Genomic DNA, 72,089 nt, shown 5'->3' on the forward strand with positions numbered 1-72,089 from the left:
CCCAGCACTGGAATTATAAGCATATCATTCCATGTCTGGCTTTTTAAATGTGGGTTCTGCAGCTTGACTTAAGTTCTACTGACTGAGTCTAGAAAGTATGTTTGAAAATTTTATTGTCACTGTTATTATTGGAAATTTGAATCTACAGCATTATATCCCACTTAAGGAATATTGCTCAGGATTTATGAAATTTATCATTCCTTTGATAACTATCATTTTTAGCAATAAGAAATGTTTCTGAATAGAAACATGTTAAATAATGAATCTAATTTTTTAAATGTATTTCAGTAAAATTCTATAATACAACTTCTGTTGTTACTGTAGTAAGTAGGACATTTTATATTATGGTGTTTGTTGGGAACACTTTATTATTTCACTTTAAATGCTTTCCTGGAAAGTTTCTAATAGAAATCTTGAATAAGACTTGGACATGGAATAAGACTTTTATTCCTAGGTGAGAATTTTATTACTTTTAAGGTATTTATCAGGAATGTTGAATTTTATCAAGTTTCAATTTATTCAAATATCAATTTAATCATCTGTTGCCATATTGATACATACCTCCTCAGGTACGTGAAGACTATCATTTGTGGAAGCTTGATTTGACTCCTAATATAATATTAAATTAATTTTGAATATAGAATAATATTCTAGCTACAAGGATACCTATATATTTTGTGTGTGTGATTTTTCCATGTGATGTTGGTGGGCTGCGGTATAAATTCTGTGCTTTCAGCTATATTCTTCATAAAAAAAAAAGACATTGGGTGAGAAAGGGAAGCCATGCTTAGCTCTTGCATAAGTTGTAAATATCCTCATTGCATGTTGAGAAAAGGTTTTATTTATACATATATTTAATATATATATATATATATATATATATATATATATATATATATATATATATATATAAATGTGAAATAATAAAGTATTCCTAACTAGGACACTATAAAATGTCTTATTACTTGCAATAATAAAAGAAGCTGTAATATAGATGAACCTGTTTTTAATGATACTTCAAATAGCAATAACTTCCATTGTAAACTGGCCAGACAGATAAATATGTATTTATATAGAGATAGATAGATAGAAAGAAAAAAGAAAGAAAGAAAGAAAGAAAGAAAGAAAGAAAGAAAGAAAGAAAGAAAGAAAAAGAAAGAAAGAAAGAAAATCATTTGATTTTGAAATCTGGGTATTGAAATACAAATTCTTTTAAAGCTGGTATTTTTATTCTTTCTGACTTTAGTGGGCAGTGTTGTTAGCATCTTAATCCTTTGTGTAGCTCAGGAATAGTCTAATTTTTCTTAGTAAGGCTTCTTACAGAGAATTAAAAATAAAAATAAAAAACTTTGTTACCTGAAAAGTTTTTAACCAACTTCATTTTTTTTTTTTTTTTCTGGAGTTCATTGTAAAGGATTCTGTTGAAGAAAAATATGTTGAAAATACAAAACACAAAAAGAGAACTTGCAGCTGGAGCTTTTGGAACTAAAAAAACAGATGCTAATGAAATGAAACAAGCTAAAATCAATGAAATCAGAACTTTGATTGATTTATAATTTGTGGGGTTTTGTAAAGTCAGTTCAAACAGATACCTAAGTATCTGGGGCATATTTTATATTAATAAAGTGGTATTATTGTCGTATCTCTTCTATATATGAATCTTATATTTAATACTTCAAATAAGCAATACATTCCATTGTAAACTGGCCTGAAAGAGGACGTCATAGAAGTTCTTTTGCTCTCCAGCTTTTCATAATGCCTTTGCTGAGTATTTTTCTACATCTCCCATTTACTCCATCCACATCTTCATAGTGTGGTCCTAGCTTATACTTTTGACCAATAGATTAGTTTTTCTTTGTTGGAAATATTTGGTTATTCACCAAAGTCTTTAAATGGTGATTCAGTGGGTCCACAGTCCTTGTAAATTATTAACAAATATGTATGCAGAGTATAAGGAAGATTTTATTGGATGTTCAAAAGCTATAGTTGCATCCATAACCAAACCTTAAATGAAAGACCAAAGTTCAAGGGAGCAAGTTAATTGCAATATTTTATAGCTTCATTGAAATGTAATTTATATATATGACTTGCAGTGTGTATTTAGAAAAAGTTAGGGATTGCATCAAAGTTGTGTGTCCATTTTAGTGAAGTGGTACTACATTCATTATTTAAATGTAATGATAGAAGAACATTGTGTAAATAGTCAGTAGGGGTGATGGAACCAGTTCTATCCAGTTTGTTTTGAATGCTTAAATTATGTGATTTAAATAGATCTTTCTATAAATTGTTTTTATTTATGTAGGGTTTCTGGAAATAACTTTTTAAATTCTTATAATACAGAAGACTACTACTCTGAGTGGCATGAAATTGGGATGGAAGTTGGGCTGGATGACCTTCAAAGTCATTTCAACTCCTAAAGACATCTTAGTCCTGAATGTAAAAAAGCCTTTGTGTGTTTAGTATCAGAATTTAATATTGGAATTTCACTAATTTATCCAAACATTTTTCTTACCCTTTTTTGTTTATAAGAAACTTACTAGTTGTCATAGAATTATAGATGAGTTGGAGTCATATTTAAAATAAATAAGCAGTCAGGTTATATAATTAGTAGTTTTATTTTACTGTGGATTTTTTTTAATCCAGACAGAGATTACTGAGAAAACCTTCATGGATTATGGCGCATACTAAAGAACATCTCAGGTTTTATTTATGCTACAAGAGAATTGACTGAAAGAGACGACAGGTACCCTAGTAAGGTATATGCCATATGTCTCTCCCACCAAATCTTCCCCAACCTGTTTGTGCTCTAAGAGAATGGGATTAACCAGCAAGAGTCTTCTCAGCCCCATTTCTCATAATAGCAGACGAGGCAGGCATGGTTTTCAGGACGACATTTTTGCAGGGGTGAATGTGGAATGACTGGGATTGGACTGGTGCCGTTAGGAGCCCCACAGGAGACTTGTAAGACTAGCATCACACACAAATCCAGTCTCATCACATACGGGATTAGGGTTCTGTAGTACCCACACAATGAGATTAAGTTTAAACTGTTTCTGGCCCAAACAAGAAAGAAACCCAACTTACCTATTTAATTACAGATAAACTTACCCAGAAAACTACAGTGTTGTGCTTTAAAACATATTCATAACAATCAAATCTTTTAGTATATTAGGTATTAATAAAAAAAGTTAAGGGTTGGGGATTTAGCTCAGTGGTAGAATGCTTGCCTAGCAAGCGCAAGGCCCTGGGTTCGGTCCTCAGCTCCGGGGGATGAGGGAGAAGTGCCGCCTAAAAAAGTTAATTCAAGATACATAAACCACTGGAATGAAAATTTTATGCTACGTTGTTTTATTACTTAGAAATATACTGAAAATATTGTATTTCTAATTGTGTTTCAAACTGAATTTTTCTTTAAATTTAAAATCAATACAAAGCTATAAAAAAATTTACCTCCCTTGGTGTCATTTAGTGACTACTTTCTTTTTAACAGAAAAAAAGGTTGCCTCACTTCTATAAAGATGACTGTTGCACATTTTTCATTGAATTGCTTTTAAAAGTACTGTTTTGTAATTTATTCCTTCACATTTAAGTTTTGTATACCTGTTGAAATTCTCATTCAGATCTTAGTGTATATTGAAGTTTATATAAATTATATTAAAATACTGGGTTCCATTTACTTTCCTCATTTTAAGAACAGTAAGAGGGCTGGAGAGATGGCTCAGAGGTTCAGAGCACTGACTGGTCTTCCAGAGGTCCTGAGTTCAATTCCCAGCAACCACATGGTGGCTCACAACCATCTGTAATGAGATCAGTTGCCCTCTTCTGGCCTGCAGTCATACATGCTGTATATAAAATAAATAAATAAATCTTTTTTTAAAAAAGTGAGAATTGTTATAATAACTGTGTACTAAATTATAGATTTTGTCCTTAAAATTATACTTTCAGGATTAGAAATAATCCTATTTAGTTTATTATCAGTGAGTATATTGCTCACAAGGGGATAGAAATGTAAGGGCATATTGATCACTTCCATACATGTCCACCTTATAGTTTGAGTTACTGCCTCTTTTATACATCTTATTATAAACCTGTGAGATTCCAGCTCCCACCCTTTGAAGGGTTCTTAGGTAGAGGAGAGAGGGATAAGAAAATATCAGATAGAAAGAGAGACCTAAATGACGAGAAGAAAGACAGAAACATAGGCTAGCTTCAGGAGGGCCTGGGTCAATATCCAACAGCCACTTCATTTATTCAAAAGGCTTTTTTATATGCCTAGGGGAGATGCCAAAGACCTCCCTCTTGCAAGATCAAAGCACACTGTACAGCCAAGTGTAGACCCTTCTAAACACCTGGTAAACATGCTTGTGGCTGAATCATCTCTTTATGCAGCTGGGTAAAGCAAGCCCAAATTCTTTGACCCTGAGTAAGGTCTCACTGCATAGTCTCTGTGGGCTTCCACATAAACTTTCAGGGGGTTGTGGGTAGTTTGAAATTTGAGCTGCATGGAAACAATTTTGTAAGGTTTTTTTTTTTTTTCAGTAAGGTTTAATTAAGGCATCTTTGAAGAAAGAAATTGAGAAAAGATGAAGCCTACCAAAGAAATGGTAGGCCATTTGGTGACACTGTAGCTTGTTGTGCTGTGTACTGTTTCTAACTCTAATAATGTCAATAGACTTCACTAAATACCTATTATATAAAATCTAAACATCATATAATATAAATTACAATAACAGTACTTTTAAAAGTGATTCAATGAAAAATGTGCAACAGTCATCTTTATAGAAGTGAGACATCATATAAGCTTTTTACCTTAAAGCTTAATTTCTTGTGCTGTATTAAAAAGAGAACAAACAATTAAGTTCAACAAACAATTAATTTCTGGGAAGAGAACTGAATTTCTGGGAAAAGAAAGGCAGAATTAAGAGACAAGACACCAACCTACCATCCAGGGAACAGCATGTAATGGCACACAGGTAAAGCCATAGAACATGTGGCAACATATAGATTAACAAAAATGGGCTGAGTTTAAGTGTAAAAGCTAGTCAGTAGTAATCCTGGGCTAATTGCCAAACAGTTTTAATTAATATAAGCCTCTGTTTGTTTACTTGAGTCTGAGTAGCTACGGACCAGGTGAGACACAGAAAAACTTTCAGCTACACAGATACTTCATCACTAACGTAAGTTAAGGAGTTATTACCAGCCTCTGAGTGGCTGCCTAGTCATTCTTCTCTTTAGGTATCCAAACCTTTGTGTATTCATTCAGCCATACAGAAATAGGAATGACTTAGATATCCATAGGATATAATAGAAAAGAAAACAGGGACCATAAAAGTGAGGGCATAAAAGCCATTACAGCTTTTGTCAATTAAATCTTGTTTTTCCCATTCATGTTCTCTGCTGAATTATTTGTGATACTTTGTTTTGGTTATAAAAGGTTGTTTTAGGCCCCACTCTTCACAGCTTGCCACCCAATACAGCCTACACTCTATTGGTGCTGTGGGTCATTGCTTTAGGGTGACTGAATGAATGCATAGATTCAAGCACCCACAAGTTTAACAAACTTACAATTGTTTTTGTTGTTGTTTTTATAAACCACTAGAGATCACTGGGTCCAGGACTGAGTTAGATAATTTTGAATGATTACTGAGTATACTAATTACTGGCATGGCCTGATAATTTTAAAGGTTCAAGAGTCAAACAATCTGAATACTCACCAAGGATGTAATGTATGATAGACTAGGTACCTTTTATCTCATTTTCTCTACTGATCAGATCTGTCACAATCACTTGAGATTAGATTTAAATGTCTTAGATAATTTTTAAAGCATATACCAGTGTGAAGGTTTATATTTTTGAAACCAATTGCAGAGATTTTGAAAAATTACTGAATGATTTTTCCCCAAGGGTGAGGTAGAGAAGTACTTAAACAACCAAGATATGTCAATAAGTCTTTATTTGTTACATACGGTGCTACCACAGGTAACCATCAGAGCACACTGCAATTTTCAAGTAGACAGAACTAAAAAAAAAAAAAAAAAAAAAGTAAGTCTGCATGCTGCCTTCATGGTGCATAGAAAACTGGTGAACTAACACTAGCTGGTAGGCTTATGAGTCACCTAACAGTGTTAATTAAGGCTGCTAGCCTGGAAATGGAATTAACTCTCTGACAGTCTTTGGGCAATTCTAAATTGCAAGTCCAGCGAAGGGTACAACAAACAAATATGGGACAATGTCATATCTTATTTTAAAGTGAGATAGATGGAGAGTCAAGTTCTGCACCACTTGAGGGAACCATCTCAGTAGCTTAATGTTGGCTTTCCTTTACCACACATGTTGGCAATTGAAAAATTAAGAGTTTCTGAAAAAGTTTAGGGTTAAACAGAGCACTTATCCATATAACAGAATTGCTAATTTATAATGTCTGACTAGTTCTCACCTTTTGTTCTGGCCAAACCCTCATCTGATGAGGTTTAGTGAAAGCCTCTAACAACTGTAACAGACTTTTCAAACAGCTTCACATACTAAGTATCAGAAATATGCCTAAGGCGTGGATGTGTCCACAGGGAAATGGCAGTGCTTCTATTGTAGATAAGTGTCAAGTTTTTTCTTGATGTTTTCAAAAGAATCTGCTCCCATGTAATCAGCCTGGCCCTGTTCCCACCGCTCCTTCCTTTCTTCTGAGGACATAGAAGGCTGTGGTGTAGCTGGGGCCTCCCCAATGGACAGGTGTGACAAAGCTCCTGAAACATGTTCCTAGAAGAAAGAGTCACCAGAGGCACCTTAAGAGCTGAAGTTCTGATGAGCTTAAATAATCAATAAACAGAACATGAGAAAATCCAAAATGAGTCATCATGCAAAAACTGAAAAGCATTACATGAAACAAACAAAAAGACAAGAATACAAGGGCCGTATGATTTTTTCCCCTGAAAAAAAATGAAGACTTCTTGACTCAGTGAAAACATTGGGAGAACAAAGTAATTAGGGTTAATGTTTAAGTTCTTCATACCTTTCTACAGAAGCCACAAGAGAAAGCCAGTGTATAGACCAAGTCTGAAAGCTGCAAACAGTTCAGTAGAAAGTGTAAGATGGACGGACAAGGGAACACAAATCTCATGATAAATTCTTGATCCATGTGGGCTTGGAAAGGTTGAGAACTTAAACAAAATGATTCCTCAGATACTGTGCTTCACAGAGAACTTACCCAGAGAGAGACAGTGCACACTCAAGTCATTGTTTTTATGAAGGAAAGCTAAGTTTTTGAAGCTGTACCAAATTTTCCTGTTCAGGCTTTCATTTGGATTGCAAGTAGTATCTATTCTTTCAGCTTCTGATAATTTGCTTGGTTTTAGACAACTGTTTTTGTTTCCCATCTTCACCTTTTCTTGGCTCTTGTATTGTGGAAAGAATGGGACATGCAGCAAATCTACTCTACCTTAAATTAGATTCTCATTGCATATGGCTAGGTAATCAAGTATACCATAAAAGACAGCAGTGCTGCCATTCAAAAGCTCTATGCTGAGTTAGTACTGGAAATCTTACTGAAGAAGAACAAAATTTTAAAAAATGCTGATAACAGAAAAAAATGGTGGAACAATTTTTTTTTTTTATGCTTGGTTTACTGTAATAAATGTTACAACTGTGTGTAAATATATTGAAAATCCCAAAAGTTTAAGTAAAGGGTTTTTGTTGATGTGTAAAATTATAGATGAATATTTAAATGTACTTAAACTCTAAGGAGTTTAGGCACAGGGTTTTTGCTGATATGTGAACAACCGTTAATCCATGTATGTAAATGTTCTGAAGCTCCAAGGAGTTTAGGCACAGTAACGTCAGAGTGCAGGCAAAGCAAGAACATATGGACATCAGATCTGCCTTGCCTTTGCCTTCTACTTGCAAATACACAGGTATTAAAGACATGGTCGCTTATCATTCTCTACAATATAGGAAGTTGAGTTGACAGTGAATGTCTTTAAGAGACATGTCCCTAAGGTCAAGCTTGGTATGGAGCTAACCAAATAGATTATTTAATTAAGAAAATTCTTCCTTCTTCTGCCCTCAAATGCTATACTTAATTATTAGCTCTAGAGATAAACTTTCATAAAGATTATAGTCTTTCAGATGGGTTTGAGTCCTAGAAGTTACTGTAACTTTTTACATGAATAAAATTTCATGACTTCTCTAAATCGTATAATTTATCTACAAAGAGGGGATATTAACAATAACTACTTACTTGAATGGACTAAGCAATGAAGGACTTACTGTGTTGCTAGCCACTGCTGTGAATAGGTATTATGATACAGTACTATTAAGAATATGCTATTTACTTCTCCCTTTCTCATGATTATATTGGATACTACCTCATCATTTATTCATTAGGGGTTTTTTTTGTATCTTAATGTGTAAAATAACATTCTTCATCTTCTTCCAATTCATCATGAAGAACAAAACTCAGAAAAGTACCTTTAAAATCAGAAAACATGCTAATGAAGGTGTTGTTATAAAATTTACTGTGTCATGTCCCTCTCACAAAGGGATCATTTCAAGATCTAAGGAGAATAAAACAGGAAATCAGAATATTCCTACAGTACTTATTATGTATTATGTATTCCTATTATTGTAATTTTCACATTAAAGTTCATTTTTCTAAGCAGATGGCTAATAAAAGACATATTTAGAGGTTGGAGGTTTCTAAGCCATAAATGTGGCATTTCCCCACCTCTCCCAGGGCTGGAGATGGAAGGTAGGGCTTTCATATACTATGTAAGCATTTCCTTACTAGGCAACATGCCTAGGCTCTCTTTTCTTGTATAGATTTGTAGTATTAGGAATCATCTCACCATCATTTTTAATGACCAGTGGGCCAAGAATTCTATAATTACAATATATGGGTATACAGAAGAATTCCGAAAAGATATTTATTGAAATTTGCCATACAATCTACTTTTGCTTTTCTGTGTTGTCATTTCCCAGCTCTAAAATGGCCATAGCTTTTCCCCACACCATCCTACCTCTATTTAAAATAATAGTACAAATTGCTGAATTCTATCGATACATCAAGTTTTGAAAGTACAGCACTGTATTTCCTGAAATAAAAGTGAAAGCAAACTGAACCTACCATCATTAGATAGGAGCAGGTATCTTTGACAAGGCCATAGTGTTGGAGCAGGGGTAAAACACTGGTGGTGAAGATGTCCCACCACAGGTTCAGAAATTCTGGATGACTCACAGTTGGGTCTTGACATTCACATTGGACACTTTTTGTTTGGGGACTGTAATTGTAATTCCATGGCTTGATTCGTCCCAAGAAGTGCACAACTTTGGCATTTCCACCAAACCTGCCAAGTGAACAGGTAGAAAGGGTGAGTAGATTCTGAGTAGTAATAGAGAGCATCAGCACCTTTTTCTGTGTGTAGCCTCAGTTGTGCACCTTCTATCCTGCTGTTGGAAAGAAAACTACTCTACTGTAAGAACGGGAGACACTTTGAAAATGTTCATGTTCTACTTCCCAGGAGCTAAGCTCTTAGACACACATCCTAAAGAGATGTATTTGTGTAGTGGCTGACATCACAATGTCACAACTGCATTGCTTCTAGTCAAAGTAGAAGCAGGCCATACCCATGTTAGGTGAAGTTATTGAACAGTAAATGTGCATTCTCTCCTTCCTTCACAGAAAGAGTGTACTTCCTACCTCATACTAAACATGGTCATATGATTTAATTTTGGTCAATGGAAGATAGAAATGTGATTGCCTTGTGAACTTGCTTATGTTTACCCTCTCTGAGAAGTAAAAACTCCTGCCAGCAGAACCATATTGTCTGTAGCCTGCTGGTTACAGAAGAACTGGAAACATAAACTATCTTTACCCAATCTGTGGCCTGGCTCCAATTTCAACTAGGAATGGATGACAGCCTCTCTTCTGACCTGCCAAAATGTTAAGTAATAAATGCTTGTAGGGCAATGTAGTGTTTTGATATATGTACTTGTTGCAAAATTAGATCAGTGTACGCATCCATTTCCTGAAGTATCATATCCTTTTGGTGAAAATCCTTCTATCATTTAAAAATATATAGTACATTATTCTCTAAAGTCATACTGCTATGTTGTGATGTTTCTTGAGTGGTGGGTTGGGGCTGGTGAGATGACTTAGAGGTTAAAAGCATGTACTGCTCTTACAGAGGACCTGAGTTCAGTTCCCAGCACCCACACTGGGTAACCCACAACCACTACAGTTTCATGGGGTCTAAGTGCCTCTTCTGGCTTCTGAGGACACTGCACTCACTTGTACAAACCTACCTACCTACCTACCTACACACACACACACACACACACAAAGTAAAATTAAAACCCACTTTAGCTTGCATGTTATATATATGTATGAAGTGATGTATGTGCATATGCATGTGTGTATGTGCAGAGGCTAGAAGGCAACATTCAGTATCTTTCTTAATTGTTTTCCTTGACTTTTGAGACAGTTGGGCTGTAATCCACACATGGCTTTTTATGTGGGTGTTGGAAATCCAAACTCATGATCTCATTGCCTGCACAGTAGACACTTTACCAGCTGAGCCATATCTGCAGCCTCACAATGCCCACTTTTGACATGTAATTTTTCATAATACATACCAAATTTCACAAAAAAATTATACCTTTAAATGCATAAGAGCTAAGCCTGGTCTTTTATTGGCTTGAAGGTGTGGTGGGTATTGTGTTCCCTGAAATATTGTGTGTTCCCCGAAATAAACATATCTGGGGTCAGAGAACAGACAGCCACTAGAACAAAGCCAAAAAATGGTGGCTAGAAAATGGGAAGAGTAAGCCATAACAGAAGCTGGGCGGTGGTGGTGCACGCCTTTAATCCCAGCACTTGGGAGGCAGAGCTAGCCGGATCTCTGAGTTCAAGGCTACTTTAGAAACAGCTAAGCATGGTGACCCATGCCTTTAATCCCAGAAACCCAACCTTTAATCCCAGGGAGTTGGGGCAGAAAGAGAAAGGTATATAAGGCGTGAGGACCAGGAACTAGAGGAGTAAAGCATGTAGTTAGTTAAGCATTTGGTTGGTTAAGCGATCAGGCTTTGGAGCAACACAGTTCAGCTGAGATTCATGTGGACTCAGAAGCTTCCAGCCTGAGGAAACAGGATCACCTGAGGAACTAGCAAGGTGAGATAGCTGTGGTTTGTTCTGCTTCTCTGATCTTCCAGCATTCACCCCAATAACTGGCCTCGGGTTTGAGTTTTATTAATAAGACTCTTTAAGTTTCCTGTTACATGAAGGAAATCTGTGAATTTAAAAACAGACAATAGGTGCTGGAGAGATGACTCAGTGGTTAAGAGCACTTGTTGCTCCTTGCAGGGGACCTGTGTTCAATTCCCAGCACCCAGATGGTAGTTCACAACCATCTGTAATTACAGTTTCAGGGTATCTTACGTCCTCCTGTGACTCCTCAGACACCAAACATGCATGTGATACACATACATACATGCTGTCAAAACACAAATAAAATGAATAAATCTAATTTTTAAAAAAAGTACAACTCGGATTTCAAGCTATAGAAGCATAAAAAAGATGGTGATGAATTTCAGCAACTATCTGAGCTTATTTGTACAGGAAGGTAGTCCTGGCTGCTTGAGAGAACAAGGAAGATTAATTTAGAATTCAAGGTCTACTTACACTATACAATGAGTTCAAGTCCAGGTTAAATTATTTAGTGAGAACCTGTCTCAAAGTTAAAATAAAATCATAAAGGCAATAACAAGAAGCATCACAAGGGAAATGAGAATGCTGAGTGCTTGGGAATTCAGAGGGAAGAAGGCACTACAGTCAGTGTTGGAGGACAGAAGTTCAAGACAGTAGGTTGTGACTTCAAGCTTATACAGATTGCATCCAGGTATCTTTACTGAATTTCAGCAGTTAGAAAGCGGATGCATGTACCACCAATCATAGCCAGAAACTGGGATACAAGTCCTATATACTTGTTCATAGTTCAAAAGTTAGTGGATTTATCCTATATGTATCCAACATATTTGACTGAGATGTACAGCTAAAATAACGTGGACTATTTGGGTAACATTTCCTACCTCCCAATTGTATTTTGTAATGTTTGGGACACATCTAGATTTTGTAAGGGCATGGTTGGGAATAATAATCTTATTGGGTAGGCTTTAATTAATGTAGTAGTTGAAGCTAAAAGAGACTGGGCTGTTCAAGGTCATATAACTATTAAGTGTCAGAGATGGACAGTTTTGTCTAAGGCTAGAGCTTAACTATCCTGTGATCATGGAAAAAAAGTAAACCTGACAAAGCTCCTCCTCAAGTTTCCTTAGTGGGCCTCATGTTTCTTGTGAAAACAGACTCATGATATCCCAGCTTTTTATTTTATACATAGGGTCTTTTTCTTTCCTCCCCTTCATTCCATCCCATCCATGCTGCCCATCCTCTATACTTAAATGGATAGAAATCTTAAGGCCCTAAATAAGTTAAGTATTATATCTCAGGCTACTGTGTTTGGTGTATGTCTACAAGAAGCTTTTGTCCATGCATGAAAATGGGTCACATAAAAATAATGAGTGTAAAGAAGCAAGTCAGAGCCACCAGGGCCATACTGACATTAAGGACTATGGGAGTTCCAAGGCAGTACAGGTGGCCTTTTCAAAAGAGGAAAGTAAGGATAGGGACAAGGCCTGAGAAAGATAGGCAGGATTCAAGTAATCATTTGCAAATGTTTCAGTGATAGTGAGGGATTCTGTCTCAGAGATCTGGTGTGTGTGTGTGTGTGTGTGTGTGTGTGTGTGTGTGTGTGTGTGTGTGTTGCAGAGGTGGTGACAGGCACAGTCTCATCCTCACAGTAGAAATCATACAAGAAAATGCATGTAAAGAAGCACAGGTCTCATAATTCACCACTCCTGATGCAACTTCCCTGCTTGAAGCCATAGCACTTATTTTCCTGTCTTAGCCAGCCACTAAACTTCAACCTACATACTGATATTTACATTTTCATTAGCCCATACATCATATAAATGCCATACTGTTATAACATGATAGCAAAGATAATTAAAATATATGGGAACATTAGGCAGTAACTATCCTTTCTAATCTACTGCCCTGACAGTTCACAGATGTAAGCTACCAGGAGTCAGCTGACACATTTTTGAAGTACATATGCTAGAATCTGTTTAGCATTTGCATTATATACCTCATTTAATCTCTAAAATAACTATATAAGGAAACCAAGGCTTAAAGTTAAAGAAATTGTCAAGGATCAATTGCGTGGCTAGTGACTAAACAGTCTGTGATTAACCCAGGCCATCTGGCCTCAGGGCCAATGCTCTTTATCAGGACAAGCTGTTCTATAAGATTCTCAGTATTACAGGGCACTGTTTATTAATTTGTTATTCTCCACCTATGGACAGCCACTCTAAGTAGAAAAAGGAATATGTCTAGCATAGTCAAGGATTCTGCAATAGAAGTAACTTAGTAGAGAAATTACTTAACACCAACAGTCTGAAGACTGTTCTTATAAGGACAAAGTTTATACAAAGTTTGAGGAGAAAGGAAAAATAAGAACAAGAAGTAGATGGTGTATCTTAGGTCTACAGAGACCCACGTATAGATTGTGCTAGGCATCAATCTAAGGCATCCCCAGCTGCTCTCCTGTACCTCAGTCTATAAAGTGGGACTTCAGGCTACATGTGGGAAAAGGACATAATGATCCAACCCATCCTCACAGACTGTCCTCTGCTGTTGGCAAGAATGTGCATTTAAGTTTCAGGCCCTCTCCACAACCTCCCTGAATTCATGCTGGAGCCCATGGTCTTCCTCTTAAATTTCAGCCAGGCACATGCCTTTAATCCCAGTTTTAATTAAAATTACTTGGGAGGCAGAGCCAAGTGAATCTCTTTGAGTTTGAGCCCAGCCTGGTCTACAGAGTGAGTTCCAGGAAAGGCTCAAAGCTACACAGAGAAACCCTGTCTCAAAAAACCAACAAAAAAAAATTTCAACAGCAATGGCATTTGGAGATAGCCATAGGCCTACGTTTCACTGTGGTGCAGTGAAACATGAATCCATGTTTCCAATACTCATTAGCTAAATTACTATTACGTTTTGTAATAAGAAAGGACCCCAAGGACCCTCTTCCTTCTAAATCTCTTTACATATTCTACCCTAAGAGAGGGAAAACAAAACAAAACAAAACAAAACAAACAAACAAAAAATCTGAATCCAGTGGATAGTTGTTTTATAGACAAAGCAGTCCTAAATTCTTTTTTTTTTTGGGGGGGGGGGGCGCTGAGGATTGAACCCAGGGCCTTGCGCTTGCTAGGCAAGCACTCTACCACTGAGCTAAATCCCCAACCCTTAATTTCTTAATAAGCTTGTTTGAAGTAGATGCTAAGATTCTAAGGCAGTGGTTCTGAACCTTTCTAATGTTGAGACCCTTTAATCCTCATGTTGTGGTGACCACCAACCATAACATTATTTTCATTGCTACTTCATAACTGTAATTTTGGTACTGTTATATATACATCACAAACATCTGATATGCAGGATATCTGATATGGGACCCTGTGAAAATGTCCTGCAACCCTCCAAGGGAGTCTTGGCCCACAGATTGAAAACCATTGCTCTAAGGAGTCTGCAGTGTGGATGAAATTGCCCTTTCTGACCTGGGGTATAGAATTTCTTACATATAAGAAGATGAACAGGATTGTAGAAAAAGCTTGGCACAATGACCCCGGATTTCTGCAACAGAACCAAACAAAATGTAGGATTTGAGTAGCTTTCCTAAAATAAATACTAATTGGGGCAGATTATTTAAGGGAAGACAAGAAACAGCTTCTAAAGACTGAGGGGTGTGGAAGCAGAAAACAAGCACAGAAGGAAAAAGATGCAGTGGCTCACAGAGATCAGGCAGTATCTTCTGCTTATGGCTTCAGTTGAGGCTGTAGCCAGGCTGTAAGGAATAAGGACTCTTACATACTTTAGCAGTTAGATGAACTGCCACATACATAAAAGTTACAGAAATGGATAGTAGTGGAGAGCAAGAGAAAGAAAACATGTTAGAGATGGTGCCTGTGTTGGTCACCAAACACAGGTGGTCTGGTTCAGCCCAAAGGCTCCTGAAGGATGATGGAGGTAGAGGGGCAAGAAGACAGTGCTAAGTGGGACACAAACTGCAGCTCGGGAATGGAAATGAAAACAAACTTGGCAGTTTTATGTAAAGTAGTCATAGTAGAGAACGTTCTTGGATGTCATGTAGGACTATCTTGGTATGAGGAGTACTGCCTGGGTCCCCCACTGGCCACAAAAGTTTAGATGATCCTTCACCTATATTACAGTATGCAAGCTGAATAGCAGAATAGCCAAGGAGGCTAAAGGATTTATCTGATAGTCTTGTATGAGCAAAAGGTCTCAAACACTGGTCTGGTTTTTGTATCCAGGGTTTCAATTCATCTGGATACAAGTTTCAGATAATTTTTCACATGTACATTATGGTCATGGGGGAATGACTTAAAAATCATTTCCCATCCTTTGGTCATTTGTAAAAATCCAAAAGAATCATATCAAAATGAAATAAGAGTAAGGTCATAAGTAAAAAGAAAATACTTTGTCTTTCAAGACTTTCATGGGTATGGAAATTTCATTCAGTAGGACACTTGCCTGGCATGATGTGGTTCTGGGCTTAAGCCTTAGCACTGCAAACATGCAAACAAATAAATGAACAAATAATTTCAGCCTAAATATAAATGTGGGTACACAGTTTATAATCATGCAAATCAGGGTTACCTCTGCTGTTGTATTTTCCCCACCAAAGGCAGCAAGTGGGTAAAGTGTAAACCATCTCGCAGAAAGAAAAATAAGCAGTGGCTAGGAAAGGGGCATGTTGCTGTGAGAACACAACACTTAGTTGACTCCAGCTTATGACAGGAATAACTAGTAGTTTTCCTGACATACCCTAGGTTTATCCACAAAATCATCAGCCAGGAATTAAAAAAAAAAGAATTTTGGTACAATTGTCTTTAACTTATCAAGAGCCATTTATTCTGACCCAGTAAGGGGATTTGTATCAGCTTGCATACATTTCTTAAAATAAGTATTCTAATTTTAACTTGATAGAATCTCTAAAGAGTCATCCAGATCACAAGACATAGTTTGAACCCAAGCCAGCAACAATAGTGCTTATGTTAGCTGTTGAAATAATCCCTGTGACCTGATGTTACCGAAAGATCAGATGGACAATATATGGCTAGTTCAGTAGTTGGTAACACGGATGAGGCTACAGGCCTGTTTAGAACAAAGGAACTAAAACAGGAGGGTACACCAGCAGCAAATTTGAACTTTTTACATGCAGTGTTCTATGAAATACTAAGAAAGAGAAAGAAGTACTTCTGTGGTGCTCCTCTAGAAACACGCCAAACACACCAGGCATTCTCTTGCCCACTCCAAAATGGCTCATGCTCTCTGATCGTCACTCACTCACATGCCTGTTCAGATTCACACATGTGGAGAAAGCTACACAATAGTTCTTCCTTACTAGTGATGAATACCTCCCCTTCTCACCAAAATGCACTTCTCACAGCCATCCACAGTTTAAGTCAGGAGCCGGACATGATGGCTCATGCCTGGAATCCCAGCACTTGGAGTGAGAAGCTGAGGTAAGGACTGTTTGAGGCCAGCATGGGCTACATAGTGAGTTCAGGGCCAGCTTGACCTAGTACAAGTTTTTTTTTTTTTTTTTTTTTTTTTTTTTTTAAAGTCACAAACTCGAGTGTACATGAAGTATAGTTAATCCTGAAGAGGAGTGGTACACAGAGTGAAGTAGGGATGTGAAACACAGAAGCATTCCTATCCCATCCTCAGACATAGCTACAAACAATTTTTCCTCGCCTTGCAAGTAAACCCTCTTGATAGAGTTCTTGAAGTCAGAACATAGCTTTGACTGATCCTAGTCAGCTACATTGCCTGTCAGGCCAGCATTTCTCCACAAAAATCTCAGAATGTCAAGAGGTAGACTCTCCTGGGACAGCATGTTTTTCTCTGCCTCTACCAGCTGACTGGAGCTTGCATCCCACCTGCCAATCCACATACACACCCATTTCCCTCATGTTTTTGAGGATGAAATAAATGTCTCGGCTCCTCTTTGAGCACAACCTCTCCATGTGGACATTAGATCCCTTCCTGTTCATCCACTCACAGACATCATTCCTAGCTCTCTCCTCAGTTCTCTGGATTATTAATGACATCCCACCACATGCCATTCCTATTGCTAGAAATATGTTGTGATATCTGCTCTCTTTAAAAAAAAAAAAATCACTGTAATACTTTCCCCACTCAACTGCTCTCCCCTTTTTGTTCCTGTTCAAAGCAGGTATCTAGGAAAGCTGTGTACATTTACAACCTCCATTCTCTTAGGCTCACTTCAGCTAGGATCTCTCCTCCACCACTCTACTACACATATACTTGCTGAAGTCACCAGTGACCTTTACATTCTATATCCAGTACCATACCTAAGTTGTCATTTCATCTACAACAGCACTTCACATACATGAGGTGTTCCTTTCTCCTGGAAACATTTTCATTTTGAGGCTTTCTACAATAGCACTACTTCCTGTGTCTCCTTATATCCTTCTGTTCTAAGCTTCTTACCCCTTCTCCTCAGGCTCAGTCTTCAGGATTCTTCTACCAATTACCACTCCATTGGTTATATCATCTTATGTTGTAGCCAAAAAAATTTTATGTGCTGGCAGCTCTAATAGTTTTGTCATATTCAGACCTATCTCCTGACTTGTTTATAATTAAATTTACTTTTGACAGTTTCATAGATGTACATACGGCCTTCTGATTGCTCTCACCCGCACTGTCTCTTATTTCTCTCCCTCCCTGGAACATTACCCCCTTCCCTATAAATTCCCTACAAAATATTCATGGATTTTGTTATGTTTGTGGGCAACCTACTGAGTTTGATCAGGACCATCTTTGTGATTTTAAGTTTGGAGCTAGCCTATCAGCTCAACATTAAGTGCATAACCAAGGACAATAGCTCCCTCTTCAAAAATCTCTTAGTAGCCAATAGTTCCGCAGTAAGGCATAAGGCCCCAGGAGCCTTTTCCCTATCCCTGGATGACACTTTTCAGGGCCTGTCTTATGTAGGCCCAATGCAAGAAGCCATAGCTGTTACAGGTTCATGAATACAGTGCTGTGTCACATCTAGAAGATGGGACTGCATAAGCTTTCCCTATTTTTCAGCACTTCTTTTGCAATGTCCCATGAGCTGTAAAGGGGCAGTATAAATATCTCATTCAGGGTTGGGGGAATCATTTTATATCTGTTTATCTATTTTACAGTTTCGCTAAGATATTAATACACACCTCCAAACTTCATACCTCCAATACCTATCCCCAAAGATCTTCCTACCTTAAGAAATGAAGCATTTGCATTCTATCTATTCCAATGATCATATTTGACATATCCCACCAAATACTATTTTCAGAAGAAGCTTGAAGCTTAGTGAAATTCCTTAATTTTTATATTGTGGTGCTAGGAGTCAACTCCTAATTTTTAAATAACAACAACAAAATTTAATAAAATTCTGCATAATACAAATGAAAGATACATATGGGACAAATAAAATATGAAGACTGAGAGTTCAAGATCTTTAAGAAAGACTTGTCTTCTACTCACTCTCCTTTTTTCTCCTTCCATGAGCCCCTCTCCAATTCAAATGTCAATTTTCAACCAAGGTTCTGCCTGTGGGATCTCATTTCTTTCACTACTTTTTGCCTATCACCAACAATGTTTCTCCAAGCTGACTTGGGAGCCTAAAGACTGTGGCAATAGCAATAGAGTGTTTGCCTAGCATGTACAGGATCCTGATGTTTGCTTTCAAGAACAATAGCATTAAAAAATATACAACAAACAAAACCTAACAAGTAAAGGGTGAGTTGAGTTTGATACGGAAACTTTCTCCTGTTGATGAAGACTCAGGTGATAGCAGAGCAGGCAGCAGTAAGATTAGGGACAGAATACCCAACAGGGATAAACACTTAGAGATTAGGTCACATTGAGAAATAGGACTCCTGAAGTCCAACGTGTATTACCCACACCTAGAAAAGAGGATCGAGGTATCTGCAGCCACCTCTTGGTTCTTCAGCACTCAGGACATGTCAAGAAGCTCTGCACACTTAATATGAAGTAAATCAGTAAACAGCAGGAGATATGACACAAGTAACATTTTGGGATTTCAAGTGAAGATGTGGGAATGTAAAAAGAAACAGAGAGGGAATGTTACAGTTGTGGTGAACACAGTCCTGGGGTGAACCTGAGACAAGGGTGTAATACAAATAGTGATAAAACTACTAAGTCTTTTCCTTTGTTTTGTTCTACCCAGATGATATTCAGAAAGGCATTAAGGCTTACTACTCCATGGCTCAAATACATGTTCATTCCCATGAGGCCATCTGAGTTGAAACTATATGTAATAGTACACATTTTTAAATGTGTGTGTGTGTGTGTGTGTGTGTGTGTGCACATGCAAAGTCTGCATTATATATTTCCATAGTGCATGTGTGTGTACATAGGTGTACATGCATTTGTGTGAACAGTCTACTTTCAAATGGCTTCTCTGCCAAACAGTTGGAACAACTAAAGGTTTTGGAGACATCTTAGCAAATAGTTATGTGAAGTTTTGAGACAAAAATCACCATTATTTCCAATGAAACCCCTTGGTTTAAACCATTCCTTAGTCTCTCCTCCAACTGCCATTACCCGTGGTCACCCATGGGAGGCAGCATGTACCAGAGCTACTCAACCCTGCAGACCACCAGGCCATTCTGAACCCAGGCTACAAATTTACAGGCTTCTCTGTAGAAAGCTATGGTGGCCCAGGTATTTATGATAGGCTGATTAAGCCTAAAAAATGATTCTGATATTGATACATTTTAACTTAAAACATAGAAGAAATGAACTACCTACATCTTGTCATCCCTTTCCCAATGTAAGGAAATAGAGGGACATGTCTATGAAGTTAGGTCTCTGGAGAAAACTAAAAACATTTTCTGGCAGATGGAAGAGAAAATGAGCTCCTGAATTTGGTTTCAATATTCTCCAATAGGCAGCAGTCAGAAGAGATAAGGTCTGGCTTTGATCAGTCATATCACAGAAATGAAGAGCTGGCTGAGGGCAAGCTACCCTATAGTAGCATAAACTCCTGTCAGCCTGCAAGCTGACCACTGGATGACTGTTCCTGATTTTCTCAATGTGCCATACACTCTACAGAAATGGCAAAAAAATCAAGGATCTTGCCAGAGCCAACAACATCCACTACACCAGGAGGAGGAAACCACCCTGGCCATTATGACCATATAGATCTCAAACTTTGTTTGGGAAATTCACTCAGAGCACATGGAACAGTGGGGTTCTTAGGAGATAAGTACCAAAGCTCTAGCAAAGAAGTCCTTCTTCTTCTTCTTCCCCAGCACTAAGGTTGATCTCCCTGCTTCTGTGTTAAAAAACGCAAGTAGTACTCAAGCAAACCAAGCTGTCCCAGAAAGGTGGGATGTGTCTGATATTGGCAAGTAAGATGGAAAGCATGTTAAACTAAGCCTCAGGGAAATAGAAGCTTCATGAACACTAAGTTCATTGTGTTCAGGAACTGGAGCTAAATGGACGACAGCAGATTCATGCTTTCCCGTGATGTTCATTCCAAAACACCTGTTCACTGCAGAACCCAGAACACTGATCATGCCATTAAAAATTCTTTGCTCTCACATGGTTTTGCTTATAACACTCATTTAACCAGCTGGATTATAGCAACTGCTCTACTGTAGACAAATTCAGCTCTAGGGAGCCAAGCTGATCAAATAGCAGGACTCGTTATGAGTCAATAAGGATTAAAATAAACCAGGCCCCGCTAGGCGGTGGTGGCACACACTTTTAATCCCAGCACTCGGGAGGCAGAGGCAGGCAGATCTTTGTGAGTTTGAGGCCAGCCTGGTCTACTGAGTGAGATCCAGGAAAGGTGCAAAGCTACACAGAGAAACCCTGTCTCGGGGGAAAAAAAAAAAAAAAAACAGGCCCACAACTGCATACATTACAGATTGTATTTTACAAGCTCAAAGACTGAGGAGTAAAAATAACATTTATGTTCTTGGTGATGTCATCCTATTCTATTTGCTTTACTCAGAATAGTCGTATATTTCTGTATTAAGAGTTTGCTTGTCTTACTGTAGAAGGAGGAAAAAATTGACAGTTTTTCAGAGATATGCCAAGGAAATAGTGAGGGGAAAAAACACAAAATACTCATAATTCTTATCTGGGGATGGTCACAGAGTCTGCCCCAAAAAAATCACTGAAAAGGAAAAATTCCTGACATAAAAATCCAGACATGCTCATTACTGTGGTGCAAGATGTACAGAGAGGTGTTGGATAATGAGACATGAGGGCTAAAAGCTCTTTTGTCCTGCACACTCAGGAATGCCCATGCCACACAAGGATGGGAGAGACTAGTTCAACTCTCAAAAGAGCCTCACTTATATCTATAACTTGGAATCACCCTGACAGCTAGGCCCTAGTTCAAGAAGTCTGAATCATCTTCTCATTTCAACAAAGATGAGTCAGAAGCTAAAGAACAGGTTTCAGGCTTTCACAGTTTGATAAACACTGCAATCAGGTGGTACAAAGGACCTTTCGTTTAGTGCTAAGTGCAGACCAGACTCCTAATGCCTTACAGCTCTCAATACTCACAATAACTTCATGAAGACACTGGCTCCAGCCCAGCATCAGTAACTGTTAAGTGGCAATTTTAGGATGTGAGCTGAGTGCAGTCAGTTGCAAAGTCCCCTCTCAACCACAACAGCACACTGCTGCCTGTTCTAAGTCCCCACAAAAACCATGGAGAGGACTGTTAACATCCTCTTTGTGAAAAAAGAGAAGGGGAAAAAGGAGGGGGGAAGGAAGATCACAGCTCAGCAGCTAGTATGGTGCAGAGGGTGGGTTTGCACCTTGTTTGTGAACTCCATGTTCTGTGTTCCAACCCAGAACAGAGAGGAACCCTGTTCCAGAAGGTAGCAAAATGTCTCTGGGCTGCTTCAAGTATAAAGGAGTGGGTAATATCAAGCCTCTCAAGACTACAGCCATGTTTCTTACAAGAGCAAGCTTTCCTCGAAGCACCCAACTATTATTTTCCCCCAAAAGATGACGGAGTAAAAGCCCACTCTCCTGCCTTCACCATAACCAAAAGTTAAGCTGTTTGCACTTACACTTTAAACGCCGGGAGGTAGGAGTATATTGAAATGCTGCTCAGGTTATACACAAATGGCAGGTGTTTCCTGATATCTGTTGTTGCCCAGCCACTAAAATATGTATTTAGTAGACCCTGGTCCCCACCTGAAAGAAAACACACAAACAGAAAGAGATTATAGTTTATAAACCTCTAAGGCAGTTTAGGGATTTTATAGAAATATATGAAAAACTTAAAATAGTAATTTTGTTTTAAATAATAAATTCCAAGTCATATACTTTAGGATATTTTGGGGGTAAATGGCTATTTTCTGATTTATTTTCAACAAATAATTAAGGAACAGCTACTATACTACCCATTGTACTAGGTACTATGGAGCCAATGTGAATAAGATATATGGTCCTTATCTTCACAAGTAGTGGCATAACAGATACTGATATTAGCAAGTCAAAGTTAACAAAAATGATCACAGATGGGAGTAAGGGCAGAGAAGAAAAAAAGGACAGGTCTTGCTGGGAGGTGGTGGCACACGCCTTTGATCCCAGCACTTGGGAGGCAGAGGCAGGAGGATCTCCATGAGTTCAAGGCCAGCCTGGTCTACCGAGTGAATTCCAGGACAGCCAGAGCTGCTACACAGAGAAACACTGTTTTTTTTTTGGGGGGGGAGGGAGACAAGTGTTATATGGATACATGAATATGGTTCAGAGAAGGTTTCCATAGGGACTCTGTGCTTGAGCTAAGATCTGAGGTCTACTGGGGAGTAATTGGCAAATATAGGAGAGATGAGCAGCAGATGAAGAGCTCGATAGGGCAGAAATAAACACACACTCAGCACAGAGGCAGTCAGGAACATGAGGCTACAGAAAGACATGGAAGTAGATTAAGTGAAGGGTTCTGGGATAGTAAATAGTTCCATGGAACCAGAAGAATCACAGCATATCAGTTTTCAGATGAGATTTTATACCTAAGATTAAAGAAAAGGGGAAAAAAAGAAGAAGCAAAAGGCAAAAGCTAGAAAGCTAGAATAAGGAGTTGTCTTTTGAGCCTCCAACTTCCAGCTCCTTATTCCTGGGTGATTTCCCTTTTGAAAGAGTGGCCTCACTTTCCAAGAAAGGCATGAAGAAGTCCACGAGCCCCAAGGGCTGAACAGGTATTTTGCTGTATAATTGTGACTGCCTTTAGCCAGCATGGTGACGAACCATCAGGGACGTGTTGCTGGCCTGGTCTCTGGACAAGTAGTATCCAGTCACGGCTGTGGCTAAGGTAAGCCACGACATAGTAAAGTACCTGTTCAGACCTCCAGGCCGAACTGGACATGGCCATTCATTTTAAAGGAAAATAAGTAGGCATGGTAGCTTTTGCCTAGAATCCCAGCCTGTTGCCTATAGTTCCCCAACTGGGGAAGCTAAGCTGGAAGGATTGCTATGCGTTTAATGTCTGCCTGTCTGGGCCAGAAAGTGAATTCCAGCACAGTCTAGGCTATAGAGTGAGACCTGGTCTCAAAAACAAGTAAATACAAAACAGGGGAGACAAACAAACAAACAAAAATCTAAAAAGCCAAGAACCTGACCTAAATAAACAGGTAAGGAAAACCATCTCAAAACACAATCTTCCTCTGAGTTTACTATTTTAGCCTCTGAGAGTTCAGAAAATACAAGGAGTATGTGTGGGGAGGGGGCGACATGCAGAATGTGTGTGTGATGCAAGAAGATGCATGGGCTGTGTGTGTGTGTGTGTGTGTGCATGTGTGTGTGTGTGTGTGTGTGTGGTGTGTGTATGTGTGTGTTACATGTTTGTGCGTGTGTGTGTGTGGTATGTGTGCGTGTGTGTGTGTGTGTGTGGTGTGTGTGTGTTACATGTTTGTGTGGTGTGTGTGTGGTGTGTGTTATATGTTTGTGTGGTGTGTGTGTGTTACATGTTTGTGTGGTGTGTGTGTGGTGTGTGTTATGTGTGTGGTGTGTGTGCGTGTGTTATGTGTTTGTGTGGTGTGTGTGGTGTGTGTGTGTGTGTGTGGTGTGTGTGTGTGGTGTGTGGTGTATGTGTGTGTGTGTGTATGTGTGTGTATGTACGTGTGGTGTGTGGTATATGTGTGTATGTGTGTGGTGTGTGTGGTGTATGTATGTGTGTGTGTGTGTGTGTGTGTGTGTGTGTGTTGGGGGGAGACACATGAGGTATGTGTCTGATGGGGGTGAGGAAGGAAATGAGTCAGACTCTAAATGTGAAGCTAGCATCTGTGTATTTCTATCCTGTCCTGGGACTGCTCTGTGTCAAGCTCCAGTATTCTCTTTCACCGTTCAAAAAGCTCAATAGTCTGTCTGTGCTGTTCGGTTTCATTTGGACTAGACCATTTCAAAACTATAGATATCTTAGTAACTTTAAGAGAAAGTAGTAAGATCAGGGCTTCTTATTTAAATTCCAAATGTGCCCCACTATGTATATCCTATTCTTTTCAAATAACATCCATCAAATTGACAGACCAATGTCATTCACCGAGTGAACATCTATGGAATAAGGTCTCTGTATAGGAACCTCTAACAGGTCCCATTCCTCAATGAACAAGTGAAACGAAAATCAGAAATGCAACAGAATATGCTTCACTATTTCAAAGATGCAGTGGATTAAATGGTCATGGCCCCCAAATGCATATATTGAAACTATAAACTCCAAGAGAAACTGAATTTATGTCATAAAAGAGTGGTCTAGGAGGCCCTTCACAGCTTCCACTATTTCAGGTCACTGCAGAAAAATGGAATGGGAGAGCAGAATGCCAGCTTTCTATAGACAGTCTTCCTTCACCTGGACCTTGGACTTCCCAGTCTCCATAACTAAGAAATGAATTCCTGCTAGTCACAGGTCCTGGTCAATAGTATCCTTAAACTATACAACAAAGATCAATACATACGATGTTCCTATCTATATAGACAAGCATGTATTCTGAGGCACAGGATATTAAAACCAGTAACTACACCATTCAGGGACTTACTTTGTATTTCACAAAGATCATAAAAAATGAGGGCGAGCTAGGCAGAAGTGGTGCACGCCTTTATTCCCAGCACTCGGGAGGCAGAGCCAGGGGGATCTCTGAGTTCGAAGCCAGCCTAGTCTACAGAGCAAGATCCAGGACATGCACCAAAACTACACAGAGAAACCCTGTCTTGAAAAACAAAAATAAAAAATTAAAAAATTAAATAAATAAGGTGGGAGATACAGACACTGATGTCCAAGGACAGGGGTTTGCAGTCTTACTAATTTTCTTTTCCACAAAGTCATCAAAGCAAAGACTGGGGAAATGTTTCATAGCAGCTTTATTTATTAGAGGGCAAAGCTAGAAATAGCCCAGATGTCATCCAACAAGTACATAAATATAACCATAAATAAAATGTCATAGAACAAAGGAACAAACTACTTGGATTCATCTCAAGAAAACCATGCTGAGTGAAAACCAGCATGATTCCATTTGGAGTGATAAAACCATAGAGGACATATGTGTGGCTGCCAAGGACAGAGGAGAGCTGTGGCTGAAAAGGGCATCAAGAGGGGCCCTGTTCTGTTCTTCACTGTGGTAGTGGTCACAACAAAGTACACATGTAATAAAATGAAATAGAAACACATCCATACAGACATACAAGGCAGTGCATAAGTAAAATTGATGAAATTGGAATAATATTGGTGGACTGAATCAATGTTAATTCCTTATTTTAGTATTATACTACAGTTATATAGGATGTTGCCACTGAGGGAGATGGGTGAGGGATATAGAGAATCTCTTTATTTCTTACAGTAGCATGCGAATCCACATTTCACTCAAAATAAAAACAATGCAGAATAAACTACAAAAATATAACAGTTTAACCAGGGTCAATGTAATTAAAATGCCAAATACAATAAAATACTGTTGGTCATTTTGATTCTAAATTCTATAAAGACAGAGATTTTGGATCTTTTTGCTTATCACTATCATCCCCCCAAATGTCTTAAATACTGGAAAACTATTTCCTAAATGAATGCAAGAATTTCAAGATATTCCACAGCAGAAAAGCTGAAAGACCATGAGGAAGAGTAAACTAAACACTCATAGTTGTTATTATGCAATTAAAGTCAACATAAAGATCATCAGTCCACTGTATATTATAAAGACACCACATACCTGCATACATTGCAATTATAATTAAGACATAAACATTAAACATATAGGAATAAAAACTGAAACAAGACATTATATTAGAGGATTGGTGCTATAGATGTTTATCCGTCATTTTTTCTTACATTATTTTTGTAACTCAAAAATATCAATACAAAGGGGCAGAAATAGAAATTATCCTAAGACCTTTCTAAGCATTCTTTATGTATTCTTTTTACTATCAACAGAAAAATGTACATGTAGATGATAAAACATATTAATAATAGAACTCTACACATCTACCATTCAATTTAAGAGCATGAATGTTGCCAACTGTGTTCTGTATTCTCTGTGAGGGTACACACATCCAATCTCATTGCCCCTCTGACATGGGTGACTATTAAGTTATAATTACAAATGAAATTCACAATTATTTTACTATATATGTATCCCCAGACAATATAAGCAGTTGTTCTTATTTTGAACTTTAGAAAACTACTTGTTTGTCTATTGCACTAGTTGTTTGTTTGTTGGCAGACCTAGGGTTGGAACCCAGAACCTTATGCTTTTTGGGAAAGCATTCTACCCCTGAGCTACATCCTTAGCCCTTCTACTCCCTATTTATGGCACAGAGATGGCTCATTGGTTAAGGGTACTAACTGCTCTTCTAGAGGACCCAGGATCCAAATCCCACCACCCACATGCATCTCACAATTGTCTGTCACTCCAAGATCTGACAGTGTTACACAGACATACCTACAGGCAAAACACCAATGAACATAAAATAAAAGTAAATAAGTTTAAAAACATTTTTTTTTATGTCTGACCTCCAGGCAACTTTATTTATTAACATATAATAAAATCACATTTAAGCACAAATAAAATATCACCAGAACTATCTTGTAATGTCTTTCAAATTTATACACTTAAACCTCTTTAGTGAATTTCTTTTCTAAAATTCTTAACAAGGAAAACTATAACTATCTAATCTTTAACTATAAAAAAAAGAAAAACAATTCTTAAAATGAATATTGGCTACATACATAAAGCACCAAAAAATCCCACGAAGGCCTGACTAGCGTTTCTCTTGTCCAAGTCTGACCACTCTGAGTTAGGAAACAAGAGTCAAGAGCTGCTGGCTTGTCATAGGCACTAGCTGGTGGCCTCTGGTCATGAAAGGTGGTTTCTGTTTATTGTCAGGAACACACTCCTCCCCCCCCCATGCAAAACACACAAACAAACAAACAAACAAAAAACCATTCCTAGCTTGTGAGCTGAGTGGAAGGCTGAGGGCACCTAGGCATCAGGAAACAGTGAAGACAGAAGGCAATAAGGTTGCCTTGGTGAATCAGTGGTGCACATTATGCTAGCAAACCTGAAATCTCAGTAACTATGGCTATTGATTCCATCATATGACTACAACAAATCATTATTTATCCTAAAATAGTTAATTAAAATTAGAATTCTAATTAATTAAATTAGTTAATTAATTAATTTTAGATTAGTGCTATCTAGTGATTCTGTGGTTTCTCAGAGTTAATTTTTGAGACAGGGTCTCATGTAGCCCAGGGTGGCCCTGAACTTTCTTTGTAATCAAGAATCACCTTAAAATTCTGTTCTTCCTGTCACTACCTCCTAAGAGCTATGGTTACAGGTGTGTGGCACCACATCTGACTTCAGGCAATACTTTTAATTGAGCACTCTGGAGATATCAGCTTTCTCCAAACACATAGTTTGACATTTCACAGTCAGGTAGAAGCATGAATAAGAGAGATCTATATATAGTGTTGTCAGTAGCACCCACATTTTTGTTTGTTTGTTTTGTAGAAATATTAAGATCACTATTCAAAGCAGAATGTGCATATAGGTACATTTGTACTACAAAACACTAAAGATGCAATGAAGACTGCTGAATTTCCACTACCAAAAACATTTATAATCATCATCATCATCATCACCATCCAGTATTTTGTCCAGTACTTTCTATCAGTCTCTAGGCATCTTAATTTACTCTGGCAGGTTAAGACATGTAGCACAAATCTTAAAAGTTCTTATTAATAAAATCAAACCTGAAGCCAGGTATTGGGGTGAATGCTAGAAGATCAGAGAAGCAGAACAAGCCACAGCTACCTCACCTCTCCAGTTCCTCAGCTGATCCTGTTTTCCTAAGACTGGAAGTGTCTCAGCCCTCATCCAGAATGAATCTCAGCTGAACTGCTGCTGCTCGAAAGCCTGAATGCTTAACCAGCCAAATGCTTCTAGTTTCTGGTCTTCACACCATATATATCTTTCTGTTTTCTACCATCACTTCCTGGGATTGAAGGTGTGAGTCACCTTGCTTGGCTGTATCCTTGAACAGGTGGATTTCTGCCTCTGGTATGCTAGGATTAAAGGCGTGTGCTACCACTGCCTATCCTCATGTTTAATATTGTGGCCGTCCTGTTCTCTGGCCCCAGATAAGTTTATTAGCCTGCCCAATATTTCGGGGAACACAATACCACTACAAAGACACTTTAAATCTTAGTTATCTCAGAACTGACAAATATGATTAGCAGTGATCACCAGCAGCTGTGATCTAGTAAGCTGGAGTATGCCATCATGGGTGAGGCAGGGAGCAGGAAAAAATGTAACAAGGCACATGTTGCTCCAGTTTTGCAAACAAACAAACACCCAATTCTGCATCATCCTTCCACCAGGCTGCCCAAAGCTGCTGACCTTACAACCCCATAGCACTTGAATAGGGTTATGAGCTTGGTAACCATGAGCACATAATAAGAAGACATTTGTTCTATTGGTTTTACAAAACAGTGAGTGTTGCCTTTGAAATTTGTCCATGTGCCCAATGTTGTCTAGTTTCTGGAACTGCATTTTGTTGGAAGATTGCTTCCCCACTGTCACAATAGGAAGGTATGAAACACTTCCAGTTTAAACATGAATCTCAGTATCTCTGCCATAAGAGTATTCCTACCGTTGTGCTCCAGTAGCATAGATCTTACCCAAATGCTTGATAGAAATGCAGAATGTTGAATATGAAAGTTGAGGAACATTGGTCTGCAGTTTTTTGGACAATGACTCCTTTTTAAGTTCTACTATATCAATGGGTATAACACTTAAAAGATTTCATTTCTATAGAAAACAGCTAAAGTTTTATGGTATAGGTATAATACATATAATCAATGAGAGGTCCGACTCTCAAATGATTCCTAATTCACTAAGAAGGCAGAGGGGAATATACTAAGCAAATAAAGTTAAGAAAATTTTCAACTATTCTCAATCAGGTACTGAAATGACACAAAACTTATTTTCCAAAGCCGGCTTTTACATTATTTCTGGAAGACACTATGACTGCTGCACACAGCAGCAAGCCAAGGATTACCAAATCACAGCCAATACTGCTCTGGGAAGAGTGGAGATGTGAGGTTTACCTCTTGAGGTATGAGGTTTACTAGGCATCAATGGATTAACCCTACATGGCTTAGGTAAATCTGGGCACTTGGCCCAGGCATTCCCGAATTTCACTGGCCTCAACACATTTAAACCAAGAACAACAACTAATTTAACAACCCATAGCTCTTTCTACTTAAAAAAAAAAAAAGAAAGATCCTTAATGACAAAGTTATATAAGACACTGATGTTAGCAAGAATTACACATTCCCAGTCTGTGGCAGGGCCTCCTGGTCCAGGGTCTCATTAGCATGCTGATCCTGATAGAATCATGATTGCATGATTCTGTCAAGCAGCCACAAGCTCTCAAATACTGTAAGCTTTAGAGAGGCCAAAATCAAAACCTGTGCTATTTAGGACTATTCTTGCTTCAACTTGGTGTTCAGCTTAGATTAGAGCTTAAAATAATTTAGAGCTTAAAATAATTTTTGAAGTATTGAGTGAATGGACCCATTATAGAAATGCAGGTGAGGGCATTAACATCCAAGAACTGCAGGAGACTACTGACAGCTGCTGATTTAGACAAATGACACTTTGGAAGTAGAGATTGTTCATATAAACTTCATTATGAAAGTATGACTGCCAAATTATCAGGCTGGTTTCTTATGTTCCCATGGACATAACACTGGATCCTTGTTAGCAATGCTTGCCAAGTACTTTGGAAGTTTACTAAGGTTTAAAAGCAGAAGTCATTTTTTTTCTTCAGTGATAGAGATTAAGGGAAGCAAGCTGCTACTGTGCTTGATCTTAGCCTTAACATAGAATTCATTCCTTGGTCTTTTCTCAGTTTTTAAAAACTTGCTCTAGTTTAGATAAAGGAAAGTCACTTCAGGCATCTACATGAATCTAGAAAAGTACTTACCTAGCATGATTGAAGCTTGGTTTGATCCCACCACTGAATAACAAACCCAGTTGTGGTGATGAATGCCACTTGGGGAGGTAGAGACAGGAGGATGAGAAGTTCAAAGTCATCCTTGGCTACACAGTGAATTTGAAGCCAGGCTGAACAATATGAGACTCTATCATAAACAAACACACACACACACACACACACACACACACACACACACACAAAACAAAAACAAAAACAAAAACAAAAAAAACCTTGTCTATTTAGTATAGGTTACTCTGGTGTATTCATAGAAATTTTGCATATGCATGTGTCAGAGAGAGAAGAGGCCTTACTAATAGCTTATCAAATACATGACAGCAGATACATACCATCAAAACTACCTTGCTCAGAAGCAAGGTGCAACAGCTGTTTATATGTTTCAATTGAGGGTTGATAGACAAAGACTCCAGAATTGAAGCAGTCAGGCCACCCTGGATCTGGTGCTGCTGACAATTCTTCTCTTTCAAAAAGATCATCAATATTTGAGAGGACCTGATTCAAGAAAGAAAAAGACAAAGAAAGGCATTACAAGAATGCTTTGCTTCCAGACACCCTTCCTAGGTTCTCCCTGTTACCCAATAGAAAAGATGGGGACAGCTGTAAGGCAGCCTTCGATTACTCCCCTTCATCACTTGACACTTTTTATGATAGTTGTTTTATCTGAACTTTACTGCCAAATCTTGACAGAATTTCTCAAGTGAGTGACAGGTCTCCATTACTATGCACATTCTTTCAGCCCTAAAAGTCACACTCACCAGAGTATCTGCATCCATGAACACACATTTGGAATACTGAATAAGTGACCAGCAGTGGAGTTTCGTCAATGTGATGCCCAACTCAGGCCTCTTCATTAAAGTTAGATGAGCAGAATCGCCACTGTCTAAGACATCTACCATGATGACTTCATCAAAGATAGTCTCTAAAACTTTTCTGTAAAAATAAATTCCAGAAAACATCACATAGAATCTTTTCAAAGCACATGACCCATTTATTTTAAGAACTTTCCTTTACTGCCCTACCATTAATCATGAGACAATCAGGTGCTCTGGCATTATATACCCCCTTAAATTTGTCTTGATTCACCTCAGAACAACTATGTTCATGTGCACATGTAGTTAATTCCATGAAGTAATGGAACTGTTTATGGTTCAACTTGTCTTAAGACATTATCACAAGAGAACTTTTCTTTCTTATTTTATCACTATATACCTAGCATGCTGTGAAAATATCTTTGAAAAAATTTAAGCAATGTTTGTTAAGAGAATATCTCTGTTCTAGCCCATGTGTTTGACAGCAACATTTTATTGCAATTGACTTGACTGACTTTTGTATATTTTAAATAAGTGATGCTGAATAATGTCCATATAATATGTGAAATGAAGCCTATAACTAATCACTTCTAGAGTAATAAACCAAGAATTTCCTGAAGTTCTCCATCTGTACTGCTTAGGTTTTTGCCGATTTGACACATGCTAGTCATCTAGGAAGAGAGAACTTCAATTGAGAAAATGCTTCCATCAAATTAGCCTATAGGCAGGCTGTGGGGGAATTTTCTTGATTGATGATTGATATGGCAGGGTCCAGACCACTGCAGGTAATGCCAACCATGGGCAAGGTGGTCCTGAGTGAGCAAGCCATGGAAGGCAAGCCAGTAAGCAGAGTTCCTCTACAGCCTCTCCTTCAGTTCCTGCCTCCAGGACCTTGAGGTCCTACCCTAATTTCCCTTCAGTTGTAAGCCAAAATAAACCCATTCCTCTCCAAGTTGTTTTTGGTCATGGTGTTTATCACAGCAAAAGAAAGCACACTAGAAGACTGTCATTGTTTTGGAACCCAATATAACTGCTCTTATTATTACTTGTCTATAATGAAAAACTCATTTTGGTCTGTGATATTTAAGAGTTTTCAGTGTTCAAAATTACCTAAATGTGTGTGTGTATACTCAGGTGTTTGAGTGAACACATATGAGAGCACGTGTATGTGTATGTGGAAGTCATTGGTCATTCTCAGGAATCATTCCTCGGTAACTATCTGCCTTGTTTTGTTTGTTTGTTTGTTTGTTTTTTAGAAATCTTCTCTCACTGACTGGGATCTGAGACTTACTGACTAGGTAAGATGGCAGGCCAGTGAACTCCAGGGATCCACCTCTCTCTGCCTCCCTGGTGATGGGATTACAGACATGTACCACCATGTCTAGATTTTTACAATGGTGCTTAGGATTGAATTTAGCTTTGCACGTCTTTAGTGGTATGTTAATGAAGTAGGCATGACACCTAGTTAGAGGAAAATGAATGATACAAGCATTTCACTAAGAACCATCTAACAGATTCACAGAAAAAAAAAATGGTGTTGCATTTTATCTCTCACGTTAGATTAAAATGCATTTTAGTGCAGAGAGTAAACTTTGGTCTTTTTTAAAAATTTTGTTTTTAATCAGAAATGGTCAGTGGTACAAGTGACTTTAGTGAATCATGACAGTGGGATTCAAGATTAGATCTGGGTGTTATGCAATTCTCACTAAATGGAAATATTAAGAGAAAGTTTTTTGGTCACCTTTCTCAAGAGCTATTTAAGATCAATGTCATTAATGTGGAAGATACACACACACACATATATATACACACACACACATACACACACACACACATACACACACACACACACACACACACACACACACGCATGCACGTATAATGTCTCATTTTCAAAAGCCCTTGGCCTATGTTTACATTTTTAAAATGTAAGGTATTCTCAATTTCTAAGAAGGCTAGGAGACTGTAAAAATAAGACCATATAATGCTGCTGGCACATCAAGATATTTTTTAAACTAATACCCAGATATCACAAAACTGAATTTCAATTATCAAAAGGAACTAACCCAATCAATAAGCAACTTATACTTCTTAGTGTATGTCCCTAACAAATCTTGTAACAGTTCCAGAAAGCCTAATAGTAAGGACTTTATTCCAGCATATGTACAGATCATTTGGTGGCAAATATCAGCTGGAAATGGAAGAAATTGTTCAGTTTTACCTGAAGGTTTCCTTGTTTACAGGAAATAACACAATTTAGTTTCATTTGGGAAAAGGAGTGCAAATGGGAAGGAGCACACATAATTTAGCAGGCTCACCTCAAAAGACTCAATTAGGGTCAGGTCTTCTCTCATTCCCAGATGAAATTAGGAAGATGGAGGCCAGAATGGCACCTCCCAAGATGAATCCTGGGACATCTCCCAAAAGCTAGGAAGGGATTTTAAATTCAGGAATCTTTAGCTTAGCATCACTTATCTGTCTCTATCTTGTATTCAGCTCCCTAGGAAGGTATGAGCTCAGTGCCCACTGATCCCAGGAATAGGGGAAAGGATATTAGTGCCCCAAGGGCAAAGATACAGATAGGCAGGTAATCCTCACCTCATGGACTCTGAGACCTGTGGGGTGGTGAGTACAACCATCCTTCTGGTAGTCCTTTGCTGTTTCAAAGATGAGCCTAGGACCAGTGCACCTTTGGCATAGGCATCATTTGTAGTCAGCGTCACAAAGGCCTGATCTTAATACAAAGAAAAAGAAGCTTATCTCAGCTGGAAAAGGCCTTTTCCCGGGTCTACTCTCAAACAGTAGTTCAGCAAAATCATCTCCTTAGAGATCAGCTTTCTGTGTTAGTGAGGCAGCAGCCCCTTTAATGGGAGAACTCAAGTAGCCATCCAGGAATAGGCCAAGACTGCAGATTAGCAGGAATGCCAGATAACCTTCCAGAGGATCACCAGCCACAAAACTCAAATCCCAGTTAGAGTCTAAACAAATTCTTAGATCAAACTGTAGGTTAACAAGGGGTGAAGCTTAGGAAACGGATAGTAATGAGACCACAAAGCACATGTCCTTTCTTCTACAAGGTCTAATGAGTGGTATTTTCATCCAAGCAAGAGCCCTATTACCTACCATCCCAGAAAGTAACTGAGCTTCTGCCTAGACTGACCTCATAGTGACCAATCACTTTTGGTGAGCTTAGAGGCCAACAAACCTGTGTCTTGCTGTCTCCTGTATCTCTCTTCTGTCTTTTATTTCTCCTCACCCCCATTCTTCTCTGGGGATCCAATCCACATGCTTCTGAACCCTTCCACATGTTAGACAAGTGTTCTACCAACAAGCTACATCTCCAGTCTTACTGTTTTGAGCTAGGGCCTAGCTATATAGACCAAGTTGACCAACAGTTGCCCTGCCTCTACTTCCCAAGTACAACAATTAAAGCTAAGAACCATGGCCAGCTCCACTTCTTTGAGAGAATGAGCCATGTCTCATTCCCCCATCCTCTCCTGCTCCCCTAAGAGAGACATAGACATACATGTCAATTTTCCAAAGCCCCAGTCAGAACAGAAGGCAAACATATATTCTTTCCCCATTGAACAATCCTCATTATACCAGCCTTTAAAATTTTTCCAGGCTTTTCCTGTGCTCATTCTGCAAACCATCTCTAAGAGGACTTTAATATTAGTTGGTGGGCATCCAAAGTTCATAGAGGTACTAATGGTCAAACTCTGGCAGTGGTCTTCTGGGGACACTGCTGCCCAAGAAGAGAGCTGGGAGATTTTGTCACTGTCACTGTGTTTCAGGTTTCCTCATTCTCCTTTACCCATTTTCCAGTGAAGAAGCTAGAAGTAGTGAAATTTCTCTGAGCAGGCAGAGTGTTGTAGGCTGACTGGGGGACCAGTGCATTCCCCCAGAAGCTGACCTGAAAACCATTTTCATTCAGACTTTCAGAAGAAACCACTACACTATTAAAATGTAGAAAGTTGTGAATTCCTAGGTCCAGTCAATTATACGCTGTAATAACAACTAAAGTATCCATCAAGCTCGGCCTGTACTTACTTTTGTTATCCTCAATACATTCTGAGACACAAACATTTCAAAACCATTTGCCCCAAAAGTACATAAACTGAGCACAGTGAATTGTGCTTTAACCCCAAAGCGGCCCAAATTTCAGAAAGTGGTGGAGAAAAGTTTAATATAAATAGGATTTAAAAGTTACAGGTGGCAGCGCTATACTTTCTCAGATAAAATTAATAAAGGGAGAGATCAGATGTTATAAACACCAGATTTAGCTAATCCTGCAAATGGAAGGGAAAGGCCAATGACAGCTAGGCGCTTTAACCTTCAGATGGCAGGTCAGTCGCTGTCATAACCCAGGAAGGACCAGCTACCTCTAAGTGCCCAGTCCTGGGGCACATTCGCCCAGAGCCTGAAACCTCGCAACAAGTGGCACCGAGGCCCGCCGGGGCGCTAGCCGGCTCTGGTCTAGCCATACCCGGCCCCAGAGGCCTAAAAATAGGCTCGGTGCAGAGGCCAAAGCAGGGCCGCAGCCTGGTGTTCCCGCGGGGCGCCCGCAGCTCCCCGTATCGGGAGCCCCAAAGTGAGGGCTCAGCGTGAGCCCACCGCGCCCCGTGTCCGCCCCACCCCGCATGGCCTTCCCAGGACTCAGGAGGCGGAAGCAGCAGCTCGGCGGCGCAGCTGGGTCCGTAGCTCGGACAGCTGCTGACTACCTCACGGCTCCGGAGCTGCTGGAGTTCCGCCCGCGCAGCGGCCCCCGCTGCGGAACCCCGTCTCGCAGGCGTACCTGTCATACTGCGGCCGGGTAGGTCAGAAGAGCTGGGCGCCGAGAAAGGACCGCGGCCGGCGAGGAGGGCCGGAGTCCGCAGCCTGCTGCTCTTATAGCAGCCGTCACGTGGCCACGCAGGCTCACGCTCAGGCCTCATCCTCCGTGGTGCGCACTGCGGGCGGGGCGGCCCTAGGGACCGGCCGGCTGCTGTGCCCAGAGGACACCTGTGGGGCAGTGAGCCGCCTCCAGTCTTTCCAGGGCCTTCGAAGGGAAGGAGATAGAGCTGTGTGGCCTGTGGCATGAAAAAGGGTTATGAACCTTCAACCGACCCAGCCCCCTTGCAAGACATGCTCGTTACAGTAATTCGTTTGAATTGCCTAAATAGAAGAGAACGTTGACTTCTACTATCTGTCCTTCACACAGCCTCTTCCGACATTGTCACAATGGTTTTGTGGCACTAACCTAAAAATAAAATAGATATTTACCAAATATTTTAGTCTTAGCACTGGTGTCAGTTAAATGTTCTGTCTAACCCTTTTATCAAATCAAGGGCATAGGGGTTACATAATACCATGTACCTGTTAATTTATGGATGGAGAAACGAGGCTCAGAAAAGTTGTTACTTTGCTATGATAATAAGCTATAAGTGGAGAGGTAGAATCTGGACCCTAGCAGTTTCAGATGAACATACTCCCTTACAAAGCCTTAGTGCCTTTGGCATATTGGTTCTGGATAACAGGTAGTAAGTTCCAGTAATGCTGTTGAGGTAATTCAGTTCTTTCAGTTAGTCTGTTTCACAAATCTTGAAAGTCAATTTGTCATTTTGGGGAGAAGTTGAGAAATAGCTTTCTAATGTAGCTACACCTTGCACAATTCCCCACCCCACCCACTTAGCCCAAGCTCGGTAGTGGTTCAGCAATGGTGATTCAGCTCTCTGAAAATCATCTCTCAAGAATGAATGGTGGCAATATCAAGTCAAAACAGAAAACAGACACTGAAGAATAAGTAAAGGTAGCTCTGTGGTCCTCAAAATAGTCCTTAACTTACAATGCTTGCTGAACTCCTGTTTTTCAACTTTATAATGGTACAGAAACTACGTTAAATTTTGACATTTCATTGACTGGTGATATGTAATACAATATCCTTCCATGATGCTGGACAGTTGCACCAGCTCTTAGGCAGAGGTGGGATCATTAAGGTAAACAAATAAATGTTACTCTTTGCTAGGCTGTGGTATTGGGTACTAGATGTTGTAGGATATTCTAGATATACACAAAGGGTCTATGAATATACACAGCCATCATAAATGTAGGGCCATGTCTACATCACTGTTCCTTGGCATGTGGGCCTAAACTTCCTCCACCAGACTCAACCAAAGCACCTTTTAAGACCTAAATCTTAGGGCTTAAGTCTGGATCTCCTAGAGTGGAACAATTTTGAAATCTACATTATATTTTTAATTGATATATATTTACATTGTTCATTTGTGAAGCACTCTTTGCCATTTCAGTAGGAATTGCAATGTGTAATGATTGGGTCACAGTAACTAGCATATCTATTACCAGAATAAGACTTTTTTTCTTTTTCTTTTAATTGGCTCAGAGAGTCTTGCATATGCCAGGCAAATGCTGTACTACTGTACTACCCCAAAGCTAAGGTGATTATTTTCATTGCTGTTTGATACAAGATCTAGTTATGTAGGTAAGGCTGGCCTCATATTCCTGACCCAAAATATGTCTCCTCCCTCAGCTTTCTGAGTGGGACTACAGGAATGCACATGAAATCAGAATCTTAAGGTCAGAGCCTGAGAACTAGCTATTGAAGTATTATCCTCTTCTTGATTAGCCTTTCTTGATTCCTTCCTAATCTTTCCATACCTACTGTGGCTTGAAGGCCAGTGGGTCAAGTAAGGAGGATCTTCTAGTACTTGCCATATACTTCCTTTTCAGGAAACAGAAATGCAGAGTAAGAGAAAACAGTTTTCCACTTACTCAAATCCTGTGTGCTTAGAAAAATTGCACTCTTTGGGAGTTGTAAAGGCTATGCTTGAACTGTACTCAAGTAGAGGAAGGGCGACAGAAGTAGGTGCTTCACAGTCTGAGTTGTTCATTTCCCAGGAGTTCAGAAGGCAAATGTAAGAGGCACAAGACAACTGGAAAGTGGAGAAGTTTCACTTAGGAACAGCTCCTCATTTTTCATGTTATTTAATGATACATTTGCATAAAGTTTACAGATTTTACTGAGACAGACTAGAAAAACAGAAAATGAAGGGGGCATTAGAAGGGAAAGAAGACTTTAACTTAGATCTTGTTTGCAAGAAACTTCAATACAGCTGATAAAACCAAATTACTTGCCAGATAATGCTTACAATTTTAGGACATCCCAAAGAAGGATGTGAAAGACAACAATGTATTTACTTCAGACCGAAGTATTTGCAACTTTGTAACTTACTATATTAGCACGCCAGTTTCACCCCTAAATCTAAATAGACCCATCATAAAACCACTCTATGGGCTAGTGAGATGGTTCAGTAGATAAAGGCACTAACTGCCAATCCTAGCAATCTGAGTTCAATGCCCAGGAACCACAAAGCAAGAGAGAACTGATGTCTGCAAGTTGTCCTTTGTTTTCCATAATCATGCTTCTGGCAAATTCCCACCCTCCCTACTTCCACAATATACTAAATAAATATATGCAATTTAAAAATTAAAGCACAGAAAAAGGCATTTGTAATTTTACTAACAAAGGAAGTTCTTTTATATAAATAAATTAGCTCTTATATCTTCACTTAATTTCTAAAATTTACTGACATTTTAAGTTTCGCTTCATCTTCAAGACTTGTTGTAAATTATGCTCTTGAAACATAACCTCAGAAAGCCACAGGATTATGGATAAAGCCACGTAAAGACAATAAAGTGCCTGTCTCCCTTAAGAAGCCCATTCTGTCACTTGGGCATGTCTGATTCTTATCCTATTAACCCGTGCTTAAGATACGTGCTAAGAAAAAAAAAATTACTGAAGGATTAATTTATTTTTATTTTATGTCTGTGAGTGTTTTGCCTGCTTGTATGTCTATGCCCATGAGAACAGAAAATGAGGGTTGGATCCCCCTGGAACTGCAGTTATAGACAGTTGTGACTGCTGTATGAGTTCTGGGAATCAAACACAGGTCTTCATAAAGAGCATCCAGTACTCTTAACCTCTGAGCCATCTCTCCATCCCCTAAAAATACCTTTTAATAACCTTCAACTCTGCTTCACACTGGCTTGTTCTGAAATTCTCTTCTGCGGTGATTCTAATAATAGGGCTTTACCTGAGTCAAAGTCACTGAAAAAAACTCCCCAGCAGCAGCACAGAACCTTGCCTACATTCAACTGCCTCTGACATTACTACTTTGAACAGAATGTGAACATTTTTAGATTGCCATTACAATCTTCTCTCAAATGATACTACAAATAAGTGATCTGTTACCTGACTCATCTCTGCTTTGAGTTTCATTGGATGAGGTAACATCCTTTTAAATTGTAACATGCATGCCAATTGACTGTAAATCCTATTAGAATATAGATTTTCATTAAGGTAACTCTCCCAGATAATTTGTAGATCAATGTTTGGACAAAATTTGAATAGTGAAATAATGAACATTTTGGATTATTAGACATTGAAGGGAGTGTGTAAATAAATTCTGAGATTTTAGCTTGTTGATTTTCTTGTGAAACAAGCTAGCAGAATTATTAACACCTTCCAACAAGGATTGAAATTATATTATACATGGGTATGATTCAGTATTAACCTATTAAAACTATGTTAAAGGAAAGTATTTAACATACTTAGCCCAGAATCCATTTTTAACTGGCTCTGGAATGCATTATGTAATTTTTTGTCTGGGTACTTACCTGCCTAATTGAGATGGCTATTCTTGGTTGTCAATTTGGCTGTATCTGGAATTAACTAAAATCCAAAAATGGAGGGCATACATCTGAGGGATTTTTGCTCAATAGGAAAATCCACTTATAATCTATTTGAGACAGGGTTTCTCTGTGTAGCCATGGCTGTCCTAAAACTCACTTTCTAGACCAAGCTGGCCTCCAACTCAAAGATCTGCCTGCTTCTGCCTCCCAAGTGCTAGGATTAAAAATGTGCTCCAACACTGCTCAGCCTTAATCTGGAACTTGAGGTGGGAAGACACACGGTTAATCTAGGCCACAACTTCTGCTAGCAGCCTATATTAAGGACATGGAAGAAGGAGGCATTCACTTTGCTTGCTTGCCCCCACTTTGCTAGCAATGTCATCCCTTCACTAGCATTAGAGCTACTTCTTCAGGATCCAATATACACTAGGGACCAACTGAGACATCCAGTCTTGTAGACTGAGCAACTACTGGATTCTTGGACTTCCTGTTCATAGACAGTGTGAGGGTTCTGTCCTTAATTACGTTATAAGCCTAGGATGTGGCCCAGTCTAAAAGGCAGGCAGGCCCTCTGTGTCCCCCCCTTCCCTTCTCTCTGCCCTCTGCATGGGCTCTCTGTCTCTTTCTCTCTCTCTCTCTCTCTCTCTCTCTCTCCCCTTCCCTCTCTCTCTCCCTCTCTCTTTCAGTAAAGCTCTAAAAAGGTAACTATGGCTCGTGACTTTCCTCCAGCAGCTTCTCTGTCGGCATGGCCGCCTCTGGTGGCCAGACATGAGCAGCGCCAATTTAACCAACAGAAAGCCATTGTTGAATTAACTAGACCATAGCCTGTAAGTCATTCTAATAAATTCACATACAAAGAGAGAGATAGAAACAGAGAGAGATATTCATTCTGTAAGTTCTATTAATCTAGAGAACCTTGAATAATATAGATTTTGGTACAAAAAATGTTTTTAGAGCAACAGAAGTAAAAGAATCAATCTTTTATGTATCTGGCATAGGCTTTCCAATTTGTCAACATCTACAGTTACCCAATCCTCCTCAGTTACAGAAGCCTCTCCTGAGATCTTGGGGAGTACTGAAAGCCCACAGTGTGAACTATTTTACAAACTTAAGGAGATAAATGTATTTGATTATTCTGATTCACCAATTGTGGGCAGCAGGGACTTGGTAATTCTCTATATAAAACTTTTGACAGTTTGTGGAAAAATAAGAAAAACAATGATGTTCTATTGTTCTTAGTATCTCTAGATAAATTAACAAAGGATAGGAATGAGCTCTGTGATAAAATTAACCAACTTCTAGCACTGAAAGTGAAGACAACAATGAACTTAGTAAACACACACACACACACACACACACACACACACACACACACACACACACACACACACACTGACCTTCTCCAGATGGACATAAGCAGTCTAAAGGTTTTTTATTGTGTCATGGAAGAAAATTTCTCCAGCAGCCACAGAGCTCAAGTTGCAGAAAATCAGACTGAAGCCCTCACTATAAGGTTGGCTGAACTACAGCAAAAATTTAATTCCCAGTTTTGGAGGGTATAGGTGGTTAAAACCAGGGCAGTAGTTGGTAAAGAATGGGATCCTGTAATATAGGATGAGGATGTGTGGGAAGACCCTATTAAAGCTGAGAACTTTGAACTCTCAGATTCTCAAGGTTTAATTAACTGAGGAAGTAGTCTCTCCACCCTCTGTCCCACCCCTTTGAAATGTTGCATTTTTTACCTCTGACTGGGGAAATTAATTCTTCATTGTCTGCTAAACCAGCAGCAGCTTTCTCAGAAGGAAATGCTAGGCAAGACAATACTGATGTCCCTCAGAACCCCTCAATAGTTGCCTCTACACTTATAACTAGACTCAAGGCAAAACAGGCTCCTGGTGGAGAGGTGGAAAGTATAATCATTGAAGAGGTATGCTACACTACTAAAGAGCTTAATACGCTGGCTAATTCATTCAAACAGAAGTCTGAGTAATATGTGTGGGAATAGATTTTAAGAGTGTGGGATAATGATGGAGGGAATATAAAATTGGATCAGGCTGACTTGATATGTGGCCTCTGAATGGAGATTCTAGGTTTAATATGGAAGTTTGCACAGTTAAAAAATGGTGTCAAAAGTTTGTTTGAATGGTTGGCTGAAGCATTTGTCACAAGATGGTCTACTGAAAATGAGTTGGAAATGCTTGATATCCCTTGGCTTAGAGTGGATGAAGGGATTTTAAGGCTCAGGGAAACTGCAATGGTGGGTGTGTTGTGTAAAACCTAATCTGCAATGGGAAGGCCCAGAAGATAAGCCTTTCATAAATCCTGTAAGAGATAAAATAGTGAGAGGGGCCCCAGCACATTTGAAAAGTTTTGTTGTTGCCATTTTCCTTGTTCCAGACCTTAGGGTTGAGATGCTGCTGATCAATTGGATGAATTAAATGCAATGGGTTTAATTGAGCCCTGAGGTAGCAGAGGCCATGTGGTAGCATTGAATCGCTAAAGGGAAAGGTGATCATAATTATCATAACAGGCAAAACAATGTTCATAACGGCCTAACCTAAACACAAGGTGAATTTAATAGTGGCATGACTCCTATGGGCCTTTGGTACTGGCTAATCAATTATGGTGTTTCCAGGAATGAAATAGATAAGAAGCCTATTGCATTTCTGTAAGCAGAAAAAGATCTCAAACAAATAAAAGCCTGCACTGGATCATGGCAAAAGGCAATCTTGGCCAGTGAATCAATTTTCCAGACTTGAGTCAGTTTGCAGACCCAAAACCATTTTAATGAAGGGGTAGTCAGGTACCATTTAAGAAGGATCCTGATAAGACACCTAAAAGTTTTACAGTTAGCCTTTCTCCAGTTCTTCCCCAGAAGGACCTACAGCCTTTTCAAAGGGTAAGTGTACACTGGAGGAAAGCAAACAAACTTTCAAGGGTCTTTTGGATACTTGTTCTGAATTGATGCTGCTTCTGAGAGATCCCAAGAAACATTGTGGCCCTCCAGTCAAAGTCAGGGTTTATGGAGGCCAGTGATTAATGGAGTTTTGGCTGATGTCCAACTCACAGTAGGTTCAGTAGGTCCCCAAACTGTTGTTATTTCTCCACTTCCAGAATACATAATTGGAATAGATATACTTAGAAGTTGACAGAATTCTCACATTGGTTCCCTGCCTGTGGGGTGAAGAATATTATGTTTGGAAAGGCTAAATGGAAGTCTTTAACATTGTCTCTGTCAAAGAAAATAGTTAATCAAAAACAGTATCACATCCCTGGAGGAATTGCAGAAATTAATGCCACCATCAATGACTTGAAAGATTCAGGGGTAGTGGTTCCCACCACATCTCCTTTTGGCCAGTGCAGAAGACAAATGGATCATGGAGAATAACAGTTCACTATCAAAAACTCAATCAGGTAACAACTCTGATTGCAGCTGCTATACCAGATATAGTGTCCTTATATGAGCAAATTAACACATCTCCTGGTACGTGCTATGCAGCTATTGATTCAGCAAATGCCTTTCTTTCAGTACCTGTCCATAAGGTCCCCCAGAAGCAATTTGCTTTCAGTTGGCCAGGCCAGCAGTATACCTTTACTGTTTTGCCTCAGAGATCTAGTAATTCTCCTGTGTCATAATGTAGTTAGAAGGGATCATCTGTCTCCCCCACAAAATATACTGGTGCACTATATTGACAACATTATGCTGATTGAATCAAGTAATGAGGAGGTAGCAACCACTTTGAACTCATTGGTAATACATTCGTGTTAGAGGATGGGAAATAAATCCAACCAAAATTCAGGGACCTTCTGTCTCAGTGAAATTCTTAGGAGTCCAGTGCTATGGGGCATGCAAAGATATTCCTTCTAAGGTGAAGGATAAGTTATTGCACCTGGCCCCTCCTACCACTCAGAAAGAAATATAACGTGTAGTGTGCTTATTTGGATTTTGGAGATAACACATTTCCCACTTGGGTGTGTTATACTGGCTCACATATCAAGTGAATCAGAAGGCTGCTAGCTTTGTATGGGTCCTGGCACAGAAGAAGGCTCTTCAACAGGTCCAGGCTGTGGTGCAGAATGTTCTACCACTTGGACCATATGATCAAGGAGACCCTATGTTACTTGAGGTGTCAGTGCCAAACAGGGATGCTGTTTGGAGCCTTGGCAGACCTCTATAGGTAAATCACAGAAGAGACATTTAGGATTTTAGAGCAAGGCTCCACCATTATCTGCAGACAACTATTCTTCCTTTGAAAGACAGCTCTCGGCCTGATATTGGGCCATAGAGGAAACTGAATGTTTAACAATGGGCCACCATGTTACCATGTGACCTGAACTGCCCGTCATGAGCTGGGTGTTATCAGACCTACCAAGTCATAAAGAAGGACAAAGACGTGTACAGCAGTAATCTATAGAAGTGGTATATGATAAATCCTTGGTTGCTGGGTTTCCACTGCTGCTGATGTAATAAGCCAATCAAACCAAATTAATAAATCCAGGTTTAGTGAGCAAAGCAATCCTGGGTGACCCTTGGAAAGGCAAAGGAAGAGTCACAGAGGAAGGGTCACATGGCAAATATGGCTACCAGGCTTTAAATACTGTGGAGGTGGGGTCTTGAGCAGCTCCAGGGAGGGACTAGCTTTTGGTGGGCTTTGAGGGGGCAGGTTTGGGAAGAGAGAGAGATAGGGGAGGGGAATTGAGGTGGAGCTTCCACTAAAATAGTATATACAAGATCAGATCCAAGCAGGTCCTGAAGGCACTAGCAAGCTACATGAAGAAGTTGCCCAAATACCTATGGTTTCTACTCCTATTACAATGCTTTCTGTTGCCATGCATTCACTTATAGCCTCATAGTGTGTTCCATATGATCAGTTGACTGAGGAAGAGAAGACTAGGGCCTGGTTTACTGATAGTTCTGCATGTTACTCAGGCACCACCCAGAAGTGGGCAGCTGTAGCATTACAACTCCTTTCTGGGACAACTGTGAGCGATACTGGTGAAGGGAAATCTTAGTGGACAGAGCTTCAGGCAGTAAACATGGTCATACATTTGTTTGGAAGGAAAGATGGCCAGATGAATGACTGTTCACTGATTCACCTGGCTGGATGACTTGGAAAGAACATGATTGTAAAATGGCTAAGAAAGACTTCTGGGGAAGAAGTATGTGGATAAATCTCTCCAAATGGGCAAAAGACATGAAGATACTGTGTCCCATATAAATAGTCATCAAAAAGTGACTTTATCTTAGGAGGAGGAGTTCAGTAGATAGGATGACCTGTTCTGTGGACATTGAGCCTCTTTTCTCAGTCTTCCCTTCCATTACCCATGGATGGAGAGATGGCTTAGTGGTTAAGAGCACTGGCTGTCCTTCCAAGAGGACCCAGGTTCAATTCCCAGAACCCACATGGCTCCCACATAAGGTTTGATGAACAGCAGATCTGGACACCTTAAGAACTGGAGGAAGTCTCTCTTAGGGTAAGAAAACTGCAGGATTGGCAGAACCCTGGGAAACTTCCCATCTCAAGAGCAATAGTATATGCAGTTATTAAAATGCCTGTTAAAAGGAAATAGAGTGAAGCTGAAGGAAAAACAGCTTACAGATTTTTGTATTAATTAAATGACATTGCCATTGGTTTTAGGCAACTCTTTAGGTGCAGTTAAAACTGAAATTATGGGCACAAGTGAGGAGAGTCCATCAGAATGGAGAGCCCATATCATTAAAATTTTAGTTTTTATATAATTAGATTTCAAATATTCTGGAGCTGTTGCAGAGTGAGGGTCACTTAAAGCTGTGTCTGAAGTAGAACAGGAAAGTAAAAGAGAAGACATTTAGGTTAGAAATTGTCAATCAGCAGAAGAAAATGTACCTTCGCCAAATGATAGGAATGCTGTTTCAGAGGGCAGTGGTGATAGAAAATGACAACATGTCCACACGGTTGGGCTTGCCCAGCAGACTGCCTAATTATTTCCGGTTCAAAATAGCCACTTCCAGGTCAGAACATCTCGTGTGGCTAGGACTCCGTGGCTTTACATGGTTGTGTAAAGCGTGCAGCCATGTAATCTATGCGCATGCGTGGAGTAGCCACATGCAGTCCTGTACGCATGTGTGGCTCACTCTTTAAAAAGCTGGTGCCATTTTTGCACAGGTCTCTCTCCTCTTCTTCTCTTCTCTCCTCTCCTCACGTGTGTGCTTCACACAGGCCTGTCACCTCTATCCTCTATCCTCTATTAATAGACAGCTCTTCTGTGGATTTGTCATGTTCGGGACGTGTTCCTCATGGGATAAGAGCACCTCAAAATAACTAACAAGTGGAAGTTAGAAAAGCCAAGACACTGGAAATGACTCTCCTCTTTCATCAAATGAAACAGATTCAGAAATGAGAAAAGTTAAAAGACTAACTGCAAGTTTGAAAATAAAAGAGCTCCTGAGGCAAAAAATAAATCAAGAAAAAAAGGTCCTTCTCAGTAGAAAAAAAAGGAAGGAGAACGAATAAGAATGGAAATCTTCCCAAAAGAGAAGAGGGAAGGAAAGGAAATAACAGAAAATTTCTCAACACAAAAGGGAGAAATGCTGTATCAAAATAAGATATTTTTCCCGGTAAAAGGGAAAAAATATTGAATCAAGATCTAAAAACCAAAATGTCCCATAAATGGAAAATAAAGGGGAAAAAATCTCTTCTCAGTAAAAATAAAAATAAAAAATAAAAAAAGGCTCTTCCCATATAAAAGTCCAGCATAGCTGGAACTCAGAGCTCTCCCAGTCAGCTCTTTCACAGATCTGCCATCAGCACTGAGTGGCAGCATCTGAATTACAAAGAATGACAAGCTGGGGTGAGGGGGTTGGGCGTGACTTACTGTTGCAGTGGCCAAGAGCTTAGAATTTTGTTGTTTGCTTAAATGTGTCTTGCTTTTGTTTCTTCAGAGTGGGAATAACTCAATATTCATGGTTCTTTCATGGGAAATTTTTTTTCCTAATAGTGGGAATAACTCATTATTAACAATCCCTTCAAGGGAGAAAGAAAAAAATTGAATAAGCCAACTTCTAATAAAAAACAATTACAGTCAGAGTCAATGCTATATAAATTTCCAGAGATATTAGTCATTCATTGTATAAAGGGTGTTCTCTTGATTGTCTAAGTAATGTTTAAATGAATGTTTAATATTCATAGAAAATGAACTAAAAGAACAAAATTCATGATTTTAACTACATATTGGATAGGCTGCTGTCTTTTACCAGTACTAAAAGTTTGGCTCTCCTCTCTAAGTTGCTTTCTGGTAGTTCTTGGTTAAATTCTATAAAAATGTAACACCTGAAACAAAATGGGTTGTTAGGTTATTAGATAGTGTGGTTACTAAGGTAGAAGCTCCTGGGAAGTGGCTTACAAAAGTTGTTTGTTTTTTTTTTCTGAATGGAATGCAGGTAAATTGTTCAATCCATGCTGTTGATGGTTGACAAAGTGCATTAACATGTTGCTTGGGATCTATAAAAAAGGAATCCTCCTTTTAAAATTATATAGAAATGCTCCATAATGTTGCTTAAAGTTGCCTCTTAAAATCCTATAGAATTTATTTTTAATGCTTCTATAGATGGCTTATGAGAAAAGGACTATACAATAAATGCTGATGGTAAAGTTGCTCAATTGTTATTACTCCCATATTTTAAAGATAAAACAGCTCCAATTATAGGACAGAAGGTTTTAAAAGTATTAAAAAGAGTATTTTGACAAACTTTTATTAATGATAAAAGGCCAAAACTAAAATTTCAAGTAAATGACATTCAAATTTCAGGTCTACTAGACACTAAAGCTGATGATGTATCTGTAATTTTTCAAAAATCTTAAAATCCCAATTGGGCTTAACAAGAGAATCTCCACTCAATTTGTAGGCATTAGGACCTTATGTCAAGTAAAACAGAGTGTAGAATGGATTAAATGTATAGAGCCTAAAGAACAAACAAAAAATGTTAAATATGTTATGTCAATATTTTTTATAACCCCTGGAAGTGGTTTGTAAACAATTTTTCAGTCTATTACTTATCATTATATGGATGATATTTTATTGCCTGCTTCTGATACAGATACCTTAAAAAATGTTTAATGTGGTACAGAAAATTTTACTATGTTGGGGATTACAAATTTCTCCTGAAAAAATACAAAGAGGAGATACTATTAGTTATTTAGTTTATAATTTAAGTAAACAGAGAATTCAGCTGTAAAAGGTACAGATGTTAGTTATTTGGCGCTCTTACCCTTTGAGAAAACGTCCTGAACATGACAAAACCACAGAAGAGTTTTTATTGAGAGAGGATAGGAGACGTGACAGGCCTGTGGGAAAAACACCCGTGGTCAAGAGAAGAAGGGGAGAAGAGAAGAGGAGAAGAGACCTGAGCAAAAATGGCTTTTTAAAGAGTGGGCCATGCATGCGTACAGGAACAGCATGTGGCTACTCCACGCATGCACATAGATTACATGGCTGCATGCGCTTTATGCAACCATGCAAAGTCACTGAGTCCTAGTCATGCGAGATGTTTTGACCTGGAAATGGCTATTTTGAACCGGAAATAACTAGGCGGTCCGCCAGGCAAGCCCAACTGTGCGGGCATATTGTGACTTCATATCAACAGATTAGGAGAGATCAGTTGCATTCTCTTAATGATTTTCAAAATTATTGGCTGATATTAGTAGGCTGCATCATACCACTGGTTTGTTTGCTCAAGAATTAACTAATTTGTTTCAAATGTTTTCAGATTTAAACAATCCAAGACAGTTAACAGTTGAGGCTAAAAGGGAATTAGCTTAAGTAGAACAACAGCTGTAAAATGCCTATGTGGATCGATTAGATCTCACAAAGAGGTGTATTTTGGTAATTTTAACTTGGTAATTCCTCTACTGGACTTATTATGCAAAGGGAAGATAAGATTTTAGAATGGATTTTTTAGCTCACAAACAGAGTAAAAATGTTAAAGACCTATATAGAAAAGCTTTCCGAGATAATCATAAATGGAAGAATAAGACTTCCTCAATTGCCAGGAATGGATCCAGCTGAGATTGTAGTACCCTATACCAATGCTGAAATTGTGCAAATGTGGGTGATTAAGTGTGGACAAAAAGCTTGTAGTAATTTCTTAGGAAAAATTAACAACAATTATCCAAAAAGTAAGCGACTGCAAATTATAAAAAGAGCTAAGTGGATTCTTCCCCACATAGTGAATAAAGTAACCATTCCCGGGGTTCTTACATTCTATACTGGTGCCCATAAATTAGGAATGGTTGGTTATAAAGCAGGGAACATCAGTAAGTTTGTTCAAAGCCCATATGATTGAGTTCAGAAATCAGAGTTGTATGCCATTCTGATGTTTTTTTATTAGACTTCAATGAATCTCTATATGATTACTGATTCTCAATATGCAGAAAGTATTGTAGATCATATAGAAACTGCTGGACTTATTCCTGATAATTCAGAATTAACTTTATTATTTGTTCAGCTACAATAAGCAATCTAAGAAAGGAATTGCCCACTTTACATTATCCATATTTGATCTCATCCTGGGTTGCCTGCACCTTTAGCAAAAGGAAAAGAGGAGGCTGGTCAGTTATTGATTGATAGGAAATGTGTTAGAAGCCCCAGGATTTCATAACACCATAGTTCCCATAGTCTTCCAGTAGTTCTCAACCTTCCTAATGCTGAGAGCCTTTAACACAGTCCTCATGTTGTGGTGACGCCAAGTATAAAATTATTTTTGTTACTACTTCATAACTGTAATTTTGCTACTATTATTAATCAAAATGTAAATATCTGTGTTTTTCTATGGTCCCACAACAAGGTCACAACCCATAGGTAGAGAACTGTTGTTCTAAGGATTTGAGGCCCTGTATCTAGTAGTTCCCATGGTTTGTGCTTTGCTGGAAAGGACACCAGGTGTGTGTGTGGACTCTTTGGATCCAGTGTTACTAACCTTTTGGACTTGAGGACTGTATTAGTTACTTTTTTCATTGCTGTGACAAATACTAATAAAAGCAATTAAGAAAAGAAAGGTTCACATTTGGGGAGGATATAGCCCACTGCAGTGGGGGAAAGCATGGGACAGGAGTGTGAGATAGCTGGCCACATTGCATCATCCATAGTTAGGAAGCAGAGGGGTGGATGCAGGTGCTCAGCTCACTTTCTCTTTTTATTTGATCTATGACCTTCTTAGGGATAGAATCACCCATATTCAGTGTACATCTCACCTTCCCCATCAAGCTTCTTTGGAAACACCCTCACAGACATGCCTTAAAGTGACTCTCCAAGGTAATTGCAAATCCAATCAAGTTGACAAAGAAGATGAACCATCACAAGGGTTTTGAAACAAAGAACCCAGACAACAAGTGTATCTAGACTGATGACTCATGTTTACCATGAACATTTAAAAAATACTTTTGTTGGCTTCAAGAAGATTGCAATCAAACTTTCAGGATTAAAATGAAGAAAAAAACTATTATGCACTTCTCTCAGCTTAAAAATTAATAAAACGTTAGCTATTTCTGGCAATATATAGAAATGGGCTTATAATTGACGTAAGAGAGATTGTAGTTAGAGTTTTCCTGCCTGGCCCACAGTCAGGACAAATCTCTGTCACCCATAGCCAGGCCCACAGACGCTCAGAACCAACCAAGTAAACACACAGAAACTTATATTGCTTACAAACTGTATGGCCGTGGCAGGCTTCTTGTTATCTACTTCTTCTATCTTAAATTAACCCATTTCTCTTAGTCTATACTTTGCCACATGGCTTGTGGCTTACCAGTGTCTTTACATGTTGCTTCTCATGGCGGCTGCTGGCAGTGTCTGTCCCCCAGCCTTCCACTTCCCAGAATTCTCTTCTCTCTTATCCCTCCTATATTTCCTGCCTGGCCACTGGCCAATCAGAATTTTATTTACACAGAGCGATATCCACAGCAAGAGATGTATTAGTTCATTTTGTGTTGCAAAATATAAGTGACCTGTATCACTTATACAGGAAACATTGTGTAGCTCATAAGGAGGTTTGCTTGGTTTACAGTCCTGTGACTGGAAGGTCCAACAGACTGGCCAGGGAATCACAGCTTCATCACAGCAAAACAGGGAAGCAGGAAATGTCTTCAATCTTAGTCACTTTTCTGTTGCTGTGATTAAACACCATGACCAAGGAAACTTATAGAAGGAAGAGTTTATTTGGGGCTTCTGGTTCCAGAAAGAAATCCATCACCATACATATGAAATCACCTGGATAAAAGCAGGAACAGCGGAAAGCTCAATATCTCAAACTGCAAGCAGGAATCAGAAAGAGGAACTCAAAATGGCATGGGTCTTTTGAAACCCCAAAGTCTTCCCCTCGTGACATACTTCCTCCAGCAAGGCCACACCTAAGCCTCCCAAACAGCCACCAGTTAAGACTTACGGGGACAGTTCAATTCAAATGCCCACATCATGTGCAGAAAGGACTGAGGCACTGGGTAGTCTTGCTTTCTATCTTGCTCTCATGAGAACTTATACAGATGAGACTTGGCTCATTTATGAAAGATAGTACTAATCCATTTATGATGGTGGATACTTCATAACTATCTCTCACTAGGCCCCCACCTCTTAAAGTTCTTCCACTACAGCATTGCCATGTTGTGATCCAAGCTTCCAAAACATGAACCTGATTGACAGATCATATTCAAACCACAGCAAAATAGATTTTAAAAAGCTGTTTTCTATGTATATAGAAATTTTTCTTAATTATTTTATGTTATTTTTGCATAGTTATTATGTCTTTCACAATTATGTTCAAGTATTTGGCTTGTCTTCTCAGTCTCTTGAATGTCTATCTGTGTGTCTGTCTGTCTATGTTGACAAAACTGTGATCCCGACAGCACACATCTTATATATCTCAGGCAGATCTTGGCCTCTCCATGTAGCAAAGGATGATGACTTTGAGCTCCTGATCTTCTATCTCCCATGCATTGGGACTACAGGCACATGTGACCATGCTTGCTTTAACAATGGCTTTGGCAAAGTAGAAATTTTTTGAATTTTAATGAAATCTAGCCTACCAGGATTATTCCTTTTGTGGTTGTCCTTTGGTGGCATTACTAAAGAATTACCAACAAACTCAGGATTATCTAAATTTTCTCCTAAGTTATCTTTTAGGAGTTTCACAGTTTTGCATCTTATACTTAGGTATATGGTCAATCCTGTGTTAATTGTTATAAGGGTCATAAGGCCTAGGTTCAGCTTCACTTGTGTGTGTATATGAGCATGTGTCTATGTGTATTACCTTTCTCTTGTAAGCTGCCCTTTCCTTTTGTCAAATAGCAGGTGAATACATTTATTTATTTACTCTCTTATGTGCACTGTCCAATCTGTATGGTTATTCCCCCACCAAAATTACACTATTTTTTCTTCTGGTTTTCAGATTCTTCACTTTTTACACATTTCATTTCTTTACTTTAGCATGTAGAAAGACAGACATGGCTTTCATTGTGACATTTTCATAATATGGTCATCATACCTTATTCATTCTCCTCTCTTCCTAGCCCCTCCCACTGGGTTCCCTTTCTTCCCTTGGCAAGTTCTACCTTTTGTTCTCCACATTTACTCCTTCACTTTCTCTATTTTCAGTCTCCTTTAAGATCTTGTACTCTCTTTTCATAATCCCCTTTTTAGTTTCATGACCAAAACACACAGACACAAATACACCAATTGTTTACATAAATATGTAATTTTAGAATCTATGTTTTTTAAAATTATGATTCCATCTTATTTCATTTGACATGATGATTTCAGTATTAATTTACTGTAATGGTCATGATTTTATTTTTTCTTGTGGTTGCATAACATTATATTATGTACGTGTACCACATTCTTTTATCCATTTATATGTTGATGGACCTTTAAGTTGGCCCTATTTTCTAGCTATTGATGATAGTGCAGCAGTAAGTGTAGTATGTGTATCAACATAGAGTTATTTGGGTACCTAAGTACCAAGTATGGCATATCTGGGTCATAGGTTTTCCACTTTCAGGTTTTTTGTTTGTTTTTGAGGGAACTTCATTCTGATTTCCACAGTGGCCACTCTACCCAAGTTTACATTCTCACAAGCAAAGGACAAAGGCCCCTTTGTCTCCATATCCTTTTAGTTTGCATTTCCCTAATGACAGTGAATGTTTTACACTTTTCAAATGTATAAAGTATATTTTTCTGTATTCCTCCAACAATTATCTGTTCATTCCACCAAGCCATTAATTGATTGGGTGAGCTGGGGTTTTGGTGTTCGAGTTTTTCAGTTTTTCTTATATCCTAGCTATTCATCTTATGTGTATTATGTAATGGTGAAAAATTTTCCCATTCTGTTAACTGTCTCTTTATTCTAGTATCTGTTTTCTTTGTTTGACAGGAGCTTTTTAATCTCATATAATCCCATGTCAGTTCTTGTAATTATTTCCTGTGTTAGTGTACTCCCTTAGTATTTAATTTAAGGTTGTAAATCTTTTTTTTTTTTTTTGAGACAGGGTTTCTCTGTGTAGCTTTTTGAGCCTGTCCTGGGACCCCCCCCCCCCCCCCCCCCACCTCCTATAGACCAGACTGGCTTTGAACTAACAGAGATCCAGACAGATTCATTCCTGCCAAGTGACAGGATTAAAGGTGTGTGCTATCATTGCCTGACTTCTTTGTTTACTTATAATGGCTGTTTCTATTCCTCTGATCTCCAGGCAAGCTTTATTTATTAAAGCACAAATAAAATATCATCACATTTCAGCACAAATAAGATATTACCACATTTCTCCTTTTTTTGTCTCATAAAAAAATAAAATAAAATGAAATAAAATAAAATAAAATAAATGTAGTCAGAAGTTTTGTCTCACTGGAGTTGCCATTTGTATTCAGATTTCTCAGGTTCCACGAAGCCCTTGCAGTCCTGCAGCCCACTTATAAAATAATCATTCAAAGGCTTATATTAATTATAAGTGCTTGGCCATTAGCTCAGGATTATTACTGACTAGTTCTTACACTTAAATTGACCCATAATTCTTATCTATGTTTAGCCACAGGCTTGGTACCTTTTCTCAGTTCTGCCTTGTCATCTTGCTTCCTCTGTGTCTGACTCCTGACTCAGCTCTTCCTCTTCCCAGAATTCTCATCTGCTTAATCTACCTATTCTTCCTGCCTGGCTACTGGCCAATCAGCATTTTATTTATCAACCAATCAGAGCAACACATATTCACAACATACAGAATGATATCCCACAGCAACTCCCATAAGTTGATCTAGATCAGAGTATTTATCATAACAACAGAATAAAACTAGAGCAATGTTACATCTTTTTACTGAGACAGTTTTGTATCTTGTCGCTTATCCCATTACTGTCTTATGCATTAGCTGGGACTTCAAAGTACAGTGCTGAGAAGCAGTGGTGGGAAGGATGTCTTCCTTCATTTCTGGTCTTAGTGGAAAGCTTGTATTTTCTTTGCATTGGTGTAAATTGTATTGGTCAGTACTCTATTTTCATTCGCAGACCTAAGAGCAAACTTTTTTTTCTTGTTCTTTTTTCTCTTCCTTCTCTTACTCTTTTTTCTGTTTCTTCTTCAAGGCTTCATAATATTCTATTGCAAGGATATACCACCATTTTTTCAAACCAATCTCTCTTGATGAATATTTAGATTAATTGAGTATTTTTTGTTAATACAAATGATTCTAAAATGAATAATGATACACTACATATAGATCATTTTCCATATATGCAAATTCCTAAAAATTAAAATGAATTCCTAAAAATGAAATATGAATTATATAATTATATATATAATATATAAAGTATGTATTTGTCACCTATCTTCCATAAGAGTTGTGCCAAATACATTTTTTTTTTTTTTTTAGTTTTTTTCAAGACAGGGTTTCTCTGTGTAACTTTGCACCTTTCCTGGATCTTGCTCTGTAGATCAGGCTGGCCTTAAACTCATAGAGATCCGGCTGCTTCTGCCTCCCAGTGCTGGGATTAAAGGCATGTGCCAAATAAATTTTACATCAATAACATATGAGTTATATGGGAAAAGTTGTATTTCAGTGTAAACTTTTGTTTTATTTATATCTATTCATCTGCTTATTCTTGAGACAGTATTTCATGATATAGATCACATTAACCTCAACTCATGAGCCTCCTGTCTCTGCTTCATCAGTGCTGAGATTGTAGGCATGCATCACTACTCTTCTATAAACATAAAATTTTAATTTACTTTTCTCTTATACATCAAGCATATCTTCTAAATCTGTGTTTGAGTCATTAAGCTCCTTTCTCCTCCTTATCTCTTTTTAGTTTTCTTGTTGGACTATTGTCCTTTTTACGTGTGCTATATAGTAGCTCTTTATCTATTATGGAGATTTTTAATTTTTTGATGCTAATTCTGGAAGTATTCAAAATATTTGTTTACTTTGTAAAGGTAAATGATGGTTCCTCTAGATTGTCAACTTAATTGGATTGTCCAATGGCTTGGGATTAGTGAAGCACAATTCTGAATGTGTCTATGAGGGCATTTCCTGAGATGTTTGGCATACTGGAAACAAACTGAGGGAGTTATCTCTGAGCTGAGTATGGGCAGCACCATCCAACTGGGCAGGGAAATAGAGACTCATCAATTCAAGGTTGTTTTCTATTTCTCTCGGCTTCTTGTGCCATGAAGCATTTCCATTTCACCATGACCTTCAGATCTATTTTGCCTCACCATAGGCACAATGGAGCAAATTGTCCATGGAATGCAACCTCATTCCTCCCGTTAGGTTTTTTATGTCATTTCTTTTGTAACAGTGACAAAATCCAAGACAGGGCTTAACCAGGGAGGCTAAGGTCAGATCTCTAGTCTGTATGATTTTTAAACTAACTTCCTATATTCAATTTTATACCACATTGTTTTGAATAATGCTTTATTTGGACCAGAATACCTAGGTCTAGCCAACTATGCAACTTCAACAGTCTGCTCAACATCTTCATGAAAGGCCAGAATTAAGCACTTTGTAGTTAAACATCTGTAAGTTGTAGCATGAATCTTAAGGAGTCTTATTAATAAGATCAAACCTGAGGCCAGTTATTGGGGTGAATGCTGCAAGATCAGAGAGACAGAACAAGCCACAGCTACCTCACTTTGCCAGTTCTTCAGCTGGTCTTGTTTCCTCAGACTGCAAGCTTCTGAGTCCTCATCCAAATGGGTTTCAGCTGAACTGCTGCTTTTAAGCCTGAATGCTTAACCAGCCAAATGCTTAACTAGCCAAATGCTTCTAGTTTCTGGTCTTCGTGCCTTATATAGTCTTTCTCTTTCTGCCTCCACTCCCTGGGATTAAAGGCTCACTTTCTGGGATTAAAGGTGTGTCACTATACCTAGCTGTTTCCAATGTGGCCTTGAACTCACAGAGATCCACCTGGTTCTGCCTCCCAAGTGCTGGGATTAAAGGCTTGTGCTGCCACTGCCTATTCTCATGTTTAATATTGTGGCCGTCCTGCTCTCTGACCCCAGATAAGTTTACTTCAGGGAACACACAATATTTCGGGGAACATAATACCACCACAGTAAGTATCCAGTGTTCCACATCTTTTCCCTAGAAAGGAAATTGCTAGACTATATCACATTTGAGTATTTTTGTTAATCTTGGGAATTTATCCAGCATGCCTTTTAGAGACCCATCTAGCAGAAGTCAAGGTCATGAAACAGAGCCAAGAGTATTAAATATTTATGCCCCTGTGTAATTTGGCTACAAGAAACAAAACCACTCTCTGGCCAGCACTTACCAGGATGAACTGACAAATGCAACGATGCATATTTGAAGACAGTTGCCAACTCAAATCATTTGCACCACATTTATGTAGGCAGCTTACAAACAATCTGCATGCCAGAAAGATGAAAGCATTTGATAATTGCTTCTTAAAAATCAAAGACCCAGGAGAGTTCTAGATTCCTTAATTGCCAGAAGAGAGTTCTGTATATAGTGCAAGTCACCCCTAACTTCTGGAATCAGCAAGACCTCATTTTGAGCCTAGATACACTGAGAACATAAGGCAATGAGTGGCTGGCAAATCTACAGACTTTTGTTCACATATTTTGTTTTTGAAGGGACACTAGCCTACTTGAGCACAGCTCTAACAGGCTTTGCCCTTTTTTCCCCATCCCCTCTAACTTGCTAAAAACCATTAGATCACATTCCTGAAAGCCTCCTTTGCTTCACCTAATTAACATGCCCAATTAAAATTAAACACCCCATCCTAACACAGGTTTTCTCATTTCACCTCTATAAATCTCCATTTTCCTATGTGCCACTGTTATGCCTGGATCTCGGGACCCCCCCCCCCTCCAAAAAAAAAAAAAAAAACACCATGGAGACTGAATCTCATATGTAAAAGCAAAGAGCCTTTAATTTCAAGCTCTGGGGTTGGTTTCTCTGTCTGCCTAATTCAGCATGAGAACAGAGAGCCCAGAGCCCAGACAGGGTGGGGTTTTTATCATAGCAGAGGTTGGGGTGAGGGGATTTCTAGGGTCCAGGACCCTGATTGACTGACATTTGTCTAGGGGTTTAGGGACTGTTTGGAATGTCAGGTATTTCCTCTTAGATGCAGACCCCACTGGGTGGGGTCAGTTTATGCCTTTTCCTGTGTCCAGGTGTTGCCTGCCAGAAGCTGTGTCATGGCAGCTATGTGGTCAAGCTATTTTAGCCCCCCCCCCCCCATACCACATCTGTTTCCCCTCTATCCAGTGTCAGTCCTATGTCCCTTTGGGACAAATACCCCCTCCCCTTCTCCCTTGTCCCCTATCTTTTTACCACCACATCCTAGACCATTCTAACACAGACCTTCTCTTCTCTTAAAAATTACGGGTTGGGGATTTAGCTCAGTGGTAGAGCGCTTGCCTAGCAAGCGCAAGGCCCTTGGGTTCAATCCTCAGCTAAAAAAAAAAAAAAAAAATTATATTTGCAAGGTCATTTGCTGCTGTCTGAGGGGAAGCTGCTGCTTTGCAGGAATCTCTTTCAGCTTTAATTTTTAAAGAATGAGCTTCACCAATATTTAAAGGCAGATATTTTCTAAAGGCAAAAATGCTTTTTCAAAATGATACCAGTTTTTGTTAATTTTCTTTCTCTGGTTTCCTAATTAGTTTTCTATCTTGTTTTACTCTCACCTTTCTTTGTTTGCAAGAGGCACAAGAGAAATGTTGATTATCTCTTAGTTCATATTTTCTTTTTAAAAATTTTTTTTAAATTACATTTGTGTGTGTGTGTGTGTGTGAGAGAGAGAGAGAGAGAGAGAGAGAGAGAGACAGACAGACAGACAGACAGACAGACAGACAGAGGTGCCACGCAGGAATCAGTTCTCTCCTTCTAACCTGGCATTTGAACTCATGGCATCTGGCTTGGCCATGAATGCCCTTACCTGCTAAGCCATCTCGTGTCTCTGTTATGCCCAGATCACGGGGACTCCCAAAAGACCACCACAGAGACCAAATCCCGCATGTGAAAGCAAAGAGCTTTTATTTCAAGCTCTAAAGCTTGGTCCCTCTGTCTGTCCAACACAACAGTGAGAGCAGAGAGCCCAGAACTCAGGTGGGTCAGAGTTTTTATCATAGCAGAGGTTGGGGTGAGGGGATTTCCAGGGTCCAGGACCCTGAATAGTTGACAGTTGTCTAGCGGTAACGATAAAACAAAAAATTGGTGCGTGCTAGATTCAAGGACATCTGGCTACCTTATCTAAGGGTTGGAATGCTTGGGATGTCAGGTACTTCCTCACCCCTGGGTAGATCCCTGTGTGGTATCAGCTTAAGGCTTTTCCTGGATCTGGGTGTTGCCTGCCAGTAAGCCTGTCTGTAGTATGAATATTAAAGAATCTTATTAATAATATCAAACCCGAGGCCAGTTATTGGGGTGAACGCTGGAAGATCAGAAAAGCAGAACAAGCCACAGCTATTTCACCTTGCTAGTTCCTCAGGTGATCCTGTTTCCTCAGGCTGGAAGCTTCTGAGTCCTCTTCCACATGAATCTCAGCTGAACTGTGCTGCTCCAAAGCCTGAATGCTAAACCAGCCAAAACACTTAACTAGCTTAGTTCCTGGTCCTCACGCCTTATACACCATTCTGCTTTCTGCTATCACTCCCTGGGATTAAAGGCTGGATTTCTGGGATTAAAGGCTTGTGTCTCCATCCTTGAACAAACAGAGATCCACCTGGCTCTGCCTCCCAAGTGCAGGGATTAAAGGCGTGCACCACCACCACCCAACTTCTGCTATGGCTTACTCTTCCCATTTTCTAGCCACCATTTCTGGCTCTGTTCTAGTGGCTGTCTGTTGTCTGACCCCAGAGACATTTATTAGGGTGCACAATATTGTGGGGAACACAGTACCATCACACCTGTCACCGAAGCTGTGTCCAGGCTCTGACTCCTGTCATGGCTGCTGTGTGGTCAAGCTATTTTGGGGCTCCTTTACTGACGGGAGCCATAAGCCTAAGCGACCCTTGACACACATGCTGCCATATTTGGGCTTCTCTCCTCTTTTCTTATATCTAGGCCTTGCTTAAGTCTCCATAGCACCAGAACCTCTTCTCACAAATACCAGAACCTCTTCTCAGATATCAAGTGAACAAGCTGCAGTTAGGCAATTAGGCAGTTAGACAAGAGTGGATAGATAACCCCCAGAGCAACATTCCCTGCTGGCCAAACAGCCCATAATTAAGTCCCTTGCTGCTTGCAACCCCTACTATTAAGTCCCTTCCTGCTTGCAACCCCCTTTGCATACCTATATATGCCTTGAGAGAAAAATAAAATTTTGGAGCCTGATCAGATGTCCTGTGTTGCTCTCATTCTTCATGTCTCTTGTCCCTCTCATTTGCCGGCCCTCCCTTTGGGTCCCTGTTGAGGACCCCACTGGCCGGGGCACCTTACAGTTTCTTTTTCTTAGAACACACACTTGATATGTTTGGCTCACCAGTGTGACCCAGGAAACATGAATTCTGTATCTAAAACAGTTCCCAATGCAGCAAGTCACTCATTTTGGTGATCACTCTCATTTAGAATTGGAGTGAGGAAGCCAGGAGCAAACTAAGTTACTCTGCATATTTTCATGGAGGGGATATGGAGACTGTCAGTGTGCAGAGTAGAAACTGATGCTCTGAGATACTGTGAACAAGCCCGGCCCTGGACATAGGCACAGAAGTCATATTATTGTTGGGTTCACCATACTTGGTCAGCTGTGGAGAATACCCTTAGCCATCTCACCTGTACAGCAAAGCAGATAGTTGGCAATATTCTTTGTCAGCTGAAGAATGACTGGGGAGAATATGAGTGGGAGAAGGAGGGGGAGAAAGGGCAGGAATAGAATTTAAAAATGTTCTTAGACACATTTTTTTTTTAAGGTCAAAGAAATAATGCTTTTCTTCCTGAAGTCAGGTTGGATTCAATAATGACAGGGAGAATGACATACAGAGAAATTTCAAGAGCATATCTTACTCATTGCATTACAAACAAAGCTTGCACATGTGCAAACAGTGCACTGACTGGGACTCTGGTGATGGTGGAGCATAGACGCTGGGCTGAGATTACACTGATGCTGAGACCTAGCGAAACTCTCAGATTAATTTGAACTGAACCAAGATGAAATTTTAATCATTTTGTTCTAGAGAGATCCAAGCAGAATAATGACACATTCTGAAAGCTGGTGGTTCATTATGGGAGTGCCCTGCCTTACCTAACAGCTATTACAGCAAGTCTCTTCCCAAAGGCTAGATACCACTAAGAGCTGCTTCCTCAAATGCCATGACAGATGTTTGATGCCTCAATTGTATTAGTCCCACTAACTCCCTTAAATATTCCAATTCTCAAATGTATTCAAATCGCTAACATGGCCATTTGAAGTCTTACAAGACAAGTGTTAAGATAAATAGGACTTCTTTTTAAATGTTTTATTGGCATATGTTAATTATGTATAATAGTGGATTTAATTATGACATTTTCATATGTGTACGTAAAATACTGTATTCATATTCACCTGTGGCTCTCTTCTCTTTTCCTCTTTTACTCCAATTGATCTTCTTCCTCTTTCCAAGTAGATTCCTGCTTTTCTGTCATTGTGTGGCGGGGGGGGGGGGGGGGGGGGGGGGGGGTGGAAGGGAGGGTTCTAATCAATTTCATCAGAGTTGCTTATAGAAACATTAATGAATAATTATCTTACTGAAGTGGGTGCCTTATTAATGGCTCCTACACTGAAGAAAATGTCTTTTCCTTTTTCTCCCCTTTCTCAGCAACTATAAACTGCCTATAGATCCTCCAGAAGGGTCAGGGCTTTGAGAGCCCCTTTCTCCCAACGGCTTTCTTTTCAGTCAGCAGATTGTTAAATGAATTCACCAAAAAATAAAAAAATAATAATAATTATGTCTAATAATGCATATATGTCTATAGCTTTCTTTTTAAACTGAGGGAGGCAAATTTCAAAGTGACTACATTTTAGAGGACTAAATATAGAATTGTCAAATCTTTAGGTTTGTTTATCTATATACTGGCAGTCACCACACTAAGAAATGTGAACAAGAACATGATATCTTATATTAACAAAGAAAGTTTAATAAAGAGCCATGTTTAGCTCTTTTTGATGAAAAACTCAAAATAGGCTTTAGAAAATATATTAATAAGATGTCTCATACTTTTACATTTTGTATGTGTGTCAAAGGTAGCAGAACAAAGCACAGTAGAATGAAGAATTAATGTGGTGTTTTGGAAATAATTTTTCACAACATAATTTTGAAATACATTACTAAAGTTTTGTGAAATTGTATTAGTTAAGTCTATATCTTAACATTTTAGAAAGAATGCCAGTGTTTTTCTGTTAGAAGGATTTGAAAAGGTTAGAAAAGGGTAGTTCCCAGTTTGGTTACCTTTCTAATAATCAAAGGAGCACTACTTCATAACAGAAATTGTGGGCTTAATCTGTGCCATAGAACCCATTTGTACTCAGCAAACCTGCATAGTTACTTTTCTTTTCAGTTTATGTTGTTTTTCTTTTAAGGAATTGAGGGAAAGACACTGTATTTTTATGGCTGAAGTTAAAAAAAAAAGTTTCATTAAATGCTCATGTATTAAACAATCTAGTTAAAAAGAACCAATATATTCTTTTGTATTAAGTACTAGATGCTGACATGGCTCACATTCAAGCGTTGTATCTGGGCACATAGAGCTAAAATCTTATGGACTTAGGGATAAGAATGAGTTTTAGTCAGGAAGTGGTGGTGCATGCCTTTAATCTCAGCATTCAGGTGGCAGAGCCTGTAGATAGCTATGAGTCTGAGGTCAGCCTGGACAGTCAGGACTACATTGAGAAACTCTGTCTCAAAAAAACAAAAACAAACAAACAAAGGATGAGTTGTATTCTTTTGCTATAAGAAAAAAATCATTCTTTTAAAAATTACTTAACTTTTAAAATAAAATAGCTATTGTAGATGTAGGCAATTGGCTTATTTTGGCTCAAAATCAAAAGATTCAGACATCTGAACATTGCTGTGGATATCACTCTGTATAAATAAAATGCTGATTGGCCAGTAGCCAGGCAGGAAATATAGGTGGGACAAGCAGAGAAGAGAATTGTGGGAGGTAGAAGGCTGGGGAAGAGAGACACTACCAGCCGCTGCCACGAGAAGCAACATGTAAAGTCACCGGTAAGCCACAAGCCATGTGGCAAAGTATAGACTAACAGAAATGGGCTAAATATAAGGGTAAGAGCTAGACAATGGTAGGCCTGAGCTAATGGCCAAGCAGTTTAAATAATATGAGTGTCTGTATGATTATTTTATACATGGGTTGTGGGACCGCAGGGGCTTGGTGGAACCTGGAGAGAATCTCTCCAACTACAAATGGCGCCCAATGTGTTTGCAAGAGTTTCCACCTAAAACCTGAGAAAAAAGATTCTAAAATGGAGCTAAAAACAGCTTCCTAATTGTCTCTCTCAAGTTAGAGGCAACCTGCTGGTTTGAGCTACTATGGCAGGTTCCTGGCGTGTGCATCTGACCTGCAGTGTGGTGGGAATGAGGAGTCTACAAGCAACACTTTACTCTGCTGCATGGTAAATTTAGCCTTTGCTAGTTAAAAAAAAAAAAAAAAAAAAAAAAAGAGTTTCTGGGCTATGTGCTGCTTTGATAGAACTGCTTCTAATAGTTGATGGTATACATGGCTCCAGACCCAGAGCTGGCAGTAAACTGTACCACCGCCATATTGGGAAGCTGAGGTGGGCAGAGCCAGCAGCTACAGAGGTGTTTCAATCTTACAAAGATGCATATTACACAGAGAATCTGGTTTGTGTTGTCTTTGGGATTTTTAACTGCAGAAAAAGATTTGATCGTAAAAGCTGTTGAGTTAAACATATATGTAAATTTTAAAGGTACCTTGACTTCAAAATTTGAATATAAGGATATGTTGCTTTGGAAAAGAGTTCCTGCTTTTGTTTCCACAGAAAGCCAGAGGCTATGGATATGTTCCAGATTAAGATACATCAGGTTTGATCAGCCAAGGCCACCTGAAAGGTCTCCAATGACACCATGGCCCAGATGATCCAACATCCAGAATGTTTTCAAGGCAACTGGCTAAGAGGTTCACCCTAGAAGGACTACTCCATAATCCTAAAATTTTCTTTGTGTCCCCATAAGATACAGCGCCCCCCTCCAGTAGGAAGTAGTAAGAAAAACTACGCCCAATTTCCCAAAATTATCAAGCTGGCTTTGGAGATGGAATTGGCTCACTCCTTCTCTAAACCCAAGCACATTGTTAAAAGAAAAGGTTAAGAGATTTTTGTGCTCCAAATCAGAAGAGCCCTCTGGTGTGGGACAGAGAAAAACCAATATTTTTCTTTAAAGCAGGTTGATTATAAATGCGATCTCTTTCTAAAGAAGAAAAGGGGATATGATATAGATATAATAGGATAAAAGGGTAGATTAAGGAACTTACTTCTAAAGAGCAACAACTTGTTTAAAATATTTTACATTGGTATAGACTTTAGTCTATTGATACAAACTTAAAGTTAATTTTGTTATACTGTGTGTATATTTCTACTCTTGTTTAAGGTATTATGTTTATATAGCTCATTTTAAAATGTAATGGATAATTAAAAATAGATTAATAATTAGTCATCTATGATAATCATACTCGTAGCCATGTTAATTAAGTCTTCTAGGTATACATAGAGATATTTCAGATAGATAGGTAATCTTCAAATACTTCAAAGACCTACAGAACATGGCATTTAAAATATTTTTAAAATTTAGACTTTCTGGACAGTGAGACATGTCTGCTCCTGGCAGCACCAATTTACTTCAGAGAGGAGGATGGGCATTAAAAACACTTCATATGGAGTTTATCTTCACCTTGGCAAAAATAGCCATTTGAACAAGAAACTGTTTTTGCCTGGACTGCTTGATTGACTGGACATGCAGGACCCATAGAAAGATGACCACAGAACTTTGCTTGGCAAAATGATCTTTCAGGTTCCTGCTTTGCAGAGGAAACTGCCAGACATTCTACAGGACACTGAGAGAAGTGACTGAGAGACTCTAGCCCTATGGGCTGAAGACAAATGCCCCAACTTTACAAAGGAACATTAGGTGACTGTCCAGGCTGCCAGCTGTCTCTGTCTACCCTGCAAGACTCCCAAAAGTTGCTTGCATTCTTCTCCTGGTTCTCAGGTAATATTATATTCTTCTGAGATCTTTGATGTAGTTGAAGAGTATATAGATATAATTTCCTCAGTTATGATAAAAGATTAATTAGATATAAAACCTTAGACTCACAACTATAAGACAGATAGGATATCTTCTTTAATATTGTAACTATAATTCTTGCTGGATGATTGTTTTGTTATCTGTAATTTTACTATGTGAAAGTTAACCTTCCTTTTTTTAACAAAAAAGAAAAGGGGAAGTCCTGTGGATATCACTCTGTATAAATAAAATGCTGATTGGCCAGTAGCCAGGCAGGAAATATAGGTGGGACAAGCTGAGAAGAGAATTGTGGGAGGTAGAAGGCTGGGGAAGAGAGACACTACCAGCCGCTGCCACGAGAAGCAACATGTAAAGATACTGGTAAGCCACAAGCCATGTGGCAAAGTATAGATTAAAAGAAATGGGCTAAATATAAGGGTAAGAGCTAGACAATGGTAGGCCTGAGCTAATGGCCAAGCAGTTTAAATAATATAAGTGTCTGTATGATTATTTTATACATGGGTTGTGGGACCGCAGGGGCTTGGTGGAACCTGGAGAGAAACTCTCCAACTACAGAACATTAGGAGTACAACTTGCTTTGCAGATCTCAACAATGAATTGTATAAGGTTCCTAGATAGGTTCTTTCTCTTTTACCTTGTCTAAATAGTCTAAAAATGTTATTAGGAAGAATTAATGATTTCATAATGTTTCTCAAAAGCAAAAGATAATTTTGCTATTTTTAAAAAAGAAATCAGGCAATATTAAATGTGTGTCTTGAAAAAATGCATTTGTGAGAGATTTAAATTTGTGCTATTTCCTGATTAGATAAGGTTTTTTTCTTCCAACTTTTTGCACAGATGAAATTATGTTATACAGACGCTTCACATAGGTTCATCTTAGGCAGCAGTTTTTAATGACTTTTTTTAAAGATACGGTCTTGTTATATTTCTCAGGCTAGTTTTGAGGAAAGTTATCCTCTTAGGTTGGCATTCCCACCGTTTAGACTACAAGATGTGTCATTATGTCTGACTCCAGAATATGTTCAAATATTCTATGGTCTACCAAATAGATGCTAGACAGTACAAAAGGAGATGTTAGTTAAAAATGAAACAGAGCAAGAGACATCTTCAGCCAGCATCCAAATATATCCTGAGATCACAGTTCCTATGAGTATCTGTGATTCCTCAGGTCACAAGTGACAGTGCCCAGATCTCATACATCCCAGGCAAAGCATCAGAACTCAGTCAAAGAGAATACCTCAGGGACCAGTATGCATCAGGGATTTTTATTTACACTTGCAGTTTAAGACTATCACAATCCAGAAGGAAAAGGAGACAAGTCTCTAGGACCACTGGCTTCAAATTGATAATAGGAGGATGAGAGGAGCAGTAATCAGCACAGACAGAAGATGCTAACATGTTTGGACTTGAGGGAAGGAGGGCTTGATCTTAAGGGACCAGCCCATGGGAGGACAATATTGTTCTGGTAGAAGCCCCATCTCTCTGCCCAGACCCTGCCCCTCAGAAAGTCCCACCAAACATGGCTTTTCCCCTAGAGATGCTTGAGAACACCCCATGGGGTACTTAAACTGCACCCCAGAAAACCGACACATGGTCTTTCAGTCTCTCTTTCCCAATTCCTCTGGGGGGGGGGGGGGGTTGGAAAATCACCTAGGAGCACTTTGTCCATTAAACCAGGGCTTTTTCTAATTTAGTCTGATTTGGTCTGATTTGGATTGCTGCATCAGTGGCAAGGCTTATTGTGGTGCAGAAACTTTTCAAATATAAAGAGGGATATTTCCCAGACTACCATGAACTCATTTTCAAAACATAGTAACTCAGTTCATTTCTGGGCTGCATTCACTACAACATTTGAGGTTGCTAATGTCTCCCTCCAAAATAAATCTGATGAGTCTTGAGGAACATGTTTGAGAAGGTTATTATTCTTTTAATATAATAATGCTTCTCATTGTCAAAAATTCAGTCTGTGTTTAAAAGCTGTTTAGCAGTTGAGTAGAAGCTCCACCTTGTGGATGGGACTGCCATTGTTAGAAGCTATTCACATCCAAGAGTGATTTGAGGGAATTGCTGAGTTTGGAGATAAAGTCTTTAAAGACATAATCAAGGTTCAATGAGTACATGGGAGTGGGACCCTAATCTGATAGAACTAGTATCCTTTAAGAGAGTCTCCTTCCCCTCCTCTTATTTTCCTTTCTGTCGTTTCCCCCTTTCTTCCCTTCCTCTCTCTCCTTCTTCTCTTCTATCATCATTCCACCCCCACCTCCAACTATATAATTCCTCACAGAGGCAACATCTAAGCAGCAGCAATTGATTGATCATAAGCCAGGAGCAGCAGCCTTACCAGACACTGACTGGATCAGTGAGAAAATATTTTTTTGTTGTCTATAGTATTTTTTTTTCAGCCCAACCATAGATACTCTGTCTCACTTTGTATATGCAACTTCTGTGGAGTCTGTTCTGTGAACTTGGAAGCTAAGACCAGTGAAGATCTTTTTTTTTTGCCTACTGGCAGAAACAGATTTTTTAAATAAAGGACTTGGCATGAGAGATGCATGGACAGAGCTGACAATGGCTAGGATATGAGGGAGATTACAGCAGTCTTGTTTGTGGGGAGACAGCTGTTTTAACTTAATATTTTTATCTTATGTATGCATGTAAGTATGAGTATTTTAGCTGCAGGGATATGCACCATTTGTGCACTGCTACAGAGGTGAGAAGAGGGTGTCAAGGATCCTCTGGAACTGGGGTTACAGGGACTTGTGAGCTGCATGTGGGTGCTGAGAACTGAATCTGGGTCCTTTGGAAGAGCAGCCAGTGCTCTTATCCACTGAGCAATCTCTCCAGCTCAAAGATAATGGTACTTAAAACTTTCCCCATCTGGCTCTCCAGGAGATTTCTCACAGTGACTAATGGCTAAATCATAATTACCCTGTCCCCCTTCTCTATGGCAAGACTCCAGTCCCAGGACAATGACTCAGCAGGACAAAGCTAGCTCCCAGAGCTGTTTTTAGCATTGAAAGCAATTAAAACTGCCTTTCTCCAACCCTCATGCTTCCACTTTAGCCATCATCTCTGGTCTACATGATTCAGCATAGTTATTTTATGGTGAAGACCCAAAAGTAAATCAGACTTTCAGGACAATGCTTCTCTCTAAGGGTTAGTTCCAAGTCCCCTTCCCTCTCCACCTCAGGAGCTGTGTAGGGCTCTGGCTGGCCCCTACTGCACCTATAGCACAACTCTCAGTCATGAGCAATTTCCTCACAAAGTGTAAAACTGCAAACAGGCTTCCAGCCACATTGTAGGACAGGCCCATAGGGTTGAGGAAATTGGCTCAAACCAGTTGCCAAAGCATGCACATAATGTACTTCCTTATGAGCCAACCTAGAGTCTGCCTGAGGGCCTACCAACAGGCACTATCAGAGTTCTTGGTCATTGTCAGAGTTCCCAATTGTGCCCAGCCAATGGGGATGACTGGGTTGGAGAAATGGCTCAGAGGTTAAGAGCACTGGCTGTTCTTTCAGAGGCCCTGAGTTCAATTCCCATCAACCACATGGTGGCTCACAACCATCTATAGTGGGATCAAATGCCCTCTTCTGGCATAAGGTCATACATGCAGATAAAGCACTCATATATACAATGAGGAATGGCCACACAATGCCACCAGATTGGGACATAGCTTGGGTGCTGGGAGGAGGGTATATAAGGCCTTCCTCATTACTGAATAAATGAGTCTGCTGTTTGCCTTCAACTGACTCTTGGTGTCTGTGTCATTGACACCACACCTTCTCACCCCCTCCCCTGAGGGAGCCATTAGGATCCAGCAACACGGCTATACATCATCTCTGTAATAGAACTCTTATCCCAAATTCCTACTGTTTGCCCAAAGTACAAGCCTTCATTCTAACTTTTGCACCTCACATGGTTACATATAATTACTTCACATATTACTTCAGTGGGTTAAAGATAAGAGATATTTGATGATTGAAAATTATTTTGGTTTTCTCATGTTAACAGACTGAAAGGATTATGCTTGAAGAAAATGACTACTTGGGGAAGCTGACAGATTGGAATTTATTTAAAACTGAGTTTTAGTCTGAGCCTTATCTGCATGTCACATGAAATTATTTATTCTTATAAAATCGATCTGCTTTTCATAATATTTGTAACTACTGTATGCATGTTCCTTCCTGTGAATATCCACTGCCTTAATTTATGGCTATTTGGGGTGGAGGACTGTTTCTTCAGAAATGTAGCCTCTGATAGATAGGCTTGCTGCTCATGCTGCAGTTGGTGGTCCTATACCCATACATATACTCACAGCATGAAGTGGGCTCACTGAGTTTTAAAGTAACACATGAATTTGGGAAGGAAAAGAGGCGGTATGGGGGTATCTTAGTTAGGATTTTCTATTGCTATGAAGAGACAGCATGACCATGGTAACTCTTATAAGGAAAACATTTAGTTGAATGGCTTCCTTACAGTTTCACAGGTTTAGTTCATTATCATCAAAGTGGGGGCATATCAGCATGCAGACAGACAAATTGCTGGAGAAGTAGCTTAGAGTCCTATATCCTGCAGGCAACAGGAGGTTGACTGAGACACTAGGTGATATCCTGAGCATAGGAAATCTCAAAGCCTGCCCCCACAGTGACACACTTCCTCTAACAAGGTCAGACCTACTCCAACAAAGCCACACTTCCTAATAGTGTCACTCCCTGTGATTTTTGGGGCCAAAATTGGCCAAATTATGGGGGGGGGGGGCAAATTCATCCAAACTACCACATTCCACCTCCTGGCCCCCATAAGCTTATAACAATATCATAATGCAAAATGCGTTTAGTCCAATTTCAAAAGTCCCCATAGTCTATCACAGTCTCAACAATGTTTTCAAGTCCAAAGTTCAAAGTCTCTTCTGAGATTCATGCAATCTCTAACTGTAAAAATTAAAATAAAAAAGCTGTTAACATTTAGACATTGCCTTGCTGGCCCCTTGGGAAACTAGCCAGTAAGCAAGCAGTACTTTGGTCTACTCAGGAACCTGACAACATCATCCTATGTAGCCTATTTATGCTTGCTCTAAGACCATTATAAGAGATGGGTCCTGCCCACCTTTTTCTCTTTCTCCCTCTCTCTCCCCATGAGGCTGCATCTGCACCTCCTCTCTTCCCCTTTTCCATCTCTTCCCTTCCTCTCTCATTCCTCCTTTCTTCTCAGCCTTTATGTCCAGAGGCACATTCTGCAACCCCTCCTCTTCCCCAATAAATTCTCCACATGAATTCTGTCCTGTGGTCTGGCTTTCTAGGGTCCCTTGGCTCCAATCCACCAAGGCTGCCTTTCTGTGTCTTTATAACATTTGGTGTCCTAAAACTCGGCAGGCCTCCTGGTGGTCCCAGCATGAGCTCGGACCCTAGAACCAGTCTACCTGCAACAGGCTCACCCAATTGCTTAGCACCCCATCCACCAACAGCATTGTGTAAGCTTCTCCTCAATCGTTCTAAACATTTCCCTGATTTCAAATGACACTCTCAGCTTGGAGCTCTGGGTGAAGGCCAGCTGTGCTCTCAAGGCTGCCTGGTGCAGCATTGCCTCAGCCCTGCGGAGTCACAGAGGAGCAGGCAGCAGGGAGGTCTGCTCACCTGTGCTCCCAGGAACAGTGGTACATTTCCCACAGGGTCAACCAGCTTGGAGCAGGGTCATGACCTGCCCCATCACCTGAGGGTAAGAAAGTGAAGGGTGATTATCTGTCACCCCTCTGGTACTCTTAGAGGCAAAGGTACCTTTAGCCACAGCCCTAAAGGCTATGGCAGGCTCTCTTCGTCTGACCTCATCCCACTGCCTTTTGAGCTGCAATCCTGCAGTTTCATTAGGCCCACTGTGCTTTTGCAACCCCATTCCTGACCTTTTCCTATGGATGAGACCCCTCTTAGAGCTCTGTTTTGTCCTCACCCGCTGGCCTCTATGAAAGCCCTGGTACCAGGTGCAGAGTCTCCTCTAGCTTAGCCAGCCTAAGTCTAAGCCCTGTGGAGTTGGGTGACCATCCTCTGAAAACTTAGTACTGAACAGTCTTCCCTGAGTCTTAGGGACACCCATCACTACAAGCTGCAGTGAGTCTTTCCTTTTCTCTCTCTCATCTGTGTGAATCATGCCTTCTACACCCTTCTCATTCTCCCTTGGAATGCCTCTTACAAAACCTCCAGCCTCTACACCTAGGACCCAACCTGAAAGTCCCTTAACTTATTCTCCTTGCAATCAAATTTGGCTTCAGTATTCCTTAGATATCATTCCAAATGGTCACTTAACAGCCCTCTAGATTCCAATATTTTTCATGACATTTATGACTTCTGTGAGCAACTGAGACCTGCCTGTCCCAAGTCCCTACACTGCCACCGTCTTTTACTCTTTCGTTCTTTTGCTTTCCCCTCCCTCAAACCTCTTGTTTGTTTACTGGCATGTCTTGACAGGGCCTGTCTGAATGTAACCTTTCACGCTATAGCCTCACCCACCTGGTCCACCCACAGCAGACCTGCTCTCTTGTAACACATCTGCTTTCTCATTCACAGATGACTTTGCCTTCCATTCAACCAGTCTTTTCAAATCAAATCTGGCCTCAGTATTCTTCAGACCAGACAGCTGGGGACCTGCCAAAGAATTCTGTACTTATTTATTTTTCTTTGCTCCAAAACCCTGCTTATGTCCCTGTCTACTCTCTCTCTTTAAATGTCCTGTCTGTTTGCTACAATGTACAAGTCAGAGATGGAGAAGTCAGCTTCATCTCACTCAGCACACACTGGTTCTCCCTTTCTTCTTATTTACTCAAATCCTGTTTAATACATATGTGTATGTATATGCATGTGACTTGGATTTAATCCTATATGTGTGAATGTAAGCTAGCTCTAATTCTGTGTGTATGTGTATGTAACTTGGATTCAACTCTGTATATAAGTGTATGTAACTATAGTTTTAAAAAAACATGTTTTAAACATCAACTGCATGGCTCTCTTCTATCTTGTCTGGAAACCTCATCATGATGCAGGCAGCCACATGGCTGGCAGCCATCCTTTACTAAAGTTAAAGAGTATACTTAGTCCTAGTGACCTCTCTGTTTATTTTATCTCCTTTTAGACTAAGGAAGCAACAAGCCTCAAATATTTTGGATTGGTATGCTCTGTATGATAATTATTG

General features: G+C 39.4%; 2 protein-coding genes across 3 annotated transcripts in view; one reads left to right on the forward strand and one right to left on the reverse strand.

Moving 5' to 3' along the window:
- Hltf (helicase like transcription factor) overlaps positions 1-1,556 on the forward strand; it is a 92,318-nt gene extending 90,762 nt beyond the window's left edge. Inside the window, 2 exon segments of the mRNA XM_036190170.1 lie at positions 1,401-1,429; positions 1,431-1,556. Of these exon segments, the coding sequence (XP_036046063.1) occupies positions 1,401-1,429; positions 1,431-1,556 (155 nt within the window).
- A 4,379-nt stretch (positions 1,557-5,935) lies between these two features.
- Positions 5,936-36,527, reverse strand: Gyg1 (glycogenin 1). 2 transcript variants are annotated; one of them, XM_036191056.1, is made up of 8 exons: positions 36,290-36,527; positions 34,093-34,228; positions 31,441-31,615; positions 31,015-31,177; positions 22,249-22,375; positions 9,116-9,335; positions 7,007-7,057; positions 5,936-6,753 (listed from the first exon to the last, which is right to left on the reverse strand). In XM_036191056.1, the coding sequence occupies exons 1-8, from the start codon at positions 36,426-36,428 to the stop codon at positions 6,580-6,582; spliced, it is 1,185 nt and encodes a 394-aa protein (XP_036046949.1). In that variant the 5' UTR covers positions 36,429-36,527; the 3' UTR covers positions 5,936-6,579. The 2 variants fall into 2 exon arrangements, with proteins under 2 accessions (XP_036046949.1, XP_036046950.1); XM_036191057.1 differs by lacking the exon at positions 7,007-7,057 and having other exon boundaries at positions 36,290-36,524.
- Positions 36,528-72,089: the final 35,562 nt, after the last annotated feature.

Source organism: Onychomys torridus, chromosome 6 (assembly GCF_903995425.1).
Source record: "Onychomys torridus chromosome 6, mOncTor1.1, whole genome shotgun sequence".
Classification (NCBI taxonomy): Eukaryota; Metazoa; Chordata; class Mammalia; order Rodentia; family Cricetidae; genus Onychomys; species Onychomys torridus.

Coding starts and splice junctions, on each gene's coding strand:
- Gyg1 (XM_036191056.1), bottom strand. CDS start 36,428: ATGAGGCCTGAGCGTGAGCCTGCGTGGCCACGTGACGGCTGCTATAAG. Junction 9,336..22,248: donor TACCTCCCGGCGTTTAAAGT/GTAAGTGCAAAC, acceptor TTCACTTGGCAG/GTTTGGTGGAAATGCCAAAG. Junction 6,754..7,006: donor CTTGTGGCTTCTGTAGAAAG/GTATGAAGAACT, acceptor TCTTTCTTCTAG/GAACATGTTTCAGGAGCTTT.